Source organism: Meriones unguiculatus, chromosome 4, assembly GCF_030254825.1.
Source record: "Meriones unguiculatus strain TT.TT164.6M chromosome 4, Bangor_MerUng_6.1, whole genome shotgun sequence".
NCBI lineage: Eukaryota > Metazoa > Chordata > Mammalia > Rodentia > Muridae > Meriones > Meriones unguiculatus.
Window position 1 is genome coordinate 82,224,605 of NC_083352.1, and position 60,469 is coordinate 82,285,073.

General features: G+C 45.4%; 2 protein-coding genes and 1 long non-coding RNA gene across 4 annotated transcripts; 2 read left to right on the forward strand and 1 right to left on the reverse strand.

The window, feature by feature from the left end:
- Positions 1-6,780: 6,780 nt before the first annotated feature.
- On the forward strand, positions 6,781-22,459 carry Psph (phosphoserine phosphatase). The gene is made up of 7 exons (XM_021657263.2): positions 6,781-7,062; positions 10,635-10,758; positions 15,013-15,171; positions 16,098-16,232; positions 17,551-17,696; positions 20,909-21,057; positions 22,128-22,459. Exons 3-7 carry the CDS (start codon positions 15,032-15,034, stop codon positions 22,233-22,235), a joined length of 678 nt encoding a protein of 225 aa, XP_021512938.1. The 5' UTR covers positions 6,781-7,062; positions 10,635-10,758; positions 15,013-15,031; the 3' UTR covers positions 22,236-22,459.
- A 2,834-nt stretch (positions 22,460-25,293) lies between these two features.
- On the forward strand, positions 25,294-42,692 carry LOC132653672 (uncharacterized). The gene is made up of 2 exons (XR_009591457.1): positions 25,294-25,789; positions 37,950-42,692. It is a non-coding gene; the product is annotated as an uncharacterized LOC132653672 (long non-coding RNA).
- Positions 29,078-56,651, reverse strand: Nipsnap2 (nipsnap homolog 2). 2 transcript variants are annotated; one of them, XM_021657230.2, is made up of 10 exons: positions 56,475-56,643; positions 47,813-47,952; positions 47,686-47,731; positions 43,308-43,402; positions 42,913-42,983; positions 40,946-41,086; positions 39,411-39,442; positions 32,633-32,727; positions 30,883-30,966; positions 29,078-30,318 (listed from the first exon to the last, which is right to left on the reverse strand). In XM_021657230.2, the coding sequence occupies exons 1-10, from the start codon at positions 56,549-56,551 to the stop codon at positions 30,254-30,256; spliced, it is 846 nt and encodes a 281-aa protein (XP_021512905.1). In that variant the 5' UTR covers positions 56,552-56,643; the 3' UTR covers positions 29,078-30,253. The 2 variants fall into 2 exon arrangements, with proteins under 2 accessions (XP_021512905.1, XP_021512915.1); XM_021657240.2 differs by lacking the exons at positions 42,913-42,983; positions 47,686-47,731 and having other exon boundaries at positions 56,475-56,651.
- Between the last annotated feature and the right edge of the window lie 3,818 nt (positions 56,652-60,469).

Here is a 60,469-nt window from a genome sequence, read left to right on the forward strand (position 1 = left end):
TTTTTTGAAGTGGCATAATTCATTGAATGACTACATCTTAATTTATTTCACCAACCTTCCATTGGGCCAAATTTGTTCTGATATTTTGCTACTAAAAATCTCCATGACGTTAGACATACGTGCTAGGATGTCTCTAAGGTACATTTGAGATATGTGATTGCCACAGCTTTTGTCTACTCCTACAACAGCACTTAAGGACACTTCTTGTCTCTAGTCTTTTTAAAGAGTTTGTTGTTGTTTGAAACAATCTCAAAAAGGTTTTATTACACTTATATGTTTGTGTGTGTATCTGTGTGTGTGTGTGTGTGTGTTTGTGTGTGTAAGGGGCCACATTTTGAGACAGGGTTTCTCAGTGTAGCCTTGGCTATCCAGGAACTAGCTCTGTAGACCAGAATGCCCTCGAACTCAGATCTGCTTGCCTCTGCCTCTCAAATACTGGGATTAAAGGCCTGGCCAGAGGGATAAGTTATAAGAGTTGGTTTTCTCCTTTTACCATGTGGATCCTTGGGATCAGAATTAAGTCACTGGGTTTGGGAGCAAACACTTTTATTCTCTAAGCCATCTCCTCTTCCCTAAGACAGAGTTTCATGTAGCCAGAACTGGCCTAAAACTCACTAGTTGAAGATGACCTGAAGTCCTGACCCTCCTGCCCTCACCTAAGTACTGGCATTTGCCTGTCCACCAGGCAAATTAATATTAAAGGCATTTAATATTAGCACTCAGGAAGCAGAGGGAGATAGATCCCTGAGTTGGAGGCCAGCCTGGTCAGTCTACAAACCAAGTTCCAGGACAGCCAGGGTTACACAGAGAAACCTGTTTCAAAAAATTAAAATAAAAATATTTCTTTTATGACACTTCTATGAGTGTTTTACTTGCTTGTCTGTCTGTATACCACAGGCATGCCTTTTGTCCTCAGAGCTCAGAAGACTGAGATTCCCTTGGAATTGAGTTACTGATGCCTTTTTCTCTGTGGGCACTGATTGCATGTCCCTAACACATAACTAAAAATAATTTGAAAATTTTTAAAAAACTCAACAGGAATTCAGAAATGGCTCAACAGTTAAAAAAAAGCACGTACTGGTCTTGCAGGGGACCCCTCCCCCCTTGGTTCCCAGCATCCAGAGGGTGACACACAACATCCATAACTCTAGCTCTAGGGGATCTGAATCCCTCTCTGGCCTCCTAGGTCACCAGGCACAAGTGTGGTGCACAGATGTACATTCAAACAAAACACTCAGACATACTTAAAAAAATCAAAACACAAACAACACTTCATACAGCCCTAGATGTCCTCGACCATCCACAAATGTGTTACTTCTGTCCTAGAATCTTAAGAGGTGCATGCCCTGCCACAATACTACATGCCCAAACCCTGACCTTATTTTATTTATTGATGTCTCTTATAATTTATTTAGTTTTATTTTATGTGCATTAGTGTGAAGGTGTCAGATCCCTTGGAACTGGCCTTACAGACAGTTGTGAACTGCCATGTGGGTGCTGGGAATTGAATCTGGGTCCTTTGGAAGAACAGCAGTGCTCTTAACAGCTGAGTCATCCCTCCAGCCCCCTATTTATGTCTTTAAAAAAAAGCTAACTAATCCTCACACAGGGTCTCGTACCTCAGGCTGGCCTCAATGTAGTGTGTAGTTACAGATATACTTGAACTGATTCTTCTGCTTCTATTTCCAGAATGTCCCTGGTGTGTATCTGGTATATACCACCAAACCAAGTTTTGTTTTGAGTCAGGGTTACTATGTAGCTGATGATGACTTGAAACTTGTTGTGTAGCCCAGGCTAGCCTCAAACTGGTACTCAGATTCTGTTAATAGATGTGTACCACTCCCCTGGCTTGATCTTGGCATTTTTTGAGTATCAGGCAGTTATTTTATAGATTTGATAGGCTTATTTTGTGTGGTTTGGTGTTTTCTTTTTTTCCTTTAGTTTGATGTTTTTGATGATTAAATTCATTTTTGGCAAGAAATACTACAGAAATGATGTGTCCTTGTTGTGGTTTAAAGAGAATCATGTGATTCCAGTTTATCCCATTGTTACTGCTGTTCACTTTGATCATTTATTTGAAAGTCTCCAAGTTACTAAAAAGCTGTAACTCTTCTCTTTGGGGCTGGAGGAGGACTGGCTCAGTGGTTAAGAGCACTTGCGACTGTTCGTCTAGGGGACCTGAGTTTGGTTCCCAGCACTGACATCAACTCATCTGTAACTCCAGCTTCCAGGGATCACACACTTCTAGTCTGCACTCAGAGTCATGACTCACCTGCACACACAGTCCTCTTTAGCATTAAAAAATACTGAAAAGAAATCTTTTAAAACAAATTTGCTCATTGTACTCAGTCAGTAGCTTGTGAGGAGTTCATAAATATCCTGGTTTTCTCCAGGCTGCACACTTCTTTCAGCACAGTGGTCCCCAACCTTCCTAATGGTGCCACCTTTTAATACCGTTCCTCATGTTGTGGTGACCCCCAACCATAAAATTATTTTCACTGCTACTTCATAGCTGCAATTTTGATACTGTTAGGAGTTGTAGTGTAAATATCTGATGTGCAGCTCCTGTAGGGTCAAGACCCACAGGTTGACAACCACTGTTTGAGCATTTATCAATGATTTTGTTGTTGTTGATTAAAATATATATGTATAAATATATACACAAATATGCATACATAATGTGTGTGTGTTTGTGTGTTCTGTCTTCACATACACCAGAATGAATCAGATTTCATTACCATGTGGTTGCTGGGAATTGAACTCAGGACCTCCAGAAGAGCAGTCAGTGATCTTAACCTCTGAGCCATCTCTCTATTCCCTGTTGTTGCTGTTTTTATGATACTTATTTGTGTATTTTTGTGTGTATGCATGTATGTTTATTTAGACAGTCTTGCTGTGTAGTCCTGTCTGTGTTTCAACTCATAAAGATTGCCTGTTTCTGCTTCCCAGGAGCCGCTACACCTGGCTTCCTGACTCATTTACATTTTTTTTTTATTTTTTTATTTTTTAAATTATATGTTTGTCTGTGTATGTGAGGGCAGGTGCTTGAAGAGGCCTGAGGTGTCAGATCCCCTGGAGCTGAAGTTGCACAGGTTGTGAGTTGCCTGATGAGGGTGCAAGGAACTGAACTCAGTACTGAGCTATCTCTCCAGCCCCTAACTCACTTTTTAATGTGTTATGTACACAGGCTGAACATCAACACTGCCCTCTTGTGCCCAAGCACTGTACAGGTGTGAGATGAGGAGGCTCTGCGGACCATGAACAGCTGATAAATTTTATTTAAATATCTGAAATTTGTTTAATAAATATGTAAAGTAGGAATAATAGCACAAATGAATTGTTTGTTTGTTTTTTTCAAAACATGGTTTCTCTGTGTAGCCCTGGCTGTCCTGGGCTCGCTTTGTAGACCAGGCTGGTCTTGAACTCACAGAGATCTGTCTGCCTCTGCCTCCCTGAGTGCTGGGATTACAGGTATGCACCACTGTGCCTGGCTCAGAAATGAACTCTTGTAGTCATTCATATTTATAGTAGTTAAGCTTTTCCTTTTGAAATAAAAATTTCCATTAAGTCTATACTTAAATACATATGTTTAGTGTTTAATATCTTGCATCTTCTGTTATACTTTGTTTTTTTGGTTTTGTTTTTTGTTTTTTGGACAGGGTTTCTCTATGTAGCCTTGGCTGTCCTGGAACTAACTCTGTAGACAAGGCAGGTCTTGAACTCACAGAGATATGCCTGCCTCTGCCTCCCAAGTGCTGGGATCAAAGGCTTGTACCACCACCTCCTGGCCTCTATTATACTTTGAAAGTTACTACCTAATATGTACATATTATTGACTGCTTTGTTATTTCAAAACTTCTGGAGATTGAACCTAGGCAAGCACTCTCCCTCATCAAAACCATCTCTGAGGCTGGTCAGACGCCTCAGCTGGTAAAAGCCTTTACCACTAAGTCTAATGACAGGTGTTGGTCCCCAGGACGCCCATGGTGGAAGGAGAAAACTGACTTGATAAAGTTGTCCTCTGACTTCCACATGCATACTGTGGAAACTGCCCCCTCCCCCACACAAATAATTAAATAATTAAATAAATGTAACTTTAAAAAAAATCCCATCTCCTGTGGACACAGAAAAACTAAGTTTGCCCCACTAGCCATTTTTGAGCTAGTGAATTCTGGAAGCTGTGAACCTCAAAGGCATGTTGGATCAAAGAGGTAGTGGATTAAATTGTATGATTTGTTGTTTGTTTGTTTTGAGACAGAGTCTCACTACATAGCTGTAGGCTGGCTAGGAACTCACTATGTAGACCTGGCTGGCCTTGAACTCACAGAGACCCACTTACCTCTGCCTCCCTCCTGAGTTCTGGGATTCAAAACTTGTACCACTGACCTAAATTGTGTATTTTGAGAGCTTCTCCCGCTCAAGGCTTGGTTGTTACAGCTAAAGGCCCGCCTCAGCCTTGGCATCTCTTCTGCTTGGTAAAGAGGGTGGTCAGTCCTGGAGGCTTCAGGTGGCCTTCAGTGGCCTTCATTGCCTAATGGCAGCCAGCTTCCTGCAATGTAAATATTTGGGGACAACCTTACTGGTTTTGCTAAAGTAATAACTGGACAAGTAGCATCTGGAAGGGGGCAGGTAGGACAGGATAAAACAGGTGCATGCTGGACCTAGTGATTTGGGCCTGTCATCTGAGCCACTCAAGAGGCTAAGGCAGAAGGATCACAAGTTCAAGAACTGACAAGGCAACACAGGGCCTTGAAGGCTACCTTGGGCAACCTAGACACATTTTCAAATTATGAAGTAAAAAGAAGGCTGGGGTTATAATGCTTGCTAGTACAACATTTGACTAGTATGTGTAAAGCCTTAAGTTCACAGTTCCAACTACACACACACACACACATACTCTCTCTCTGTCTTGAAAAAACCCCCAAACCTACCAAATGGACAAAACAAACAGATACAGGGCTGAGAAGATGGCTCAGTGGTTAGAATACTTGCTATGCAAGCCCAAGATTGGGAGTTTAGATTCATGGAAACCACATAAACATGGGGTGGGAATGGAGTCCTGTCTGAAATTCCAACATTGGGAAGGCAGAAGTGTGATTGATCCTGAAAGCAAGCTGACTATGTAGAATAGTTTCATGCATGAACTCTGAGTTCAATGGCCAGTTCCTGCCTTAATGAGTAAGGTGGAAAGCAAGTGAGGAGGTCACCTGCTACCAACTGTGGGCCTCCAGTACACACACAAACACCCATCACACATGTGAAAACATGTACGTACACCACACAAGTATACACATAATGAAAAAAATCAATTGCAAAGATTAAAAAAAAAAAAAAGAAGAAGAAGAAGAGCTGGGCTTTAATCCCAGCACTCAGGGAAGCAGAGACAGGCAGATCTCTGAGTTTGAGGCCAGCCTGGTCTACAAAGCGAGTCCAGGACAGCCACGGCTACACAGAGAAACTGTCTCACAGAACCAAAAAAAAAAAAAAAAAAAAAAAAAAAAAAAAAGAAAAAGGGAGAAAGAAAGCAAAAGGAAGAAAGAATGATAGGATCAGGAAAGATGTCTCAATGGTTAGGAGCACTGGCTGCTCTTCCAGAGGACCTGGGCTTGATTCCTACTACTTACACGGCAGCTCCCAACCTCTTATAACTTCAGCTGTAGGGGATCAGATGCCCCTTCCGGCCTCAGCAAGTACCAGGCATGCATGAAGTGCCAGACCTACTAAATAAAAAGTTTAAAACAAAAAGGATTATTGTTTTTAGTTATGTGTATCTACGTGCCTGCATAGGACCTCAGAGACCAGCAGGCTTGGCGCTCCTGGAACTGGAGATAAGGGTGGTTGTGAACTACCCAATGCAGGTGCTGGGATGCAAACGTGGATCTTCGGCAAGAGCAGTAAGCACACTTTAACTTCTGTGCCTTTATCCAGCCCTGCAAGATTTTTGACTTTATTTTTTTATTTTTTTTGGACTTTAGGTGTAAACAGATTAAGTTTTTACACAGAGCTTCTCCTGTGGTTCAGGCTGGCCTCAAATTTATAATGTTAGGATGACTTTGAACTTCCGATCCTCCAATCTCCACCTACTCAGTGCTGGGGATGGAACCCAATCCCCCTCACCCCCACCTCCCATCCCACGACAGAACCTCTCTGTGTAGTCCTGGCTCTCCTGGAACTCGCTTTGTAGGCCAGACTCGCCTCAAAGTCAGAGAGATTCATCTGCCTCTGCCTCCCAAGTGCTGTGATTAAAGGCGTGGGCCACCACCACCCAGCAGAACCCCCCACCCATCACCCCGCTTTTTCCAATCCTTTGGGTTTTTTTGAGACAGGATTTCTCTCTGTAGCCTTGGCTATCTTGGACTCGCTTTGTAGACCAGGCTGCCTTTGAACTCATGGAGATCCGCCTGCCTCTGCCTCCCCAAGTGCTGTAATTACAGGCATGAGCGTGGCCCGGCTCGAAACCAATTCTTGCACGTTAGGCAAACGTTCTGACAACTGAGTTTCTTTGCCAGCGAGTCTACGTAGATTTTGTAATTCTCTTGGCACCTGCGTTTCTGCAGGGGCAGCGTAAGAAATGTGGGTTTCAGAAAGGGCTCCCAAGGACTCCGTGCATTGCAAAATCAGCGTAGAGGTCCGTCGCTTCTCTCCTGTGAAGGGATTCGGCAAGGGGCGAGGCTTCTGAAAGTCTTTCGAGCCAACTCAACCAACTAGAGATCACAGAGATCTCACAGCCGCTCTGGAGACGCCGAACCCCTAGGAAGGGAAGGGGTGGGAGGCGGGATCGGGAAGCCCCGCCCCTGAAGGCTGAACCAAGGCGTCCTTCCAACCCGGTTTAGCAGAGCCGAGATCTGGAGTCTCCAGTTGGAAACGCACATGCAAAACTGTTCGGAAGCCACCGGACGCATCCGCAGATCCCAGACAAGCCTTGGGTGAGGGCTGTGATCTCCCGTACGGGTCACCTCCCACAGGACGCAGCGCTCCCACGTTACAGCGGCTCCAGACCCGGCAGCTACGGAAAGTTACTGGCACCAGAATCGTGAAAACCGGCTCGGCCCAGGGTCCGCGGTGAGTTCCCCGCCCGCAATGGTCGTGCCCTGTGTCCAGCTCTCTGATGCACCGGTCCTCGCTTTCCCACAGCTCTGGCCTGCTGCTTTACTGCCTAGGTAGATTATCTCCCGGGTCTCCAAGACGTTGCTTTAGTTCGTTCATGTTTTAGATAGTTTCACTTTTTCATTCTCCACGACTAGCAGCATGAATGAATGATGCAATCTGGCACAGGAGAAACATCTGAAGAAGATAGGAAAGTTCTCCAAGCCGGCAGCTCAAGTGTCTTGGCTTTGCCATCATTTCCACTAGAAATAGAATTTGTAGTAAATAACCATATACAGTTATAAAGGAAGAGCTTTAATTTGGGTGTTAAATCTTTCATTCATTAAATTTGTTGGTTTTTAGTGTGTGTATGTGTCTCTCTTCTCTCTCTCTCTCTCTCTCTCTCTCTCTCTCTCTCTCTCTCTCTCTGTGTGTGTGTGTGTGTGTGTGTGTGTGTGTGTACTTTTAAAGGCCAAAGGTGTCAGAGCCCCCGGAGCTGGAGTTACAGAAGGCTGGGAACCGACTTCTGTGACCTATGTGGGTGCTGGGAAGCAAACTCCTGTCTCTGCAAGAGCAGCAAGCACTCTTAACCACTAAGCAATCTCTCCAGCCCGCTTATGTTTTCTTTAAATGAGTTGCGTATAGTTACTCTTGTGTGTGTGTGCCGCGTGCGCTTGTGCATATTTGCATACTTGTGCATGTTTGTATGCGTGTGCATGTGTGGTGTGCGTGTGTGTGTTAGCACAGGCTGCCCTTGATCCTCTTGCTTCCATTTCCCAAGTGGACATTTGGGCAATCACACCCAACTACACCATGAAAACGTTTCTCTCCCACCAGCCTTCTCTTTCCTTGGTGAATCTTTAAGATTGACCCCAGCGCTGCTGAGGCTTGTAAATCTATGTCTAACCTACAAGAAATTTGCTGAAAATTTCCCCCCAGCAGTGCATGTGAGTTCCAGCTGGGCTATGACCTCAGTACTTGCATCTTCACTCAAACTTTACTCATTATTTACATACCTTCATTTTTGAAGGGTGGAGTCAATTTTTTAAAAAAGATTTATTTATTATATATACAATATTCTGCCTGCATGCACGCCTGCACTTTAGAAGGTACCAGATCTCATTACAGATAGTTGTAAGCCACCATGTGGTTGTTGGGAATTGAACTCAGGACCTCTGGAAGAGCAGCCAGTGCTCTTAACCTTTGAGCCATCTCTCCAGCCTCCCACCCCCTTTTTTTTAAAGGCAGAGTGTCTATAGTCCAGGCTGGCCTAAAACGTGAAAATGCACTATGTAGGCCAGGCTGGTTTGAACTTGCAGTGATCCTGCTGCTTTCACTTCCCAGGTGCTGGAATTACCACCAGGGCCACCAGGCCTGGCTTTTGGCTCCCTTTCCTGCTTACCTTGCTTTTCTTTTAAGATTTCTTCTTAGATCTTCAGCTGCTAATTATTCTAATTACAATCTACTTATATTCGTGTGTGTGAGTGTGTGTGCATGTTCCCTGTTGTGCCTGAGGACAAATCTGGAAATGTGGCTGTTATTCCTGAGGTGTGTCCACTTTCTTTTCTTTAGTTTTTCCAGGCAGGGTTTCCGCTGTAGCCCGGGCTGTCCTGGAACTGGCCCTGTAGATCAGGCAGGCCTGTGACTCAGAGATCCACCTGCCTCTGCTTCTGGAGTGCTAGGATTAAAGACCTGTGCCACTTTTTCTTTTTCTTTTTCTTTTTTTTTTTTTTAAGATGGGGTTACTCACTGACCTGGAACTTGCCAATTAGACTGAGCCCAGGAGTCTGCCTTTCTCCTTGTTCTCAGCATGTACTGGAATGAACATTTTTGAGTGTCTGTGTATGAGTATGGGTGTGTGCAAGTGCCATGGTGCTTGTGTGGAGGTCAGGAGACAACTTTTTGGAATCAGTTCTCCTTTTTCTAGGCTATTCTGGGTTCTGGGATTTGAACTCAGGTTTGCATGGTGAGTGCTTTTTACTCACTGAGCACTTTGACCATGCCCTGGCTTTTTTAATTGTTTTTTTTTTGTTTTGTTTTATTTTGGTTTTTTTTTGAGACAGGGTTTTTCTGTGTAGCCTTGGCTGACCTGGACTCACTTTATAGACCAGGCTGGCCTCAAACTCACAGAGATCTGTTTACCTCTGCCTCCACCACTGCCTAGCAAAGTTTTATTTATATTTTAAGATTTTTTTGTGTGTGTGTGTGTGAAATGTGTGTGCCTTCTGACACGGAGGGCACCCTGGAACTGGAGTTGCAGATGATTGTGATGTGACATGTTTGGGCTGAGTCTTGAACCTGGGTCCTTTGCAAGAGCAACAAGTGTTCTTAACTGCCTTGCCATTTCTGCAACCTCTATTTGCATCTTAATGCTTATTAGTGTTGTTGTTTCTTCTGTTTTTTTCTGGAGCTGAGGATGGAACTTTGTGTGCATACTAGGAAACCACTTTATCACTGAGCATTTCCCTGATATTAATGAATATCAATTCAGTGTTAAGCCTTGCACTTTTAATGTTAGGCACCAGAATTTCTTTAAAATATATATTTTTTATTATTGTGTGTATGAGTGTGGATATGTGTGTGCATTGCACACCTGTAGAGATCAGGGGGTAACTTTCAGGAGTTCCCTCTTTTACCAAGGCTTCCAAGTATTGGGAGAAGCTCATCAGAGTTTCAAGGCACGTTTATCTACAGAGCCATCTTGCCAGTCCTTGAATCATTTTCTAACTCCTCCATTTGCTTGTGACTTTGCTTCCCCAACTTTAATTGATTAATTGATTGCTTAAATGGTACGCAGGGCCAGAGCACTCTACCACTGAGCCACACCTATGGTTCTAGCTCCTCGTGATTTATTTTATTTTATTTTCAGTTTTTGAGTTAGGATTAAAGCTCAGAGCAATTCTCCTGCCGCAGGCTTCCTTAACCCCTCTACTGTGGAAATTACAGAGAGAAGAACTCCCCTACAGGTGTGTCTCCTTGTGAAGACAGGGGACTGTTGGGTCTGCAGACTCAGGCCTGCTGCGCCGTGTACTTGTGTGTTGCCCTCCTCTTTCCCACACCTTCTCTTTGTATTCCACTCCTCTGGTAATTCCTGGCTGTGGCAGAGGGGAAGCCACAAGGACGCAGCTACTTCTTTTCAGTGTTCAAGCATCGCCCAGGGGAAGCAGTTTTAGGAAACTTTGGACTTGAACCACTGTTGGAACAACCTTACTAGGAGGTCAGTCAGCCCCTCCCCCACTTTCCTTTCGACAGGGTCTCCTGTAATCCAGGCTTGCCTTGAACCACAGACTTCCTATGTAGCCTAAAGTGACCTTCAACTTCTGCCCCTCTGAACTGCTTCTGCCCCTGAGAGCTGGGATTACAGGTGTAGGCCACCAACCCTGGCTTCTGCACTGCAGAGGGCGGCACCCTGGGCTTGCTGCAGGCTATGCAAGTGCTTTACCAACTGAGCCACAGTCCTCAGCCCCTCGGCCTTCTTCTTGCCACGAGTCTTCCTGGTTGGTCATTTTCTCATTTAAATTTCTCTTGTTTTGTTTTTTGTTTTTTAGTGTCTTGCAAAACCCACAGATCTTCCTTTAGAAATCTTTAACCTGAGGTTTTTGGTGCATTTCTAACCAACAAAGGAAGGGGACGAGAAAGACACTGTCACCAGGAACCCAGCACTGGAGGATCGTGAGTACTAGGTGGCTCCATGCATTTGGTTGTTAGGCTTGCTTATGAGCTAGCCTCCTCACTGGAGTGAAAAGGAGCATCTGTTGGCTTGAGGATGTGGTAGAGTGCATGCTTAGCATACTCAAAGCCCTGGGTTCCACAGTATAAACTATGTGCCATGTTGATGCCTCTCAGCACTCTGGAGGTAGAGATGGGAGGATCAGGAGTTCAAGGTTACCCTTAGCTACATAGCAGGTTTGAGGCCAGGCTGGGTAGGATACAGAAGAACTTATGTTTAGAAGAAGGAGGAGGTAGAGAAAGAAGAAGAAGAAGAAGAAGAAGAAGAAGAAGAAGAAGAAGAAGAAGAAGAAGAAGAAGAAGAAGCACTGTATCCCATAACATATGATATATAGTGACAGGAAGCTTATCTATTTCTTCTTTTTTAATGAAATTAAATTTTTGTTGTATGTATGGGTGTTTTTGCCCCCATGCATATCTGTGTACCACTTGCCTGGCCAGTGCCTGAGGAGGCCAAAGGAGGGTATCAGATTCCCTGGAACTGGAGGTGTAATCATCTGTGAGCCACTTTATGGGTTCTGGGACCAAAACCAAGTCCTCTGGAAGAGCAGCTGGTGCTCCTAACTGCTGAGCCATTTCCCCAGCTTTTTGTGTGTGTCAAGGTCTCATTTTGTATCCCAGGTTTGTGTGTAATTCACAGTAAGTCTCCTGCCACAGCCTTCTGGGTTGTGACACTTCAGATATGCATTATGTCATGCCTGGCTTGAATAACTGGCTTTCTCAAAAAAATTTACTCATTTTGCCTGCACAGTGGGCACACCTGTGATCCCAGCGCTCCAGGGGCAGAGGTGAGAGGAGCTCTGTGAGCGAGTTCCAGGCCAGCCAGGATTGTGTAGAGAGAGACCATGTCTCAAAGAAAGAAGGAAAGATATTCCATGTGTGTGGGTATTTTGCCTGCCTGTCTGTGTGTGCACAAAGTTACATTCAGTGCCCACTGGAGTTGGAAGAGGTCCCTGGATCCTCTGGAGCTAAAAGTTATGGATGGTTCTGAATCACCGCGTAGACTCTGGGAACTGAACCCTGGTCCTCAGCAAGAACAACAAGTGCTCTTAACTGCTGAGCCATTTAACTAATTCTTTTTGCATTTATTTATTTACTTATTTATTGTGTATGTTTCTGGGTACATGGGTGCCATGGTGCATGTCGTAGGGACAGACCTCAGGGTATCAGGCTTGGCAGCAGGGTCCTCTACTTACACCGAGCCATCTCACTCATCCAGAATAGCTGTTTTCTTTAATCACAAAAGGTAAATGGCCAGGTGTAGTGCCATGTGCCTGTAGTCTAAGGCATGAAGGCCTTGTGTTTGCCATAGCCTAGGCTACGTGAGATGTTCCGCACCAGCCTGGGCTAACTGGTAAATCCTTCTGCAATAATAAACAAACAAACAATAACAAAAATACTGACCATTAACCTTCCCCTGACTCCAGAGAGGGTCTTTGACTTGGATCTAGAAGTTTCCCACAATCTATTTTGCACTGTTCAGGCATTCTGAATAGCTTTTCCCTAAGTGTGTATTACCCACTACCAGAGCCTGGTAAACTTGGTTCTGCCCGATGTATTGAGCCTCTGGGACCACTTTAATTATTTATTTATTTTTATTTTATGTATTTGTACTACATATGTACTAGTGCATGCAGAGGCCAGAAGAAAGCACTGGATTTCTTGGGACTGGAGTTACAAATGGGGTTATGAGCTGCCATGTGGGTGCTGAGAACTGAACCTGGGTCCTCTGGAAGAGCAGCAAGTGCTCCTAGCCAGTGAGCTACCATTCCAGCCCCACTATGCTGACCTTAACTGTCTCCTATTTATGTATTTATTTAGTTAGTTTTTTGTTCGTTATTTTGAGTCAGGGTTTCTCTGTTATGCTGGAACTCACTCTGTAGATCAGGCTGGACTCAAACTTGCAAAGATCCACCTGCCTCTGTCCCCCAAGGGCTGGGATTAAAGGTGTGAGCCACCACAGCCCAGCCAACTGTCCTCATTTTGAGGCAGGGTTTCTTGCAGCCTCATTGGCCCTGAACTCTTGATTCTCTCTTTTCTACCTTCTATGTGCGGGGATGACAGACACTCACCACCGCATCTGCTTCTATGTTCTTAGTGCAGATAAAAACCTATCTTTGAAGATAAGAGGTCATTGTAACAAATGGTAGAAGAGCTAAGGTAATCTTAGTTGCCTCTTGCAAGATACCAGCTGGAAAGGCTGGGATTTGTTTGCACAAGGAGATTTTTTCACTCTTACCCCAGTTCAGGCCTCCTAAATCCAGCCATGAAGGAAAACCTGTGTTTTCACTTTGGAGCTCCATTAAGAAGGGCTTACCAGCACAATCTTTTAAAAACTAAAGTCAGGTGAATCCACAGCCAAGCTGAAGCCCGATTCTTCAGCACAGAGGGCTGTGGGTCGCCTGGGCCTGTTTGAACACAGACCTTTCTACCAGCACTCTCTCCATCCCCCAGCCCCGGGCTTCCCTTCCCCCAAAAGCCAGATGTGAAGGTTTCAGAGTCCGTTTCCCAGCAGTGACTTTTCTTCCTGTGTGTGAAAGTCTAATGTACACAATTTACTTTGAAGCAACTGAACTTAGTAGATTGCCTTCCCTCTAGCCAAGGATGTTTTAGAAGATTTCTTTATTTTCATTTTATGTGTTTGGCTATTGTGCCTGAATGCGCAGGTATGTGCACCATGAGCATGCCTGGTGCAGTGGGTCTCCTGGAACTGGAGGTACAGACAGTGGTGAGCTGCCACATGGGTGCTGGGAATTGAACCCAGATCCTCCAGAAGAGCAGCCTGTGTTCTTAACCACTGAGCCATCTCTCCAGCTCCGTTTTTGGTTTTAGACTAGTGTCACTATGTAGTACCGGCCTAGCATTAGCTCACAGTCCTCCTGCCTCAGCCTCTTTAGTGCTGGGAACACAGGTATGTATCATCATCCATACCTACTTGTTTATTTATTTAGTGAGAGATAGACTTTCTAGCCCAGGCTTGCCTAGACCTTATTAACTCAGACTCACTATATACTTAAATATGACCTTTGACTCCTGATCCCCCTCCCCTCCCCTCCCTAGTGCTGAGGTTGCAAGCACAAACATACACCGCCATTCCCAGCATCCCTGCAATACTGGGAACCTCTTAAGGACATTTTTGTTTACTCTCAGGTTCCAGGCCAGGCGCCTGACCTGGCTTTGTGTTCTCACTGATTTCAAGGTTCCAGGTGCCTGTTATTCTCAATCACTGTCTCATTTCAACATGATTTCTCTTCCTAGCTTGCCTTCCCCCAACCTGTGCCTCACTGTCCTGCTCAGTTGGATCACATGATATATTTAAGGAACAAGCTTTCTTTCTTTCTCTTTCTTTCTTTGTTTCTTTCTTTCTTTGTTTCTTTCTTTCTTTCCTTCCTTCCTTCCTTCCTTCCTTCCTTCCTTCCTTTCTCTCTCTCTCTCTCTTTCTTTTTCTTAAATGTCTTATTGAGTTGAGTGCAGATACATGTTTAGCGCAGTGGTTGTGTGGAGGTCAGAGGACAACTTTTCATGATTCCTCTCTTCGCTTCCACCATGTGGCTTCCAGGGATTAAGGTTTGGCAGCAAACATCTTTACCTATTGAGTCATCTCCCAGCCACCATTTTTGTCTGGGTCTTATGTAGCCCAGGCTGGCCTTAAACTTGCTATGTGGCAAAAGATGATCTTAATCTCTCTCTTTCTTTCTGTGGGTGTTTTGAGACAGGGTCTCACTGTGTAGCCCTGGCTGTCCTGGTACTCACTCTGTAGACCAGGCTGGCCTCTTCTGACTCCTGAGCGGTGGGATTAAAGGCGTGAGCCACCACTGGCCAGCAACTCACTTTTTAAAAATTATTGCTATTTTTATTTAAGTGTGTGTGTGTGCCAGAAGGGGGTAATGGTTCGGTCCCCTGCAGCTGTGGTTTATAGGCGGGTGTGAGCTGCCCGATGAGAGTTCTGGGAACTGAACAGTGCCCTTTGGAAGAGCCACAAGTGCTCTTAACCACAGAGCCATCTCTGCAGCCCCAATCTTAAACTCTTGATCCTCCTGCCTCTAACTCTTAAGAGCTGGGATCACAGGCATACACCACTACACCTGCCTTAGGTGGTGGTAGGAGTGGAACTCAGGGCTTCACACACACTGGGCAAACACTGTCCTACTGCGTCACCTGCCCACCCCTTTACGCACAGTTCTTTTTCTCTTCTAGGAAGAAAATTCTTCCCAGGATGGTCTCACACTCAGAGCTGAGGAAGCTCTTCTGCTCAGCAGATGCAGTGTGCTTTGATGTCGACAGCACAGTCATCAGGGAAGAAGGAATTGATGAGCTGGCCAAATTCTGTGGTGTGGAGGCTGCTGTGTCTGAAATGTACGAAAGGTCTATAGTCCCTTTATGAGATGGGAAAGAATTCACCCTGTTAAAAAGAAGAATGACTGATGAGAGGCTTGGTTAGGGTCTCAGTCCCTTGGCTTTGTTTCTGTCCAGCACTAAGACAAAGCACCAGGTGTTTCCTTTCGTTGTCCAGAACTGAATTTGCTGGAGTGCTGTCTTCATTTATCCATCTGCAAACATTGCAGCAGGAACAAAGAAAGCAAAACAGTTGTCTCTGCAGACGAGACACATTCTTAGGCAGGCTGGGAAAATGATTAATCCAAGAAGATAGCCCAGGGCTCTAAACATTCAGGGCTTCCCGAAATGGTTGAAAGTACAGCGCTTGCTGCTTCAGTGGAAAAGAGATCCCACGTTAGAGCCTTCCTTCCCTTCCCTCTGCCCTCCACACTCTGCAGCAGTGACATCTTCCTGGTCTATGGCTGTCGCTCACTCAGCTGCGTTTGAAATGGGCTTTCAGCCTTCATTTCCTTTCTCGGTTATAAAAGTTCTCGGGTGGGGCACAGTGGCATACGCCTGTAATCCCAGCACTTAGGGAGGCAGAGATAGGTAGATCTGTGTGAGTTCAAGGCCAGCCTGGTCTACAAATCAAGTCCAAGGCTACACAGTGAAACCCTGTCTCAAAGAACAAAAACAAAGAACGTTCACGGTTTGCAAGCAAGGTGCTTGCCTGCAGATGTGTGGGTTTCTGACCCGGCTGTAGATGCACGGTACATGGCGTCAGAGAATCGATGTGAGTTCTCAAGCAGGCCTCCTGAATGCAGCATACAAGCATCTCTGTTGTAGAGCTGGGCTCGTGGCACTACCTCTTTCCTGATAGTTATCCAGAAGTCCTGGCATGGGAAGGTATGTTGACTTCAAGGACAGCTATGATGGTTGGCCTGATCCTTGGGTTTTCCTCCTAGGACACGGAGAGCCATGGGAGGAGCATTGCCTTTCAAAGATGCCCTCACTGAGCGCCTGGCACTGATCCAGCCCTCCAGGGAGCAGGTGCAAAGGCTCCTAGCAGAGCACCCGCCACACCTGACCCCCGGCATAAGGTAAGCACAGCTCTAAGCATGATGTCTTCTTATCAGCTTGAGCTTGGGATGCTCTCTCCTCCTGAGAGTAAGTTATTTTGGGGTGCCCTTCTGCATGGCTCTGTTGGTACTTATATCTGCTCTTATCTTACTCTCCGGTCTTGCTCCTGTCTTTCCTCCCAATGCACCAGGCTTCTCTGGGGTTTCATAATTTATCTCAATGTGGTGCAGTGGTAACCCAAAGCAGAAAAACTCCACCCATTAATTTCTTTCTTTTCCTTTTTTATTCTCTTCCTCTCTGCCTCCCACCTTTTTTTTTTTTCTTTTTTGAGACAGGGTTTCTCTGTGTAGCCCTGGCTGTCCCAGAATTTGCTCTGCACACCAGGCTGGCCTCGATCACTGAGATCTGCCTTTCTCTGCCTGGAACTTAAGGCGTGTGCCACTGCCCAGCTTAAGCACATATGGGATTGGTAGTGCACATTTGTAAATCTAGTACTCAGGAAGCCGAGATACGAGGACGTTGAGTTCAGGGCCAACCTGGGCTACCTAATGAGACCTTGTCTCAGAATGAACAGACACACACACAAACTGGGTGTTTGTGTGACTCATCCTTGTGTGTCAGGTGATCAGAAGTTCAAAATAACCCGCAGACACATGAGCTCCTATTGTAAAAGCAGACAGCAAAACAGACACACCACCACCACCAACAAAAAAAACATCTGGACTACAAATGAAGGGGTGGCTGAGGCAGGACTGCTGTTGGGAGTTCAAGGCTAGTCTGGCCACACAGCAGGAGTTTGTCTTAAAAACAACAACAAGCAACCAAACCAGAGGACAGTGAGAAGGATAAAGCAACAATAAGAACAACCTCACAACAAAGGAACACAAAAGTAGATACATGAATAAAAATGAAATTGATAGTGAAAGTGAAAAGCATAAGCAGAGAGAGGTGCATGGCTTCAGGATGGCCACTCTGACTGGCTAGAAGTTCAAGAAAATGATTTTATTTAAAGATTTATTTATTTGTTTATTGTGTATACAGTGTTTTGCCTGCAAGTACACCTGCATGCCAGAAGATGACATCAGATCTCATTCTAGATGGTTATAGCTACCATGTGGCTGCTGGGAATTGAACTCAGGACCTTTGGAAGAGCAGCCAGTTGTCTTAACCTCTGGGCCATTTCTCCAGCCCCCAACATATAAAATGTTAATCCTACAGTAGAACTGTCCTTATAGACAGACCTCCAGCATTGGATCCAAGAGAAAAAAATTAGCATTTTTTTTTTCATGTTCTCTTTTTGTATTAATTGATAATTGGTATCTGTGTTTCTTTCTGTAGGGAGCTGGTGAGCCGCCTACAGGAGCGGAATGTCCAGGTGTTCCTCATATCTGGCGGCTTTAGGAGTATCGTGGAGCATGTGGCTGCAAAGCTCAATATCCCAACAAGCAACGTGTTTGCCAATAGGCTGAAATTCTACTTCAATGGTACGGCTTTAATGGTAGTATATTTCTTTGCTTTCCTGTTCTATCATTCAATGTCCTAGGTAGTGTCTGTTGGGATATAACTTAAAGAGTGGTGGCCCTGGAGTTAAGAGGTACATGAATTCTTCTTCTTCTTCTCCTTCTCCTCCTCCTCCTCCTCCTCCTCCTTCTTCTTCTTCTTCTTCTTCCTCAAAGATTTATTTATTTTTATTTTATGTGCATTGGTGTTTTGCCTGCATGTCTGTCTGTCTGTGCGAGGGTGCTGGATCCCCTAGAACTGGAGTTACAGACAGTTGTAAGCTGCTGTGTGGGTGCCGGGAATTGAACCCAGGTCCCCTGGAAGAAGAGCCAGTGCTCTTAACTTCTGAGCCTTCTCTCCAGCCCCACATGAGTTATTCTTTTAAACACATTTTTTGGGGGCTGGAGAAGTGGTCGGGGGTTAAGAGCACTAGCTGCTCTTTCAGAGGACGCTGGTTCAATTCTTAGCACCCATATTGGACAGCCCACCACTACCTGTAACTCCAGTTGCAGGGCATCCGATTCCCTCTTCTGGCCTCTGAACCTACCAGGCACTCACGTGGTCCACAAAGAAGCATGCAGGTAAAACACTCACGTACCTAAAAATAAATAAATCTTAAGAATAAAACCACATTCAAGAAGGCGTCAGATCTCCTGCAGCTGGAGTTACAGGCCACTGTGAGACACCTGAAGCTGGGTACTGGGAACAGAACTCGGGTCCTCTGCAGGAGCTGTCTGCACTCCAAATGACTGAGCACTCCCAGCAGCCCCATGTGAATGGCTCTTTTGATTGATATCCTTTTTGCTCTGCAAAACAGGCTGAGGTTTTGCAGGCTGAGGCTCTGGCTTGACTTTGCATATTTATATTGTCACCCATCTATATGTAAACTAAAATGTTAGCCTGTCTGGCTTATTTTGTGATGTTACAATCTTGAAGAAACTGTATCTGGAGCAATTTAGACCCAAGAAGGAGTTTGGTTAGTGAGTTGCTGCATTACCACTGCGTTGGACACCTGGGGTCACAGCTACATTTTTATAGCATCTCAAGAAGGCTCCTGTTATGCTGGACTCGCAGATGCTGAGGCAGGAGGATTTCAAGTTTGAGTCCAGTCTGGGCTACAGAACAAAACTTTGTCTCTAAAATCCAAAACCGGGGCTAGAGAGATGGCTCAGAGTTTAAGAACACTGGCTGCTTTTCCAGAGGTCCTGTGTTTAATTCCCAGCAACCACATGGTGGCTCCCAACCATCTATAATGAGATCTGGTGTCTTCTGGCCTGCAGGTGTACATGCAGATAGAACACTGTATAGATAAAAAATAGAATACTTAAAAATAAAATCCAAAACCAAGATGAGACATGGCTTAGCAGTTAAGAGTATATGCTGCTCCTTTGGAGGACCTGAATTTCGTCTAGATTCCACACCTGCCCTCAACATGTATAACATGTGTACACACACTCTCTCGCTCTGTCTCTCTCATTCTAAATAAATAATGAAAACCCAGAATAAATGGCGCACAACAGCACTCTCCAGCCGGGTTGGGGCCCTGTGGTAGAGTGCTTGCCCAGCCTGCTGGAAGTACTGGGTTGGCACATAAACCAGGCAGGTTGGCTCCCACCAGGTGGAAACAGGAAAATCAGGAGTTCATGATCATTTCAGGATACACAGTAAGGCCGAGGATAGCCTGGACTGCATGTAGCCCTATCTCAACAAACAAACAAACAAACAAACAAACAAACAAACGAGCTCTCTAGCTATGTCACAGGGTAGCTGGTAGTCTTGAAACCAAGAGGGCCTTTGAGCTGGCTCAGCAGATAAAGGCGCTCCCCAAAGAAGCCTGGCTTGAATTCAGTTCCTGGAGCCTCCATAAAGATGGAAGGAGAGGGGGCTGGAGAGGTGGCTCAGAGGTTAAGAGCACTGGCTTCTCTTCCAAAGGTCCTGAGTTCAGTTCCCAGCATCCACATGGTGGCTCATAAGCATCTGTAACTTGGTGCCCTCTTCTGGCGTGCAGGGGTACATGCAGACAGTACATTGTATACGTAATGAATAAATAAAATCTTTAAAAAGATGGAAGGAGAAATCTGACTTCCCAGAGCTGTCTGCTGACTCCACGAAGGGGCCATGCATGCTTGTCTCCATCTCACTGACTTAAAAAGTCTGAAGCTGGGGAAGGGAATACTCATAGCAATCACAGCACTGGGAAGTAGAGGCAGGAGGATTAGGAATTGAAGATCATCTTTGACTACTTAAACTCCATCTTTAAAAATAAAAACAAAGCAAGCTAGGTGGTGGCAGCACACACTTTTAATCCCAGCACTTGGGAGGCTAAGGCAGGCAAATTTCTGTGAGTTCTAGGCCAGCCTGAGCTCACATAGTGAGTTCCAGGACAGCCATAACTATACAGAGAAACCCTGTCAGAAAGAAACAAAAACAAATAAGTAAATAAGTAAAAACAAAACAAATGAAGCCAACAAAAACAAAACAACACAAAAAACAAAAGAGTGAACCAGGCCTAAGGACACACTCTTAACATTTGGGAGCTTGAAGGAGGATTGCTTCACGTTCTACATGAGCCTGGCTACAAGGTGACACCCAGCTTCAAACACCAAACCAGTCTCAAGCTCCACTAATGAGTGTGTTAGTTTCCATAAGAACAGGAATAAGTTTGGAGCTTGGGAGAGGATTCAGTTGGTAGAACGCTTGCCTAAGCATGCAGGAAGCCCTAGGTCCATACCAAGCACCGAATAAACCAGGCATAAGGCCACGAGCACACCTGTGATGGCTGTGCTCCATATATGGAACACTCAGGGTCAGCTTAGGACATGGAAAGTTCAAGGATAGTCTCATTTCCGTGAGATCCTACTTCAGAAACAAAAGTGAGAGTAAGTTTGTATTTCCTTTAGGTACTATTAGTGTATTAATGTGACAAATTGATGTATTGCTAAATTATGGTGCTCTGCTATCTCAACAATGTTTAGGATCCCTACAGCAGCTCAGAAGATGCAGCTAATTGAACTCAAGGTGATACACTGAGCTACCTCCTCAGGAATGGGTGTGCGTGTGTGTGTGTGGGGGTCAGGTCTTATGCCCAGAGCTATTTTAATCTTAATGTTTTAAGTTTGGGTATTATCCGTATGAACAGGCTGGGCTGAGTAAAACTGCTTCCGTGAATCTAATATTTTCTTACTGTTCTCTTCAGGTGAATATGCAGGTTTCGATGAGACACAGCCAACAGCCGAATCTGGTGGGAAAGGAAAGGTTATTGGCTTTTTAAAGGAAAAATTTCACTTTAAGAAAATAATCATGATCGGAGATGGAGCTACGGACATGGAAGCCTGCCCTCCTGCTGTATGTATTTAAGGATTTTTTTTTTGTAAGGTGTTAATTTTTTTCTGGGTCTGCCCTAAAATCATATGAAGTTTACAACAGAAGTTAAACAGGAATAGCTAGATATCATGATAAGAACACAGAGCACCTAAAACACATAAAGTTCTCTTTAGGAACACTCATGAATAACTGTTCTAGTCACTGTTCTATTGCTGTGAAGAGACACCATGACCAAGGCAACTTGGGAAAGAAAGCATTTAATTGGGGGCTTGCTTACAGTTTCAGAGGGTTAGTGCATTATCATCAGGGCAGGGAGCATGGTGGCAGGCAGGCAGCCATAGCACTAAGAAGTAGCTGAGGCCTGTATCTTATCAGCAAGTTGGAGGCAGAGAATGAGACTGAGTGTGTGTCTGTGTGTTTGTGTGTGTGTGTGTGTGTGTATGTGTATGTGTGTGTGTGTGTGTGTAGAAGGAATGTCTTGTGTCTGTATGGAAGCATCACCTGTCAATAAAAAGTTAATGGCTATAACGGAGGCAGGAAATAGAAAGTGGGGCATCTGGCAGGCATAGAGCCAGGCAGGAGAGAGTCACCTGGCAAGATGTGAAGAGGACAGACACATGGTACTTGAGCATAGGTAACCAGCCATGTGGCAGAATATAGATGGAATGAATGGGTTATTTTAAGATATTAGATAGTCAGAGATGAGCCTAGCTGTATGGCCTAGGTGTTTGCATACTGTTTTGAGTCTCATGAGTCTTTATTCTGGGAACTTGGGGTGGGAAGAAAAACCAAATGTGCATATGTGTGTTTTTAAAGGGTATAGGTAAATTTCCACTTATATATATTTTATATTTATTTTTATATATGTTTCTGGGTGTGCCTTTTCAAAGATTTATTTATTTATTATGTAGACAGTGTTCTGCCTGCATGTACACTCGCATGCCAGAAGAGGTAACCAGATCTCATTATAGATGGTTGTGAGCCACCATGTGGTAGTGAACTCAGGACCTTTGGAAGAGGTTAAGAGTAACTTCTTAGCCATCTCTGCAGCCATTTTAAGGACGTTAATCTCTCTCGCCTTTCCTTCTTAGGATGCTTTCATTGGATTTGGCGGAAATGTGATCAGGCAGCAAGTAAAGGACAATGCCAAGTGGTATATCACTGACTTTGTTGAGCTCTTGGGAGAACTGGAAGAATAATCTCGTCTTCTGCTCACTCAGAACAACTCCCCCTTCTCGAAGCTACACAGTCAGACTCCTGGTAGAGTCTAGGAGATAGCTATTTTTTCTACTGTACCAATATGACTACTAATTACCTGGAGAGTTTTATAGTCTGAATTCTTTGTGAATATTCCTGCATATATTTTACCTGGAATTCTTTCTGAGATGCATAGTAAACTAAATGCTTTTACTCTTGCAACATGGATTCAATAGCCTTAAGTGAATATTGAGTTTCTCTTTGGTATATAAAGAATGCTTGTGCGAGGTGGTGGTGACACCAGCCTTTAATTGGGAGGCAGAGGCCAGCCTGGTCTACAGAGTGAGTTCCAGGACATCCAAGACTACATAGAGAAACCCTGTCTCAAAAAACCAAAAATATAAATAATTAGATAGGTAGATAGATACATAAGTACATAAATGAATTAATGAGAAAAAGTTTGTTTATTAGAACAGGCTTGTTCAGCATTTTTTCTTTTTTGAGACAGGTCTCACTAGGTAGCCTAGGCTGGCCTTGAACTCTGAGATCCTCCTGCCTCCCACATGCTGGATTAAAGGTGGACATCATCCTACAGCTAGCTGATTTGGTCAATTTTCAATTCTGCCTCTTAGGAATTTCTGTGTCTAGTGTTTTAGCAACTCTAAGTGTGCAAGTACAAACAACCCTCATGCTAAAAAGAGAGCTGATGTTTCTCCGTTCATAGCAGTGAGTGCCATGCCCCTGTCCCTACCTCATTACAGGAAACACTGGCACATAGGATGGGAAATCCTTTTTTCACCTGACTTTGTTTTATGCGGCTGAGTATGGGGGTACACATATCTAATCCCAGCACCTGGAAGGCTGAGGCAGGAGGATGGAGAGTTCCAGGCCAACCACAGTCTCTAGAAAAATAATAAAAAGAAAAGATATGTTGTATCTTATCATTTATTTATTTATTTAGGGGTTTTTTTTTTGTTTGTTTTTTGTTTTTTGCTTTTTCGAGACAGGGTTTCTGGAATTGCTTTGTAGACCAGGCTGTCCTGAAACTCACAGAGATCTACCTGCCTCTGCCTCCTGAGTGCTGGGATTAAAGGCATTTGCTGTTCTTTTTGTTGTTGTGGTGGTTTGGTTTTGTTTTTTGAGACAGGGTTTCCCTGTGTAGTCTTGGCTGTCCTGGAACTTACTCTGTAGACCAGTCTGGCCTTGATCTGACTGCCTCTGCTTCCCAAGTGCTGGGATCAAAGGTGTGTACCACCACTGCCCGGCTGTGTTTGCTGCTCTTATAGAAGACCTGAGTTGAATTTCCAGCACCCATAGCTAGTGGTTTATAACTAACTGTCTGTGATTCCAGCTCTGGGGGATCTGATGTCTCTGACTTCTTCGGGCACATGCATTCATGTATACATACCTACCTGCAGAAACACACATACACACAGTTGAAAATAATAAAAATAAACATTGAAAAAAGTCGCAGTAGAGGACTGGTCTTAAAAGTTGTTGCTACTGGGCCAAAAGTAGTAGCTCCTGTCTGTAATCCCAGCATGCAGGAGACAGAGTCAGGCGGATCGTTGCCACATTTGAGACCAACCTTGTCTATTCTTTTTTTTTTTTTTCTGCAAGATTCTGCTCTGCTACAAGTTTTTTTTGTTTGTTTGTTTGTTTTTTAAGATTTGTTTATTTATTATGTATACGGTGCTCTGCCTGCATGTATGCCTGCACACCAGAAGAGGGCACCAGATCTCATTACAGATGGTTGTGAGCCACCATGTGGTTGCTAGGAATTGGAACTCAGGACCTTTGGAAGAGCAGCCAGTGCTCTTAACTTCTGAGACATCTCTGTAGCCTCCCCCCCTCACCTTGCCTGTTCTATAACCAGAGCCACAAAGCAAGATTATCTCAAAAACAAACAAACAAACAAAAAAAAACCCACCACTACCAACAACAAAAAACTAGGGGGCTGAAGAGATAGCTTGTGGTTTAGAGCACTGGCTGCTTTTCTAGAGGTCATGAGTTCAATTCCCAGCTACCACATGGTGGCTCACAACCATTGGTTCCCTCTTCTGGCCTGCAGGTGTACATTCAGGCAAAACACTGTATACAGAATAAATAAATCTTAAAAAAAAAAAAAAGAGGAAATAAGAACATATTTGAAAGTTACATCAAATGTACAAGGTTTACAAATCAAGAAGGGAGAAGAACAGTTCTTGGGCCCAAGAGATGGTTCAGTGGGTAAAAGTGCTTGCTGAGAGATCCTGGCCATTTTAATGTTTAGTCCCTGGAACTCACAGCAGAGAGGACAAAAGTTGTCCTCCAACCTCTACATGTGTGCCTTGGCATGTGTGTACCTGGCACCTAAACCACACCCACCCACATACATACACGCATGCACTCACTTGTACACACACACAGATGCATGCTTGTGAACACACACACATGCATGCACAAACACCTGCATACACCTAGAGGCATGCACACACATAGTTCTTTATCACAGATGGCTTGGGAAGAAAGACCTGGAAGGTCCGTGTTTATATGAAGAAATATTAGGAGACAGACATCTCAGAAGTTGCCTAGAAAGTATGAGATAGTTCACCCTCCTTGCTGAAAAGATGGGTGGGAGGAAGGACATGGCGTGGGAAGGCACATGGAGTAGCCATTAGTGGTTTGTTTGTTTTCTCTCATTGGTGCTAGGAGTGGAGCCCAGAGATTTGTTGTTTTGAGACAGGGTAGCCTGAATCACTGTAGCCCTGGCTGACCTGGAACTCCGTAATCTAGGCTGGCCTTGAATTTAGAGATCCAACTGTGTCTGCCTGCCATGTGCTGGGATTAAAGACATGTGCCACCGCTGCCCTGAGGGTGACCTTAACCTGCTGCTCAGCCTGCCTCCACCTCCTGAGTGCCGGGGTCACAGGCGTGCCGTGCTGAGGACGATGCAAGGCTTCATGACAAGCGCTCTACCAACTGAGCCCCAGCCCCAGGCTCGGCCTCCACGGCCTGACGTTTAACCACTGTAAGTTATTTGAAAAACCTATAACTTAGCCAAATTACAAATCAGTTGAGGGTGGCTGGGCATGGTGCCACATGCCTGGAAACTTTAGCACTCAAGAATCTGAGGCAGGAGGACCATAATTTCTCAGGCCGGGTCAGCCTGAGCTATAATGAAGACCTGGCTCAAGAAAAAAAAAAAAAAAAAAAGAAAGAAAAAGAAAAGCTTTAGGTTTGGAAGGATTGGCGTGGAGGGCTGTGCTTGGCAGGGTCACACAGGCTCCAGACAACAAGGCTGTTGTTCCCTGGTTGTAAACGCTTCCTGGCAGTTCTCCTAGATGCTGCTTTGTGGGTTTGCACTTTTCAGCAGAGCAAAATGAGCAGGAGCCAGCATGCTGGGTCTCAGCCGAGGGCTGCCACAAAGGGTCTCAGTTTTCATCACCACCTGGAGCACACAAGCCAGAGCTGAGGTGGAGGAGGCGGCTGCCACCGAGCTTACAAGAGCCTGCTTCGACAGGATGGTGGCCTGCACAGGTGCGCGCTGAATTTGCCCCAGAGGAATCTGATAAAGGTGAGATTGAGGTTCTGATGGGAGAGAGAACAGTTTCCAGCTGTACCGTGAGTTGTTCTGTGGGCCATAGGCCACCGGCTCTGAGCTCACCACCCAGAGTGGGACAATCTCTTCTTTGTTGTGTCAGGGGCGAATATGAATGAGGCAAGAACTGTCCTGACCTTTCTGATGCTTGTCCAGTTGTAGACTGGCTGGAAGCAGCCAGGGGTGCTTCTCCCAGCGGTGCTGCCCATGTGTGGATACAGAGGGTGGGTTTCCAGAGTCCAGAGCAGCACAGTGCGCGCAGCTCCTTCATGGGGTGCCAGTTTTCAATCTGTAAAGACTTTCTGTACGCACAGGAAGTTAAGGAATTAAAGTCTGTCTAGATATTAAGTTGAAGCGAAATAAGTCCTTGTAGCTACATACAGTGGCATATGTAATCCTAGCACTCTGGGGCCTGAGGCAGGGGAAATCTGGGGCTCCGGGCAAGAAGAGACTACAAAAAAGAAAAAAGAAAGACAAGAAAAAGCAAGTGAGTGAGCAAGATTTAGCGGTGGTTATGCAAAGTAGGATTTCAAGGCCCACCTTACTGAGGCCAGCCTGCCTGGGCTGCCTGAGCCCCTGTCTCAACAGGGCCAGTGGGAGGGCTCAGTGGGTAAAGGTGTTTGCCATGCAAGGCTGGTTGGATTCCCAGAGTCCACATAAAGGTGGAGAGAACCCACTCCAACAAGATTGTCTTCAGACCTCCCGCACACACTCTATGGCACGGGTGTGCCCACACACACCCCCCAAAACATAGAAACAAAAATTTAAAAAAAAAAAAATTTTTTTTTTCAGGAGTTGGGGTAAGGAGATGGTTTGGTTGAGAGTATTTACTGCTCTTGAAGTCTTGGTTCCTAGCACCCACGTGGGGTTGCCTACAACCACCTGTAACTCCAGTTCCAGGGATCCAGTGTTCTTTTCTGGCCTCCACAGGCACCTGCATGTCTACAGTATGTACACCTACATGCAGGCACCCCCCCCACACACTACATATTAAAAGAAAGGGTGGAGAGGACCAGTGACGGCTCCGCAGGTAAAGGCCCTTGCTGCCAACCCTGATGATCTGACGACCCGAATTTGCTCCCCAGGGCCCACGTGGTAGAAGGAGAGACCTGATCCAACATATACATACCCACAAAAATAAGTATAGTTAAAAAGAAAGAGGGGCTGCTGAGACGGCTCAGCGGGTGAAGGCGCCTGCTGCCAAGCCTGATGAGCTGAACTTGATCCCAGGGACCCACATGATAGAAAGCGGCCTGACTCTTGTGAGCTGTCCTCTCATTTCATGTTCTGTGCACTCATAAACAGACACACAAAGATAAATATTGTTTGTTTTTTGAGACAGGGTTTCTCTGTGTAGCTCTGACTGTCCTGGAACTTGCTCTGTAGACTAGGCTGGCTTTGAACTTACAGAGGTCTGCCTGCCTCTGCCTCCTGAATGCTGGGATTAAAGGCCTGCCATTTAAAAAAAAAAAGAATGTATTTTTATTTTGTGTACAGTGGTGTTGTGCCTGCCTGTATGTCTGTGGGAGGGTGTTGGATCCCCTGGAAAAGGAATTACGGACGCTTGTGAGCTGCCATGTGAGGGCTGGGAATTGAACCTGGGTCCTCTGGAAGAGCAGCCATCTCTCCAGCTCTGCCCTCCCTGCCCCCTTTTAAGGGTAAGGAGTTGAAGGAGCTCAGTCAGTAGCGTGCTTGCCTGGCAGTCAGGAAACCCTAGGGTCTATCTCCAGCACCACAGAGCAGCAGGCACGGTTGCACAGACCTGTAATCCTAGCTTTGCTTTCTGAAATAGGTCTTTTTAGAGGCCGAGGGAGTAAGACTTCATCTCTTATCAGGGCTGTGGCAAGCGTCAGTAAGAACTGGGTGAAGGTGGATGCTCCTGCTGTAGGTAGATGGTCAACGCTAGTAATGAATTAGATAAGGCGTGCTGTGGAAACCGCTTCAGCTCTGACGGGACCTGGAGGCAGTCAGGAAGCAGTGGGCACCTCTGTCTGCCCAAGACTGCAGTTCTTGCACTGCTGCCCTCAGGGCTGTAGGGATTCCACGGGGAGAGATGTGCAGGCACTTTGGAGGATGTGAACAGAACTCATGTGACTGGTGGACACGTCACTCACTCAACTAATGAACCTGGCCATTAAGATTCTCAGCACTGTCAAGGCAAAAGCTCGCTCACTCACACTGTTCCTGGGGACAGGGCGGGTGGTGGCGGTGGTCTCCCTCCCTATCATGGAGAAATACTTGTCTGGGGAGAAAAACATACAGGAGAGTCATTAAAGCAGTAGTTTATCTGGGGAGTGGGTAGGAGTGGAGCATGACAGGAGTAACGCCATGCTTTGTGTTTAGCCTTCTTTTGGAGATAGGGTTTCATGCAACCCAGGCTGGCCCTCAAAGTATATGTAGCTGCCTCATGACCTGAGGCATGGCATGAAATTTGTAGAAGTCTGTAATCATAAAATAAATTTTTTTAATCTCTGGGACCAACATGGTAGAAAAAGGAGGAATGAACCAACTCCAAAACTTGTCTTCTGACTGCCATATACTGTGCACTCATAAACATGCACACACACACACACACAATTACAATAACAGTTACAAAAATTTTTAAATTGCAATTTTCAGGAAAAACTCAGAGAGGAAGACAGCAGAGTTTCCTCCTGAAGAGGAGAGGGTCATGGAGGTTGATAATCACAGTGAGTTTGTTGGCAGATCATGCAAAAAAAAAAAATTTTTTTTAAGGTGTGTTGCTCAGATATATAATCTCAGCACATGTGGGAAGCAAAGGCCAGAAGATTCCAAATGTTCTAGGCCAGCCTGGGCTATAGAGTGAGACTCTGCCTCAAAAAACCAAAGCAAACCAAAGCAACTAATCAGTGCTTGCTTTCTGTGCTCTGCCGCATCTTCCCCCTGAGGCCAGGGCTCCAGTCCGAGTTCTCTGAAGCACAAGTTCAGAGAAAAGACCTCAAGGGCCAGTGAAATGGCTCAGCAGTCAAACCTGACAATGTGAGTTCGATCCCAGAGATGTACTTGGTGGAAGGAGAAAATGGACTCTGATTTCCAAGAACAATGTGGCTCATGTGCCCCGCTTCCCTCATACAAAATAAATAAATCCAACAAACAGAATGGTGTGCACACAAGTCATCCTAGCACTGACCAGTGGAGGCATGACTTAGAGGCTTCCTTGGCTACATGCTTAGACCTGGATCCAAAAAAAGAAAAGAATTCCAACCAGCTAAGTAAAAAAAAAAGTCTCAATCATGCAAAATGTGAAAATTAAGAGGACTTTATTTACTTTTATATGTTCTTGGAGAAAACCATTCGAATGTAAAAATTAGACATCTGATAGATTTAGTTATACTTTATTTTACACATATCAATTTGTAGGGCAGACAGAATTCTTCAGCTCAATGGGACTTTCACATGATTACAGTCACAACATTGGCACACTATATTAAAAAACAAAACCAAACAGAGACAGACGGAGTATGAAGCTTTATGCCAACTGAGGGCCAGTGTGCACTGCCCTCCTGACGAGGTCTTCGAGTGTCTGCGGTGAGCTTACCAAAATAGAACCAGAGGTCAGAGGTCACAAACAGTGGCTTACAAAATAAAACCTTTTTTCCAAGAGCTACTTGTTTTATAGAAAAATATTACAAATAAAATTAGTGCTAGTTGAGGTGTTTATTCGAAAATTGCATGTGGTGCACTGGTTCACGCCAGCCCTTGGGAAACGTGCCTGGTGGAAACTGCACGATCGTTTAGACTACCGTGGCCATCCTTTCAGCTCGGGTAACACGCTCTCAGCTGCCGACTGACTGGCCAAAAGCTGCACAATCGTAACATTTGCAGCCAATGGGTACACTCATAATTTGCTCCTAGTTTGAAACTCAGAAAAACTGCCCCGGAAACGTGACATCATTTGTTTTTCTTCCTGAAGGAAAGAAATTTGTAGAAGTCTGTAATCATAAAATAGATTTTTTTTTAATTGCTAGAAATAACTAATTGTTTTCATAGCTGGGGATTTTACTCAGAGATGATTCGAATTTTGATTTTTATTTTTGAGATACAATGCAAGGCCAGTGCTCCTAGCTGGTTTAAAATGCTCTGCGCAGTCCAGGTTGGCCTAGGACTTGCTATGATTTCCTGCATCAGTTCCCTGAGTGCTAAACTCCCACACCCAACACCCGGCTTTAAATGATCCTGTGTTTTCCTGAAGGGCTGGAGGCTAGGTAACATTTGGTAAGCAGAGATGTTTCAGAGCGCCGCTCCAGTCAGTTCAATCCTCCTGATTTCCCTTTGCATGATTACGTGAATTGTAAAGAAGAGAGATTCTACAAGCTATGTACAGCGGTTTACACCTCCCGGTGTTTTTCACTTGATGAATGGTGAAATGAAATCATGACATAGATCCGTCACAGCAGTCTATGTAGGCACGCGGAAGCGTCACTGCAGGGGCGAGGTCTTCAGCGGGATCATGATCCTGGACTCCATTTCCTGAATGAGTGGGACTGAAAAACAAGATCGAGGTTACTGCCTTTCCAAACACACGGGGATGAAGACACACTCCCAAGGTGCCTGCGAAGACCAGACACACTTGCTGTTAGAAAGCACGGGAGTGCTAGGAAAGGGACTGATTACCGCAGCAGAGAGAGGAGCCACCACCGACTTGGGTGTTCATGAAAACGGAAGAGAGCTGACCCGGAGAGCTGCTTTTTAGTGGGAAATTAGAAGTCTTGGTTGTGAAAAACAGCACTTTCTCAAAAGTTTCTTTAAACTAAAACAAAACCCCAAATAATGCTGGATCTAAATGTATCCCATAGAAAGGAAGAGTGAGACAGCTCACATCTGCATATTTACAAATGCACACTCAGCTGGGCGGTGGTGTCGCACACCGTTAGTCCCAGAAGCAGAGGCAGCACATCTCTGTGAGTTCGAGGACAGCCTGGTCTACAGAGTGATTCCAGGACAGCCAGGGCTACACAGAGAAATCCTGTCTCAAAAAACAAACAAACCAAACCAAACAAAAAGCACACACTCCAAGCAGGAGGATGGAAGGAGTCACTACAACTTACCTGTGTAGTACACCAGTTCCTCCCAGCCGTGCTTGTGCCATGCTGCGTTCCGGATGTCCTCCCTGCTCTGCAGATCTTTATAAGCTTAAACAGAAGCACAGCGAAGACCTGAGTCAGACACAGGGCCCACATTTCTAGGAGCACAGGCGTGCAGCCAGCCACGTCGTTTTCCCTGGCACTATGTGGCCACTCAGTAACAGACTTGGAAAGTCACAGGCGTGGACTGAGAAATCAGGGTTAGGCCTCTGAGAGGACTGATGCTGTCTGCGCTCTTGTGGTTTTATATGACAGGTAGCATAAGCCGTCTTTACAAAGGGAGCTTCTGCAACAGCGCAATACATTTACGACTAGGAACTTTCCGATCAGATAAGCAATGGCCTGTAGACCACAGTCCTGCCTTTGCCTCCCAGGTGTTGGGATTACAGGCATGAACAGCATGATCTGGGTAAAACATGTGCTTTTGTTTTTAAGTTTTAATTTTTATCTTATGTGTATGGATGTTTTGCCTGCATGTATGTATGTATGTGTGTTCTGTGCATGGTATGGAGGCCAGAAGAGAGCCAGAGATCCTCTAGACTTGAAGTTACAGGTGGGAATGGAGAGTCACCATGTGGGTGCTGGTAAATGAACTGGGTCCTCCCCAAGAGCCATCAGTGCTCTCAACCTGCGAGTCAGCCCACCAGCTCTAGAACACATGCTGTTCTCTGCTGTTATTGTTTGTTCGTTGACATTTGTTTATGAACTCTGGTCTCTGTGGAGCTAAATCTCTGCTCAGCAGAAGGGCAGAGCTCAGGACAAGGCTACCCGCGGGGGCTGTGAGGATGAGGGGTTACTGGCATAAGGTAGCATTAGTGCAGGGCCTCAGTTTCCTAAAGGTAAGCTCAGTTGAGCGAAAAGCCCTGGCGGCAGCGGGGGTTCTGGGAGCGAGGAAGATGGAGGAATTATCTTTTTTTGTATCCACCGAAGCTGAGCTTCCCCACAGCTCTGCTACTATGTAGCCAGACTGCACTATTTTTGGGGATTTCTTTTTCCTGATGAAGAGTGAATCAGAGCCTTGCACAGGCTAGGCAACTGTCCTACACCAGGTCAGCGCCATGTGTATTTTCATTTATTTATGTGTAGGTATGTGTACTTGTGTGAGGTATGCCAGGTGAGTGCAGCTGCCTGCAGAGACTGGAAAAGCATCAGAGAGATCCCCAAGAGCTGGAGTTCTTCGGAAGAACAGTGAGTTCTCAATGGCTGCACCATCTCTCGAAACCCTGGTGGTGCTGTTTTTCCCATTTTAATTTTCATTTATATACATACATGCAATGAAATATAACTATACCCATCCTCCCACCTCCTATTCCCCCTTCCGATGATGCTCTGAACCCTCTTTAGCAGCCCGTGCCTTTATTTTATTTTTTGCCCCATCCTGCTTTGTAGCTCAATGCTGTCTGGAATCTGCCGTGTAGCCCATGCTGGTGGTGACCTCTCACCTCCTCCCTCAGCTTCCTGAGTTCTGCCACCTTATCTGACTTTGGCCTGACTCATTACCAGTAGCTAAGCTGATGACCGGCTGACCTGTTGCTGTTGGCCTTTTTGTTCTAGACAGCCCAGCGCTCACCACCCACGTGTGACTTGTGCACGTTTGCATTTGCTGTAGTGTTTAAGGTTACAGAGTCCAGATTTATCCCACTGTTGATCACAACTTGATTAGTAATGAATTCTTCAACCCGGGAAGTCACAAAAGAAGAAACAATATACATACCCCAAAGATGATGCACCATATATAGCTGCCCAATTTGAGAGAAGAATCCCCCAACCGCCTCATTACTGTCCTGCCTAAAGCGAATGGCACGCGCCCTAGGAGAGAAAAGCAGTATCAGACAGTTAAGGAGAGTCGGCAGGCCCTCGGCTGTGCTCATGCACACCCGTAATGCCAGCACTTGGGAGGCAAAGGCGGAAGGTAAGACAGAGAGCAGCCTGAACCACACAGTGAGTCCAGGCCAGCCTGTGCTGGGTTGAGACCCTTTCTAGACAAAGCCAAGAATCAGACTATTTCCTCCACTCAGAGCCAGCTGTTAGCAAAGCAGACTGGCTTCTCTTAACATATATCAAATTATTAAAAGCAATCAAGTCTTTATTTATTTAGTACCTCATCCTGTACCCTAGGCAAGCTTATATATAGCCCACTAACTTCAAACTCATGGTGATCTTCTCACCTCAGTATCCCAGAGCTTAGGAGGCTAATTATTTTTGTGACTAGATAATATTAGTGATCACTTTTCAAAAATAAAAACAGCAACATAAAGATATGTGGTGATACTTCTGTTTATTACTAACTTTAAGGATATACTTCTGACTCTTGACATAAATAGGAAGGAGAGAAGACCTGTTAGAAGGAACTGCTTCATGGCTGTAAACTTTGCAATCTACAATAATTCTCCTCACAAGACAAGCCCAGTGGTACAATGGTGGCACTAATATGATTGGGACAATCGACCACTTCTGGGTTGGATTTAAGCCCTATTCCAGGAGGTGGAATCCATACTTGACACTCTTAATGAGGACAACCTGCTACTATAATTCTATTAAATGGACACAGCAATAAAATGACCCCTAGGGACTTAGAGCCAGGCTGTTACATCAGTACATTACTGAACCCTCATCAGAGCTTTTCTTGTGGATGATAATTAACAGAGACCCACAGCTGGTCAACATGCAGAGTAAGAGACTTTGAGGTGTTCAGTCCTCAGGAATATCTATAAAGATACAAAAGCTCAGGATCTGTTCAGAAGAGAGGGCAGAAGGATTGTGAGAGCCAGAGGTGGTGGATGACTTCAAGGAAACTGTTTTCTAGACGTAAATTAGAAAATGCATTTATGAACCCACAGCAGTTATAACAGCATACACAAAAACATCAAAAGCTCAGGCCAAACAAAATCCCAGCAGGCAGGAGAGGAGGTATATACAGAGACCCACTCCTAGTTGAGGAGTAATTGGCATTTGATTGCTGCCGAGAGAAGGAAAGATATATTAAACTATATATATAAAAATTTTTTTTAATGGTGTGACACCTGCTGTTATCGACCTCTCTCCAGGGTTGGCCCTCCTGGGCCCTCCCCTAAGAGTGGTCAGCCAACACCAAACTGTACTTTGTGGGTTTATTAGGAGAGAGATAAGAGAAAAACCATGATGAAGGGTGAGTAGGGAGGTGGGGGGAGGATAGGGGATGTTGGGGAATGGAAATGAATATGGTCAAAATACATTGTCTAAAACTCTCAAAGAAATAATAAAAACATTTTAAAAGAATTGCTTCAGCGGGGCGGTGGTGGCACACGCCTTTAATGCCAGTGCTCCAGAGGCAGAGACAGGTGGATTCTGTGAGTCAGAGGTCAGCTGGGGCTACACAGAGGGAAACTCTGCCTCTAAACAACAACGAATTGCTTCAGTAGGGCACACAACACCCAAGATGCTAAGGGTACCATATCTAAGGGGACTCCATTCCTGTGGGTTGAGATAGACATAGCAAAGCCAGCAAGGTGGTGCACACCTTTGATACCGGGAGGCAGAGGCAGGTGGATGGATCTCTGTGAGTTCCTGGTCTACAAAGGGAGTCCAGGACAGCCAAGGCTACACAGAGAAACCCTGTCTTGAAAAAAAGAAAAAAAAAAAAGAAACAAAAAAGAAATAGATATAAAGGGACTCTTTCACAGCAGAAAGAAACGGGGTACTGTGAGGAGGCCCCTTTTCGGCAGCACGCCAAGTCAGTACTTTCATTAATACAAATGAAGCTGCTAAAATCTACATACCTAAAAAAGCTAAACAGCAAGGAAGACCCTAGGGAGGATGCTTAATTCTCATTCTGAAGGGCAAACAGGATAGACAGTAGAAGCAGTGGAAGAGAGGAAACAGGACAGGAGCCTACCACAGATGTTTTCTGACTCCACCCAGCAGGGGATCAAAGCAGATGCAGAGATTCACAGTACTTTGGGCAAAGTGCAGGGAGATAGAAAGACCTAGATGGGACAGGAGCTCCACAAGAAGACCAATAGAGCCAAAAAATCTGGGCCCAGGGGGTTCTGCAGAGACTTATGCATCAATCAAGGACTATGCACTCCTGCTCTGATGTAGCACACAGGCAGCTCAGTCTCCATGTGGGTTCCCCAGTAAGGGGAGCAGGAGCTGTCTTTGACATGAACTCGGGTGCTGCTCTTTGATCACTTCCCCCCTGTTGGGGTGGCATTACCAGGCCACAGAGGAAGAGGATCCAGGCAGTCCTGATGAGACTTAATAGACTACGGCCAGATAGTAGGGAAGGAGGATGTCCTCTTTTCAGTGGACTAGGAGAGGGGGATTAGGGAAGGAGGGAGGGAGGGAAGGTGGGTGGCTGGGTGGGACTGGAAGGAGATGAGGGAGGGAGCTACAATCTAGATACAAAGTGAATAAGTTGTAAAAAATAATATATATATATATTTTTAAATGAAGCTGCCTGTAACTTTTTGTTTTCCGAGAAAACTGTGTACTGTGGGGGAAGTACATGCATGTGTGCTACTGATGTACAAACCAGAGTTGTGATTGAAACAGTCTAAGATAGGAATCTGGGGTTTGGAGAGATGGCTCAGTGTTAAGAGCATTTGCTGGTCTTCTTGAGGACCCAAGTTTTGATTCCCTACACCCCTGTCAGAGGGCTCATGAGCACCTGTTCCCCCACCTTCAAGGAATCTAGTGCCCTCTGCTGGCCTCTACAGATGCATGCATGTGCATGCACGTACACACATACACATTTAAAACTGATATAAACAAATCATTAAAAAAAAAAGTGCTCTAAAACAAACCAACTAACCAAACCCCTTTTCCTTTTCAAGATTCAACACTGCAAAAAAGCATCAGTTTTTTTTGTTTGTTTTGTTTTGCTTTGTTTTTAAAAACTTAATCATCATCTACTGGCACCAGGCACTCTGCTTCACATTCAGTGAGATCATGTGAAATCTTGACAATGTTTAAAAATGTATTTTCCTCCAAAATCAATTTTCTATCATCCCAGATAAAAATGAAGGCAGAGGCTTCAAATGATGTAGAGATCCCATCCTACCAGGAGAACAAAGCTAGGGTCTATCGAGGGTGTCCTCACCATGGATTACCCAAAAAAATCTGTATTAATATTACCCATGGCTCTGGCCTGGTCTCAGGCACACAAAGGGCTTATCGCTGGTGAAATTTGGGGAGACAGATTCAATCTGACTTATTTAAATGCCTGGAACCTGAAAAATAAGCTACTAACTTCTATAGTGAAAAAAATAACATTTGAGGGACAGGATACTTTATTTTACTGAGTTAGAGTCTTACTATGGCAGCCTAGGCTGGCCTTGAAAGCATGACCTGGCCTCAGTTTGCCAAACGCTAGGACTACAGGTGTGTCTACCATCCCCAGTTGCCCCGACAGCGTATTCTTTTACTGTGGAAAACTTTATAGACTGACTTCTAAGACGCTAATGGGGCTCAGAACCAGAGGCGTAAGCTGCCCTGTTAGCGGCGACGCTAGCCCGATGAAGACCCTTTACACCTCCGTTCCCATTCCTGTGTCCACGCATCCCAAGCGTGACCCACCCAGGCTTCCGGGTTCCTCTGTTGTCAAGGTCCTGTACATTATCCATAAATTATACAGATATCGTCACAGAAATTACAAATATGATCAATTATCTCGAATTAAGGAAATCAACTGAACTGTGCACTGTGAATGTTCAGGAGGAAGAAAAGAGCCTTTCATTGGTAGTAATAAAATATTCTGGATTATTCATTTCATTCTGAGGTTTTCCAATTCGGTTATGGAAGGCAAAGAAAATATACTTGCCGTAGCCTGGTAATGACAAGTGTATGCAGCAGAGTAGGCCACCATCTTAATAGTTACCTATGTGCCAAAATATAAGTCAAATGCTGAACTGGCTATACAGAAAGTTTAACATAACTGAGGAACCTCAGCATATCCCTTGGATTCCCTGTGAAAAAAATATTAGTTAGTGGCATCCTAATTGTATGAACATCTAAACCCAAGTTATAGGCTAAAACAGTGCTTCTCAACCTGTGGGTAGCAGCCCTTTTGGGGGATTCGAACAACAGGGGTCACCTAAGACCATCAGAAAACACAGATACTTATTATTTATAACAGTAGCAAAATTACAGTTATAAAGTAGCGACAAAAATAATTTCATGGTTGGGGGGGGTCGCTACAACATGAGGAACTGTGTTAAAGGGCCCCAGCATTAGGAAGGCTGAGAACCACTGGGCTAAAATGAACAGCTCAAAAACCTGAACAAAAAGCCCTTGGTAAAAAGGCATCTCTCAGAGTGTATAATCAAACATGTACTTCTTGTTTGTTTGTTTGAGGCAGGGCCCCAGCAGCCTGGGGTAGTCTCAGACTTGCTATGTGGACTAGGACAGCCTTGACCCCCTGACCCTCTGGCCTCTGCCTCCTGAGTGCTGGGCAGTGTGCATTGCCGCATCTAGCTTGATTGGGGTTTTGTACTGAGCCTAAGAACTTGTGCCTAGTTCAGACTCAAAAACGCTTTCCCTAAGTTTTTTTCTAAAGATTTCATGCTTCAGTTCTTCCATTTAAAGAATGTTTGTTTTTGTTTTACATGGATGAGCATTTACCTGCATGTATGCAGTGTGTGCAGTGCCCTCATTGGCCAGTAAAGCGCATCAGATCCCCTGGAACTGGAGCTACAGATGCTCGTGAGCTGCCTTGGATGTCAAGAACCCAACATGGGTACTCTGCAAAAGCAGCAAATGCTGTTACCCACTGAGCCATCTCTCCAGACTCATTCATTTTTTTTTTCATAATGTGAAGGAGTGAAACTCATCCTTTTTTTTTTTCTTCTTCATATACTGAGTTTCATATACTGAGATGAAATAACTATCTTCCCTCAACAAAGGAAGATTTATCTTGGCGTATTTGTCAAAAAGAACCTGTCCACAAATGTAATCAAGTGTCAGCTTCTAGTCCCTCAGTTCCGTACTGCTAATCTATACGTTTTTCCATGTGCCAAGACTAAACTTTTTTTTTTTTTTTTTTTTTTCTCTAGACATTATCTTCCATTGTACCCCAGAGGCTGGCATCTAACTTGCGGACATCTTCCTGCTAACATTGCAGGCATAAGCCACTGGCATGAGGCTTAAGGTACCAGTTTTCAGAAAGAATCATCAATCTTATACTTTGTTCGTCTAAGCCGTGTGTTGGGACTTTGTTACTCAGACTATAAAGAGAAAAACAACTGTATCACTAATTCCATTTGCTCTGTTAATGTAACAAAACCCAGATTCCTGAATAAATGGCCTCAAGAAGTGCAGAGAACAGTGTCACAGAGTGTTGGATGTGTTTTGCAAGGGCTTCTTTTGAACAGCTATATGCAGAAATGGCTACAGACTGAACAGCACATGGTCTTGGTAATTCTCGTGAGTCTGAACTGGAGGAGTTAAACCTAAACAAGAGTGGCCATGAGTTAGTTTATTTTTGTGTATGTGTTTGTTTTTCCTGAGACAGGGTCTTGCTATGTCTTCTGACTGTCCCATCTTGGCCTCCTAAAGGGAAGATGTGGTGTGTGGTTTGTATTAACAATTATGGAAGCGTAGGAATGGCTATAGAATAGGATCCGTTATATCGCTCTCTCTAGTTTTGTACATGCTTGAAATTTTTCATAAAAATATAAAACAAAGCCTTCTAAACCAGGGGCCAGCAAGTCGACTCAGGGGTCATCTTGGTAAGGCACTTGCTGCCAAACCCGATGGCCTGAGCATCATCCTTGGGACCATATAGAAGGAGAAAGGCAGCTCCTGGAAGTTGTCCTCTGACCTCCACAGGCACAAAGCCCTAGCAATGAACAAACAAAAATGTAGTACAAAGAAGATTAAAGAAAACAAATCTGGAAGAGGCTGGAGAGATGGCTGTGTGGTTTAGAGCACTGGCTGCTCTTCTAGAGGACCCAGGTTTGGTCCCAGCACCCTCATGATGAGTGGCAAACATCTGTAACTCCAGGTCCAGAGGATCCAACACCATCTTTCGGACTCTGTGGGCAATGCATGCACGTAGTGCAAAGACACACATGCAGACAGGACACCCGGACACATCACACAAAAATACATCTTGAAAGGACGGTGGTGTGTGTCTGCAGTCCTGGTTACTTTGGAGGCGAAGCAGGGAGAACATTTGCGCCCAGGCCTTCAAAGCTATCCTAGCAAGCATAGCAAGAAACAATGTTTAAAAGTGCAGCACCAGGACGAGGCATTTAAGACTTCTTTGTTGTTGTTGTTGTTGTTGTTGTTTTAACCTAATGACTTACAGTATGAACCAGGCATGGTGGCACACACCTGAAGTCCAGGAACCTGGGAGGTGGAAGCACTAGGATCAGGAGTTCAAGGGCCATCTGGGCTACCTAGTGAGGTTGAAGGTAGGCTGGGATATGAGATTATCTCAAAAAAGCAAAACAAACAAAAATAATTCATGGAGTGGCTAAAAATCATGTTAATGAGACTAACAGACTACTTACCAGTAATTGCCCCATTCGATCATTGTTCCTGGCTGAAATGGAATTTAGATTTTGGTTAGCTGTATGAAAAAACGGAATAGGAGCAAAACTGTGACTCTTTGCTGCATTCCTAAGCCATCACTTAGTATTTTATGGTGTTATATGAGAAGACAACCTAACATAACGGAAGTCACCACGAATGGTGATAATGGTGATAAAACCATTGTTAGTCTATCCTTTGATGCACCAAACACCTCTTTCCATTTTTCCATGATCATTAGACCTTTAAATTTTTTAATTTATTTTTATGTACATTTGGTGTTTGTGTGAGGGAGTCGGATCCACTAGAATTAGAGTTACAGACAGTTGTGAGCTGCCATGCGGGTGCTGGGAATTGAGCCGGGGTCCTCTGGGAGAGCAGACAATGCTCTTAACTGCTGAGCCATCTCTCCAGCCCCCATTAGACCACCTTTTAATGCTGCTGCACTGGAGGCTGGGGAGGATGAAGGATGTGTATAGAATGAAGTGGTTAGTGGCTACCATTAGCCACGTGTTCTACTGCAAGTACAACTGGAGGGCATCAGTAAAAATGAGGCTATCTCTAGGTCATTCTTTTTAGTATACGGAAAGGACACACTTAGAAAGCTGTAATGCACTCACTCTCATTCTTATTTTTTTTTTCTAGTTCTTTTTGTTGCTGTCTTTTGAGACAGGATTTTTCTATGTAGCCTTGGCTCTCCTGAAACTTGCTACATAGCCCAGGGTGGCTTTGGACCATGGAGATCTGCCTGTCTTTGCACCCTAAGTGCTGGAATTAAAGGCAAGTGCCACCGTGCCTGGCTCACTTTCATTCTCACTCATATGGAGCTGTATGATTTGCGCAACCCTCGGTGTTTATTAGGCACTCTTGGTTCAGCAGGTGTAGCTGCTATACAGTGTGCCTGGTTCTGCACTTGAGGGCTTTCCTCTGAAAAACAAAATGCTTTCTTGGGCTGGAGATGGAATGGGGCTCAGTTAATAGAGTGTTTGCCTGGCACGCATAAAGCTCTGGGTTTGATCCTCAGCATTGTACATACAGGGTGTGGTAGCGCACACCAGTGATCTCAGTGTTCAGGAGGTGAGAGCAGAGGGATCACAGTTGAGGGCTATCTCTGGCTATGTACAGCTTGCAAGCAGCCTCAAAAAAATATTTGTAAAAACATCAAGTAATAAACATTATACAGAATGCAATAAATACAAAAGGACTTAGCAGAAGAGAAGGGATGAGAAAGAAAAAAATAAATCTAGTCAAGAAAGACTAGATGGGAGAAAAGAAGTCAAATCAAAATATAAGCCGCCAGGTGGTGGATGTCTGTAATCCCAGCACTCAGAAGACTACAGCAGAAGGAGCTAAAATTCAATGGGAGAACTATAGAATAGCCCTGTTTCCAATTACAGCCAACACCCCCGAAAAACAAATGTAAGAGGCTAAACACACATAACAAAATGCTCACTTCTGCTTTACTGCCTACATCAGGGAGCAGCATGAGGGCAGCTGGCCTGCGTTTGCTACTTACTCGGAGTTTGTAAGACCTGAGTTCATATATATTGGGTCCTGATCTCGGCGCCGGCTCATTCCAAAAACTGAACTCCAACAGCAACTGATTCTTCCTGGAGAGAAGCATGTCACTTCTGGCCTTACGGAAATTTATAAATTCCTTTGGGTGAAAAAAATTACACTCATGAAATCTGCAGACACTTGCATATAATATTAGTGACAACTACATTCCACAAGATATGGTTATAAATAAGACCATCTTAGGTGTGTGTCTCTGTGTAGCATTGGCTGTCCTGGAAATCACTCTGTAGACCAGGCTGGCTTTCAACTCAGAGCTCTGCCTGCCTCTGCCTTCCGGGTGCTGGGATTACAGGTGTGCACCACCAGGCCCAGTTTACATCTTAGTTTTTATCCATTGGATTGGAATAATGAATTCAGCATCCCCCCTCACTCCCTAATGTAGCCAGGGTTTTTGTTTGTCTGTCTTTATAAAGATTTGTTTATTTTATTTCATGGGTGTGAAAATTTTGCCTGCATAGATATATATGTGCACCAGGCATGTGCCTGGCACCCATGGAGCTCAGAAGGCATCAGATCCCTTGGAACTGGAGTCACAGATGGTTGTGAGCTGCCATGTGGGTGTGAGAATCAAACCTCGGTCTTCAGCAAGAGAAACAAGTCCTTTAAAACCCTAGCCAGGGTTTGACTCCAGCACCACATAAACTAGGTGTAGGGGTGAGCACCTATGATCCCAGCATTTGAGCAGCAGGAGAATCAGGAGCTCAAGGCTGTTGTAAGCTGCTTAAACTCTATAGCCCCTCTATTGAGACCTACTTTAGTTCTCGGCATAACTATGGCTCCTCTGTTTACACCTGATGCAGCCTCTAGACTATCAGAAGCCATTTTGCCTCCAAGTCTCCATTTTGATTATGTCTCTATGGTTTCATTTCTCAATATTTGTATACTTTGTTACCTGGATACTCCAAGGAAGTTCCCCAACTGCAGAACCAATCAAATTAAAGGTCAGTTAGAAACGCTTGTCTAGCTAGTCAACGCTTGTCTAGCTAGTCAAAATGATGTAATGTTGCTTCCTATACTTGATACCTGGTTGTTACCTAGATGCGGCTTGTTTCCTACACCTGGTTACAGTGTTGTTACCCGGTTGCTACTTGGTTACAGTTTTTCTTAAAAAAACCTGCTTTAGGAGTAGGCTAATGTCACAGTCTGACTCCCCAGATCAGACTGTGCCCCTGGCCAGTCAAGCAGATTGTGTCCTGTTTAGCGTTCAATAAACCACTGTTGATTTGAGCCTGGTGTCTGAGTGGTCGGTGAGGGGGTATTCCTGAACCCATAACAAAGGCCATTTCTGGGCACATGAGAAGTTTGAGGCTAGCCTAAGCTATATGAGACTCTGTCTCAAACAAACAAAAATTTAAAAAGAAAACAAACACACAAAATATAAGTATGGGGCTGAGTTTCCAGCTGCAGTCCAGGGCTGTGTCCAGAGCTTAGCCAGTGTTAAAGCGCTGTCAGTTTCAGTGTGCTATCACAGAGGAACTGGGATTTTGATGGTATTAAAACTGGTAATTTTGGTCTGGAGAGATGGCTCAGAGGTTAAGAGCACTGGTTCCTCTTCCAGAGGTCCTGAGTTCAATTCCCAGCAACCACATAGTGGCTCACAACCATCTATAATGAGATCTGGTACCCTCTTCTGGCCTATAGACATACATTGCACACATAATAAATAAACAAATATTTTTTAAAAACTGGTAATTTCATGCTTACATGTAACTTTAAGAGTTCATATGGTGAAATTTCTACTATGAAGACTGAATGGTTTACTAACAAAAGCTGATAATTGTGTCATCATGAAGTTCTGTTGGAATATAGCCTGTATCATTAAACTGCACAAGTATGTGTACACACACACACACACACACACACACACAGACACAGACACACACATCTTCCCCTCCAAATCATTACCTTGTTTTCTCTGAGTTTATTCATGACCTCCGTGAGGGCTGGGTAGCCTCCTTCATACCTCCAGAGGTGGACTGAAATGCATTTTTAAAGATAGCAGACATTAAGTATCATGGCATTTACCTTGACAATACAGATGCACACCACATGAACACAGTACAGCATTGTGGTGTGCCTTGTATCCACCCTTGAGTTTATTTTAAAAAGCTTCTGTAACAGATATTAACTTTTTTTAAAGGTAATTTTACAGTAAGTGACTGAAGAGACCACTTGATCCAAGAACCCAGAATGGGACTTGAAGAAGATTGTAAAAGCAAGCATTAAATGACAAACTAATTTAAATGACTGCAAAGCAGCAAGAGGAAAAAGTATTTATCCCAAAGACTTTTGCTTCCTACCAGCTTGATCCTGTTCGCCATACCATGTGTTCCACGTCCCCACCAAGGTACAAGGGTACTGCTTGTCTTCATGGATCTTTGGTAACACTTCCTGACTTAAAGAGAAGAGACAGCAACGCCGATTAAATGGGGAAGAGGTTTCCCCAAGGACGTCACGGGAGCATCAACTAGAGCATACCAGCTTACTGTGTGTTCCAGCAACAGCCTCCACATCATACGTACTTTGTTTTGTTTTAGGTGTATGAGTGTTTATCTGCATGCATGTCTGTGTACCATTGTGTGCCTGGTGCCCACAGAAGCCAGAGAGTGCATTGGTTCCTGTGGAACTGGAGTTAGGGATGGTTGCAAACCTCGGTGTGGGCTCTGGGCCTCGAACCTAAGTCTTCTGCAAGAACAGCAAGTACTCTAAACCACTGAGTCATCTCTCCAGCCCTCCACAGCACATTCTAAGATGATGTCTGGAACCGAAGTGCTGGCCACATGCTGCTCTCTATCAGCATCCACCTCATCAATGGCTGAGGTTTTAACCCCAGGTTATCTACAAGGGTTCACACCACTCCGGCACACCGATAACAGGATTTACAAAGGACCAAAGGTCCCGGAGTCCAGGAGCAATGGCTCTACTATTTGCTATTTCAGGAGAAAGAAGAAGAAGAAAAAAGGCTATTTAGGAATGTGCTGTTTACAAAAGTTAAGTTCTGCTGTTTCCCATATAAAACAAAAGACGGGAATTACATACAAGACCATGGAAAAAATCAGAAAGTGGGAAGAAGCATTCATGACTGAGGTAAGCAATGGGCAGCTCCACAGAGCATGGGGGTAGGGTGGGGACATCCAGATACAGAGATGTGGAGCAAGCCAGTGTTCATAGTCTTAAAGGTCGCCAGTGGGGTATGACAATGAGCAAGAGTCAAAATGAAATATACACTTGAGGCAACAATAGGCCCCACTCAACAACTTAGCCAGCTACAGGGATCTGAGGTCTCACAACGGACATACCATCCAATTTGGGATCACCATGAACAGGACTGGTGGCTCGGCCTGGACAAGCCATGGCCATGTCTGACTTTTAACAGGTGTCATAGCTGAGCTCCGCTCCACAGAGACCTTTCTATGATGTAGACATGGTCTCATGTAGCTGACAATGATCTTAAACTTGGGGCTGACTCTTCCTAGGCACTGGCATTATGGGCATATGCCACTATCTACAGGCATATGCCTGGCTATACTGAACAGTTACACTAGATCCTGTCTTTTGAAAAAAAGAAAGAAAGAAATGCTACTTGTGACAACATGACTGTAGAAGGCTGGTGATAGGTACTACATGTGTAGTTTGTTTGTTCGGTTTTTTTGACATAGGATTTTGCTATGTATCCCTGGCCAGTCTGGAACTTGCTATGTGGATCCCATAGGCTTCTAACTTGCAATGATCTCCCTGCCTCTGCCCGCCACTTCCCACCCCCCACCTTCCCTCCTGTTAGTGTCTGTATTATAGTCACATGCTCCCACATCCACCTAATTCTGTGTTGCTTCTGATACAATGTCTTATTACTACACATTCCTGGCTGGCCTTGAACTCAGAATCCTGTCTCTGGAATTCTGGAATTTTGGAATCACAGGCGTGCACCAACAAGAATAGCCATGTATATATCTTGAAAGGTGACCTTTTCTTTTGTGTGTACATTGATTTTTTTTTTTTTAAGCTTAAGATCTGCTATTAAGTGTGCTTGATATATAATCCAGGGCTGCCCAGGAATAATCCAAATCTGGGGTGGGAAAGGATGAATTCAGGTTTTTTTTCTGGTGCCTGATGTGAGCCGGAAGCAAACAACTGTTTGGTGGCACTGCTCGGTAAGAGTGACATCAGCGTGGGTGACCAAGGTGGGGACCAGAAAGGTACGAGGTCTGGGAGAAGGGGGAGCAGGGCGGTGAGAGGGCCCTGGGCTTCTCATCTGCACAGACTGACGCTCAGAACCAGTCCGTTCTTTGTGCAGGGGCCCCAAGGCTTGCTCTGACAAGCCCTGGCCTTATCAAGTGGAGGCCAGGAGGTAGACTGGTACCTGAGAGCTGGATGGGTGGGCGGTCTCCTAACAAGGGCCTTTAAAGTCCAGACAGCAGTTAAGGTATGGGAACAGGCGCTGCTGAAAGTTTTAATGAAAAGGAAAGAAAAAAGAAACAAACAAAATAAAACACAACAAGGGAAGAAAACAGAACTCAAGCAGCTTGGTCTGACATACTTTGGGGTAACAGTTTGCTAGCGAAATAAGGGACATGTCGCTCTCGCCCAGGAGGCCAGCCAGAAAGAAAGTTAACCTGGGGACGGGGTTTAGAAGGCTGAGAAAGAGTTGGAGGAAGAGAGGACAGGGAACCCTGATATAAGGCAGGTGACCTCCAAGAGCCCGGAAAGTGTTAAATATAACATGTCAGGGACAGAGGAGGAGAGGGAGACTGGGGTGTTTAGTTTGAAGGGCGTGCAAGCTGTCCAAACACATATAAGACATACAGCCACAAGTCTAAGATGGCAAACAAACAGGACAAGGAAGATGACCCAGGGAAGCATAAACACAGACAAAATGCCATTTTGTGAGGAAAAAAAATAGATTAACATCTTTGGTTTTGGCCATGTTTACTTATTTACTTTAAAGATTTATTATTGGTGTTTTGAGACAGGGTTTCTCTATCTATCCCTGGCTGTCCTGGTACTTAGACCAAGCTAGTCTCAAATTTACGTGCTCTGTCTGCCTCTGTCTCCAAAGCACTGGGATTACAGGTCACAATTTATTTTTATTTTATGTTTATATATCTGTGTATGCAATGCTTGTGGGGCCCACAAGAGAGTGCTGGATCCCCTGGAATTGGTGAACTTTATTAATTAATTAATTTTCATTTTTAATAATTAGTTTATTCACTTTGTATCTCCCCTGTAGCTCCCTCCCTCCTCCCCTCCCAATCCCACCCTCTTTCCCCCTTCTCCATCCATGTCCCTCCCCAAGTCCACTGATAAGGGAGGTCCTCCTCTCCTTCCTTCTGATCCTAGTCTATCAGGTCTCATCAGTACTGGCTGCATTATCTTCCTCTGTGGCCTGGTAAGGCTGCTCCCCCCTCAGGGGGAGGTGATCAAAGAGCAGGCCAATCAGTTCATATCAGAGACAGTTCCTAGTCCCATTACTATGGAACCCAGAATTGGTGGACTTTTAAAGGAGAATGGACCCCATATATTCCAATGCTTGGTCCCTAGACGGAACTGTTTGTTTGTGAAGGATTAGGAGGTGTGGCCTTGCTGGAGGAGGGTGTCATGGGGGGATGGGCTTTGAAGCTTCAAAAGCCTGTGGCATTCCCAGTCAGCTCTCTCTCTTTGCCTCACGCTTGTGCATCAAGATGTAAGCTACAGGCTACTGATCTACTAGCTTCCTGCCTGCCTGCCTGCCTGCCATACTCCCAGCCATCATGGCCACAGACTCACCCTCTGAAATGGTAAGCCCCCAATAACTTGCTTCTTCTCTAAGCTACCCTGGTCACAACCTCAGAGCACAGCAATATTATTATCCAATGTTATTATCCAACATGTGGGCATTGGAAACCCAGGTCCTCTGCAAGAGCAACACATGCTCTTAACTCCTCTAACTCCTTTATTTTTAATTTACTGGAAAAAATAGAGCCAGACAGGGTGTCACTATGTAGTCTTGGTTGGCCTGGAACTTGGTATGTAGACCAGGCTGGCCTTGAATTCACAGAGCCCTGCCTGCCTCTGCCTCCCGAGTGCTGTCATTAAAGGCATGCACTACCACATCTAGCTAATTTTTTGAAGTTTTAGAAAGAGTTTCATATTGCAGCCCAAGTTGCCCTCCAGCCTGGAACTCACTGTGTAGTCAAGAATGACCCCTATTCTTTCATCTTCACCTTCCATGAGCTGGCATTACAGACCTTCTCACCAAGACCACCCCAGCTCCTCACACAGGACTTCACTGTATCAGTTTTACTTAGGGAAAAACAACGGAGGTCATACTTCTAATACTTCTAACTGCTGACACTCCAAGCTGGCCGGAGAGGGGAGTTCTTTAAGCCCAGGCAGCGAGGAAGGCCTGAATGGAGTCAACGCCAAAGTCACAGATGGATCAGAGGTCTTCCAGGGTCCTGATGAGTGAGCTGGGCCAGTGCTTAAGACCAAACCAAAGTGCCCCCTGGCAGTGTTGTCATCGGAGTAACCCCCACTCCTGCTCCTGCTCCCCCAGGCAGGCTAACCTTTGAACCACTGAACATTCAGTGTTAGGGAGAGCAAAGATCTCTCCTCTGCTCTCAAGGGTTAGCTGAGCCAACACATATGAAAACCGTTACATACATCCCTTCCCTGCAGGAAACGATAGTTGGAGATACACACCAAATTTTGTTGTATGCTTCTAGGCATTCCGGCTTAACGTTGTGAACTGAAACAAAAGAAAATGCAATGATAAACTTATGAGTAGATGGACGGAGCCAACCATGGGAGGGTGGGAGCCGCTACTCACATTGTAACTTGTACAGACTGCTCGTCTCCTTCTTGGCCAGGAGGTTAGAGTGGGCATCTTTTCTTGGGTCGACCTTTCTGACAAACAAGGATTTTAGCCAGCTGTCTTCCCGAGCTCTGTGACTTGAGGACGTCACCTTCCTAGGGAAGAATAAAAAGCGTTGTAAACTTAAGAACAGTTCTGTCACATTTCCAGAAGCACAATGGTTTCCATAAATCCCTGGGGAGGGGTGGAAGGCTAAGATGAGCAAGGCATAAGCATAAATATATGAAGCCCACTATTAGAACAAAATAAATTTAAAAAATGAAACTTACTGTGTACACAACTTAAAAAAAAAAAGCTGGTTAGAAGATAGTTCTGGGGCCTTTGGCTCAGCAGGTGCCAGCCACAGGTCTGTGACCTGATAATCAGAAGACGGTACCAAGTGACAGCGGAGAACTTCCTGGTGGCTGCCCCTGACCTCCACTCATACACACAAAAGTGATAAAGTTGTTCTGAAGCTGAGCAGAGTAGCATGCCTATAATTACAGCAGAGGCAGAGGCAGGGAGATCAGGTATCAGTTAAAGTTCAAGGCCGATCTGGACTGTAAGAGACCGTATCCCAAATACCCAAAAGAAATTTAAAACATAATTTAAAAGAGAGGCAATTCCACGTGCTGCACTGACGATATGCTAACACGCTGAAATCTCTGAGAGAAATTGCGTGGGAAATGTAGACACATAGTACCATATACACAAAAACTGGGAATGTGACTGAGCTTGGGTGGGAAATAATATTTTTCCCATTTCATTTTGTAACCTAGACTTTGTGATAAATGTATATATATACACCTTATTTTATGTGTGTGTGTGTGTGTGTGTTCACGGGTCCACATTTACATGTGGAAGTCAGAAGACAGCCTCGGGTGTCATTCCTCAGGTTCTATCCACCACTACCCCCCTCCCCCCTTTTTTTCAGTACTGGGAACTGAATTTAGGGCCTCACAAATATTAGGCAAGTGGTCTGACCCATAGTCCTAGCCTGATTAAAAAATTTTTTTTGAGACAGGATCTCACTGTGTAGAGCCTTGAACGCAGATCCTCCTCCCTCTGGCTCCCAAGTGCTGGGATCAAAGGCATGTATCACCTGGTATGCAGCTGGCCCTTTAAGATGAGTTCTGGGGATTGAACGCAGGTCATCAGGATTGTGTAGCAAGTGCTTTAACTCACTTCGCCATTTCGATGGCCCCTTTTTTTTACATTTTTAAGTGCAAAGATGTACATGTGTCTATATAACATACTCAAAAAAGGCTTAACAAATTGTTGATGGGTCTGGAGAGATGGCTCCATGAGAGCATGGGCTGCTCTCGCAGAGGAGCCACGTTCAGTTCCCAGCATCCGCATTAGGCAGCTCAGCCACCTGCCCGGCAGCCCTGCTCCCGGTGGGCACGGCACTAACATGTCCACACCCACACACGACACGTAACTAAAAACGGCAAATAATGAATTTTAACAGTCTCCACCCTCCACAGGCTCAGGCTGGGAGACGGAAAGCTTGAGATGGAAAGACAGTATAGCCTGGGCTATACGGACACTCTTTTTTTCTTCAACATCATATAGTGTTTGTTTCTACCATCAATCCATTGTTTGACTACAAAAAATAAACTTATTTTGCAGAATCTCTAAATGAACTACAGCACATTTTATTTCAAGAAATTAAATTTTTTAATTCACTTTTTTTTTTTCTGTTTGGTTTCTCTATGTAGCCTTGGCTGTTCTGGACTTGCTTTGTAGACCATACTGGATTCAAACTCACAGAGATCTGCCTGTCTCTGCTTCCTGAGTGCTGGGATTACAGGCGTGTGTCACCACCTTTGGCTAACATAACTTTAAAAAAAAAAAAAAAAGAGAGAGCTTTCTTAAACATTTTTGGTTGGCCTGAACCTCCCTATGGAGAACAGGCTGGCTTCAAATTTGTGGCAATTCCCCTGCTCCGTCTTCTGAGCACAGGTGTGTATTTCCATGCCCAGACAGGGTCTCACTATGTTGTCCTGGGTGGGGCCTGGAACTTGCTAGGTACACTAGGCTGCTCCCAAACCCACAGAGATCCACGGGCATCTGCCTCTTGAGTGCTAGGATTAAAGGTGTGTGCCACCAGGTGTGGCCTCAAGGGTTTTAAACACACTTTCTTTTCTTTTTTTTTTTTTAAGAGTTGCAGAAGAGATGGCTCAGCAGTTAAGAATTCTGGCTACTCTTCCAGAGGACCAAGGTTTAATTTCTAGCACCCACACAGTGGCTCACAACTTTCTGAAACTCCAGTTTCAGGTTCCCTTTTGGCTTTCGTGGGGACCAGGCATGCAAGTTGCACACAGGCACACATGCGGGCGAAGCACCCACACCCTAAATAAAAAGGTTTTAACATTATTTTTCTAAACTTTAACTTTTTGTTTGGTTATACACGAGTTTCATAAACATGTCTGAATCCAAATACTTGTTTCTCTTATGCTTATTCTTCAGAGTACAATAGATTATTCAGACCCAAAGAAGGCCATAATTGGGAAGACAGCTCACTGGCAGGTCCTGAAGCTACCCTGTCTAGGTGAAGTACCTGTTCAATAGATGTCTGGCTCAGTGAACGCAGTCAGGGACAGCCACAGCAGCAAAAGAGGGTGGTCTGGGGAATTCTACGTGGTTTAGCTGACTGGAGTAATCAAGTCTTGACTGCACCTTGCCTACGCTGGTACCAGGTGAAGCCTATGCACTTTGGAAGACAGGAAACAGCACTATTTCTTTCCTTTCTTTTCTTTTTTGGATTTTGGAGTCAGAGTTTCTCTGTGCTGCCTTGGCTGTCCTGGACTCAATTTGTAGACCAGGCTGGCCTCAAACACAGACAGATCCGCCTGCCTCTGCCTCCCTGAGTGCTGGGATTATAGGTTTGCCCAACCACAACTGGGCTATTTCTTTCCTTTCTTAATAATTAATAAAAAATATTTACTTAAAAAAAGATCTTAAATATTTAATGATACAATGTTCTACCTACATTTGTGCCTGCACACAAAAAGAGGTTACCAGAACTCATTATAGATGGTTGTGAGCCATCGTGTGGTTGCTGGGAATTGAATTCAGGACCTCTAGAAGAGCAGCCAGTGCTCTTAACCTCTGAGCCATCTCTCCAGCCCCTTCTTTCCTTTCTTAAAGACTGCTTTCCTCTCCTCCTCTGGGAAGTTTGCAGTGCTCTGCTTCCTCTTCTTTTGCTGAGCCCTCTGTCTGCTCTAATTGAGTGCTTTTACCAGCATACCCTAAGTCTTGCTGCTTTTAGTCTCTTCCTGAGCCCTTTGCCTTGCACTCATCTTTACGTAGATGAAAGCACTCTAGGGTGGGCCCAACAGCCTGCTTACTGGTCACCCCCTCCTGGATTCAGGGTGAACTGTACAGTGTACAGAGTCCTTGATCACCTGTGCCAACGCTGAAGTCCAGACAGGCCCACTTAGAACCAGTTGGCTCTTGCCACAGCCTTTGCCTATCTTTTCAAAAACCAGACTGCCTAGCAGGGGTGGGGGATGAGGAGTGGGGTGGGGGGTGGCACATGACTTTGATCCCAGCACTCTGGAGGCAGAGGCAGGCAGATCTCTAAGTTCAAGGCTAGCCTGGTCTACAGAGTGAGTTCCAGGACAACCAGGGCTATGAAAGAAATCTTGTTTCAAAAAACAAACAAGCAAAAAAACAAAAACAAAATCATGACCAATTAAGAAAAGAGTACCTAGTGCCTAGCTGAGGAGGAGCCAGGAAAACTGCCTCAAGTTCAAGACCAGCCTGGTCTACACAGTGAGGTACACCAGGCTGGCCTACAGTATGAATCTCTGTCTCAATACCACCACTACCACCAACAATAGGACCAACTGAATGAAGTACAATGAAAACGTTAAAAAAAATTACTATACTAAGAATGTCACTTAAGACCAAATCCCTGATCACCTATGCATTTATTTTCTTCCCCATCATCAATATTTATTGAGCACTTTACAGTGTATTTGGTTTTCTATCTTTAGATCTAGTCTCATGTAGCCCAGAATGACATGAAATTCACTGTGAAGCTGAGGCTAGATTTGAACTCTTGATCTGTCTCTGCCTCCTCAGTGCTCAGATGTCCTAATTTTTTTAAGTGTATCCTTCAGATATGCAGACAAGCATACACAAATATGACTATTTAATTTTATTGCATTTAATACTTTATGTACGTGAATCTAATAAAAAATTATTTGCAGGCTAAACATGGGGTGGAAAACCCCAATGACACTTTTCTCCTTTTCCTTAGGGCTTAAGGGGATTAAAAGTTAATCAACACACATTTCTTTCCATGGGCTGATTGATACCATTTGAGTATGTCTTCCCATTAGAGCAAGGTAGGACTTTCGAAAGACTGGCTCAGAGAGACTAAAGGATGAGCTCAGAAGTGGCAAAAAACAAACAACACTCAAAGTGTCTCTGTCAACTGGGATGTGTCCCAAACTTATACCTCCAGCTGAACGTGTGAGCCTGGCTTTGGGTGTCAAACTGAAATCTTGTTTGAGGGGAAGGTATCAGCTGATATGCTATGCCCAGTCCTGGGCACAAGGATGGGTGATGTCATCCAGTCTATCTCATAGTCTAATCCAAATATGGAGAGAGCTATGATAACAGCTGCCAGGATGATAAGATCCAAGAAAGGCCAGCTACATACACACACACACACACACACACACACACACACACACACAGAGGCTCCCACTTTCTAGCAAACACTGGACTTGAGAATAAGCATTGTGTACTAGGCCCTGTTGATATCAAGTTCAACCAAATGCTAAGCTGGTTCCCTCTCCTGGAGAAAACAGCCAGAATGACCACAGATACCAAAGCAGACACACACTGCCAGACCTCAGGGGAATGAATTATCGGCTTGGACTCAAGAGGAGCAAAAGAGACTCTGGTAGAGATACTGCAGCTCTGCCCTGGAGGTCAAGCAGGACAGATGGACAAGGCAGGTGATAACTCCAGTCGAGAACAACATGTACAAGGACACAGAGCTGTGGAAGTGGACAGCACACTTCTGTAAGGCCAACAGCTCAGTGAGGCTGGAGAGCAGAATGGGGAGAGGAGGGAGGGGTTGCAGCAGAGAGCTACATGAACAGGGTGCCTAGGCTTCTGGATGGTATACCTGCATATGATGCAATGCTAGCTGACTTTCAAAACAAGCATAAAAAGCAGCCTAGAAGTCCTGAGCCCGCAACAAGGGCAGGGAGCGCAGAGCCTGGGCTCTCCAGGTTCTCCTGCCATGCCCAGCAGAACCTTTTTTGAAAGAATCATAATGAAAAAACAAAATAAAACAAACCACTCAGAGCATGGGACAAAGGATGGTCTACCTTTCAGACGGTGGGTGTAGAGATGAAGGGAAAGAATCCTTTTGAAAGACACCCCTGGGGCTGGAGGATGGGTGTAGCTAAATGGCTAGTATGAGTGAGACCCTGGGTTCCATCCCTGGTACTAGAGACAGAGCCTGGCAGATCTCTGAGTTTGAAGCTAGTCTGATCTACATTTCAAGTTTCTAGCCAGCCAGGGATAGGAACCTTGCCTCAAATCAAAACAAAATGCAAGCCCAATAGCAACAGAACAACGAGACACCCTCCACCCTGGACAAAAACAAAAACACAGAGGTGGAAACAGTCCTGACCAAATGAGAGGCAGCACTAAGTTTTAGTTAGAGCCAAAATGAAGGAAGGAAATATATTTAACCTTCAGACCATGGCGGCAGAAGCACAGTGGGCCTCCCCGATCTAAGCCCCAAATGTTTGCTAACTGCACTTGTTAGGGTTGGGCCAGTGTGGAAGGACATACAGAAGAATAAACCCAGCTTGACCTCCAAGAGCTGAGCACAGGGAAACATGATCACAGCCAACATGAGATAGGCTCTGGGACAGAGGCCCAGGGGCTAAGATGGGGCAGGGCAGGGTGGAGGAGGCAGGGCCTCCTGGAGATGAGGCCCCTGAAGAAGCACCTGTTGAGCTAAAGATCTAGACCAGTGGTTCTCAACCTTCCTAACGCTGCATCCTTTTCATACAGTTTCTCAATCTGTGGTGATCGCCCACCATAAAATGATTCTTGTTGCTGTTTCATAGCTGTAACTTTGCTATTTTTTTTTTTTAATGGTAAGGTCAAGATCCGATATGTGACATGCAAAGGGGCTGTGACCATTTTACTGGTGTGTGCATGCGAGTGTGCACACACACACGTCCCAGAAAGATCTCCTGATCCATTTCTGAAAACCATGTTGCAAGGTCAGGTCATCCTAACACCCTAGTAGGCAAATATATTTTTGTTTTTGTTTTTTCTGTTATCTTAACCTTTTAGCCAGTGTCAGGCACAGTTGATCAGTCCAACAAATATTCCCTCTCTGACAGCTGCCACATAGTGGTGGTGTTGGCTGCTCTTTCCCAGTCTTCCTTGCTGGCTCATGCTCTTCTACCCATCAGCCCAGAGATGGTGGCACACGCTAGCGCTTGCTTTTTTCTCAGCTACTTCACTAGCCACATTCTCTCCTTCCAACAATTTCATCCGTTACCGTAGCTTTAAACCAAACCAAGCCAAGCCAAACCAAACCAAACCAAGCCAAACCAAACCAAACAAACAAGCCAGGTGGTAATGGGGTACACCTTTAACAGAGCTAGCCTGATCTACAGAGCAAGTTCCAGCACAGCCACGCAGTGAAACCCTGTCTTGAAAAACCATAACCCCCCAAACAAGCAAACAAACCAAAACCCAAAACAAGATAAAACAAAACTCAGTCAAAACACAAAAAGTATGATGCTGACAATTTCCACCAGTTGCCTGTAGGCCGGAAATTTGGTTTTTCCATCTGAACAGCCCACACCTCAAACTTTACAGGGTTCTAAAATGCTCTGGATCCCTCCCTTCTTCCTCCTGGAGAGGTCTGGCAGAAAGGGAGGGGGGCTGAGAGTGCCTTTAAGGAGTCATGGTATAGAGGGCATTTGGCTCCAGCAGGAAGTAGCGGTACCCGGTAGGTCCAAATCTCTAATGTACGAGCTTTACAACTTTGAGCATTAGCTCTTCAGGGAGCACCTCGGGTTTCAGCTGCCTGGTTCCAAAGGAACAAAATACAAACTTCAGGGGCTCAGATTGCTTGCTCAGTAACAACAGATGTGAAAGTAGGTTGTTTGTTGATTCAGCTCGGACCCATATCACAGGTGATTTAAATAATTTGCACCTACAAGTTGTATCCGTCCTAGAAAAGGCACTAGGCCTGACATACAAGAGTTCACACTTTCTCTAGAGGTATGTCTCTTGCCCGCTCCGTCTTCTGAAATGCACACCCCACTACTTAAGATTGCTACTAAGTTAAACAAGCCATATTATACAACACTCCCACAGGGCTGGAGAGATGGCTCAATGCTTAAGACCACTTCTTCCTCTCCTAGAGGACCAGAATTCGGTTCCCAGCATCCATGTGGTGGCCCACAGCCCTCTCGGTAACTATAGCTCCAGGGGACCCTGTAGGCACCAGAAATGCACAGGTGCACATACACATATGCAGGTAACGCATGCGTTCATTCATTCATACACATACACATACATACATACATACATACACACACACACACACACGAAAGCTTTCAAAAAAAAGTTGGGACTAGTGAGATAACTTAAAGGGTAAAGGCCCTGGCTGCTAAGTCTGACCCTGGAAGAAAACCAATTTCACACACCAGTGCGAGAGCTAATTTTTAAAAAGGTAACATTTCAATTAGTCAAGGCTGGGCTTGGTAGGGTACACCTGCGATTGCAGTACTTAGGAGTCTGAGGTAGGAGGTTCGTAGAAAGTTCAAGGCCAGCCAGGGATACATGTATCAAGACCTTGTCTGAAATAAATAAATAAAAAGAGGCTGGAGAGATGGCTCAGCGGTGAAGGGCACCCACATTCAATTCCCAGCCCCCACATGGCGGCTCACAACCTCTGTAACTCCAAAACCACCTTCTGGCTGTCACCGGGCGCCTGTGTGGCACACACACATGCAGGGAAAACACTTATACACACAACATAAAAAATAAATCCTAGGCGGGTTAAAAATAAAATAACCACACAAAGGAAGGAAGGGAAAACGAATCTGTCGCTAACTTAGGATGGCCTTCGGTTCTTTAAGCTGTCAAGGTGACAGCTTCGCACAGCTGAACAGTAACCCGCGGAGGCTGGAAGAAAAAGTTTGAGCAGCGAACTCAGCAGCTACTTCGCTGGCCACCGTCAATTCCTTTTTTTTTTTCTCTTTAACAACTCCGCTTCCAAATTTAAGTCAAGGACTACTCCGAGTCGGGACCTCGGGGTGCAGCTTCCCCGCCGTGGAGGGGGGCGGGGGACACCTGCCACCGTGTCGCTGCAGAGGGCGCCGCGCGCGCAGCCTGCGGGCAGCCGCGGCCCGCGAGCCCGGCCCGGGGCGTCCCCGGCAAGGGCGGCGCCGGCGAGCACCGTGACCTTGAACCCCGCGGGTCCCCGGAAGGCTCTCCAGCTACGCCGGCGCTCGGCCGCCTGGGACTCCGAGGCCGGCCCCCGACGTCCCACAGCCCGCCCCGGGGACCCTGCGCCCTTCGCCCCAAGGCGGCCCCTCCCCGGCCGGGCCCCGGAAAGGGCGGCGCTGCTCACCGGAGCCCGGGCAGGAAGCTGCCGGGGGCGGCTGGCCGCAGCAGGCCTCCTCGAGCGAGCACCACCCGCGCCGCCATCTTGCTCCGGAGCACGAAGCTCCTACCGCCTGGCTGTCGCTGACGCCGCCGCTGCCGCGACCCCTCCCCCGGCCGGGCCGACCAGGCTGGGGCGGGGCAGGGCGCTAGGCCGCTGTAGTGTAGGGGCGCGGCCGCTAGGAGGGGAGCGGCGTGCTACCGCGGCAGCGCCGCCGTGCTGCCGCCAGGGGGCGCGCCGACCAGCTGCGGAGCACAACCGTAGATGAGCGAGCCCAGAAATGGATGTGAGAAAGGAAAAGTGGTCAGCACGGGAGTGTGCAGGGGAAGAGCCACAAGAAAGGAGCAGATTTGTGGATGGGAAACTCCAGAGCATGTTGGGAAGGTTGACGACGACTGGTATAGGGGAAAATGTATTCTGTAAGGATAATAAAAGAGCTACCACGAAAACTTCAGCAAGACAGAGGAGGCAGAAACAGAGCTAGATCCTGAGCACAGAAACGGGGAGCAGCCTGGGCCTCCGTTACCTCCAGAGGCCAGGGCTAGGCTGCAGAGGCCAAGAGGAAGACACTTTCCATGCATGGTTCTACCATCTGGGTAGGAGGAGGGGTGGGAACTGATTCTGTACCACCTGTAATCTTGAAGCTCAGAAGGTGCAATTTTCTTTCTATTTTATGTGCATTGGTGGTTTGCTTGCGCATATGACTGTGTGAGGGCATGGGACCCCTGCAACTAGAGCTACAGCCAATTGTGAACTGCCATGTAAGTCTTGGGAATTGAACCCGGGACCTCTGGAAGAGCAACCAGTGCTCTTAACCAGTGAGCCATCTCTCCAGTCCCCATTGGTACAGTTTTCTAACAAGCAGAATTTGAACAAAGAACAGGGGCTGGTCTTATGGGTGGTGGAGGGGGGGGTTCAGACTGGCAGAGGTGCTTTTTCCTTTGAATGTGAAGGAGGCCAAGGGAGTTTCATACAACTGTAGTCCCAACTATGGACTGGGGCAGGGCCTCTTCAAGACGGGTGAGCCCCATCTTTCTCACACAGATCCTCAGTTTCTCAACTTGCATGAGACAAGGTCTTTCTGTGGAGTCCAGTTTTGTGATGATCTCTTTACCCGGCTCTTGAGGGGCATTGAGCCTGGGAGAATGGAGCCTGAAAACGAGGTGGACTAAAGCCTCATGTGATATCAGACCATTTATACTCTGAGGGTTAAGAAGAATTGCATGAGTTCAGTGTACAACCAAAAGGACAAGCCACACGTGGCCAAAAGGCTTTCCCACAGAGGCTAATAACAACAGCGGCAAACACTAATGAGTAATCTGAAGTAAACTCCTCTCTCTCCACTGCACCTGGGAGGGGCACTGAAGCACATTCCCGGAGCACAGTTGTGTTTTGAAGAAACTGGGGTCACAAAATTCTTGTTTTCTTGGGAGTTTTCGCGCAAACATTCAGAATTCCTCTGGTATGACTCCATTCTTGGGCCGTGTTCCGACAGTAATCCCCTTGCCTGACCCTTCTGGTGCTGAGATGCCATTCGAGGGCCATCGTACCCAGTTTACCTATTTATACTCACTTAAGCAGGGCCTCGCTGTGCAGTACAGGCCGGTCTCAAACTCTCAGTCCTCCTGCCTCCTCCCCTGGAGCGCTGGGATCACAGGAATGCCTTAGCAGGACTGATGTGACTCAATTTCATGTTAAGGGTTTCAGACCTCTCTTGGAACGCAAACTTGGCACCTGTGCATTTTTTTTTGCTAACTCTGCTTTTGTGTTGCTTAGCATCAGCTTGGACACCAGTGTCTCAAGGGTCTTAGAGATGCCTGGGGTTGGAGACCCGAGCGATCCGACAGGTGTCAGTCACATCCTGAGAGTACCACACACTTCCACCTGCCAGAGAGCAGAGAGGGAGATCCTCTAAAACTTCAGTTCTCAACCTGTGGGTCGAGACCCCAGGGGTTGCCTAAGACCACACATTTCTGATGGTCTTAGGAACTGAGATCCTGCTTCCCTATTGGTTTCCAGGTGGGTCTGCCCACAATATAAAACTGTATTAAAGGGTCATAGTATTGGGAACCACTGCTCCAAAAGGCTTCTCCTTCTATGACCTGTCCTGGCACCAAGCCAAGAGTTTTTCCTAGGACCATAAGCTATCCCACCTTTCTGTTTAGGTTTTAGTTTAGGTTTTAGGATCCCTCCTCCCTCCTCCCTGGCAGCCTCTCCCTGACACATGAAGGGTTTCTCTGTGTAGCCTTGGCTATCCTGGCACCGCTCAGTAGAGCAGGCTGGCCTCAAACTCAGAGCTCCGCCTGCCTCTACCTCCCCAGTGCTGGAACCACAGGTGTGCGCCACCACGCATGGCTAAACTGATGTTTAACTTCATAATTAAACACCAACTGTCATTTTGACAACCTTAAGTAATCCATTATCCTATCTCTAGGATGTCTACCTATATACAAAATGCCCCAACAATTCTATTCTGCTTCAAAAACTCCAGGTAGTGTTTTGTTTTTGTTTTTGGAGGGGGGTGCACACAGTGCTCATGGGGGCCAGCAGAGGGTACCAGATCCTCTGCATTTGGAGCTAAGTTTTGAGCTGCCAGGTGACATGGGTGCGAATGTTACTTAGTAGGTCCTTACCACTTTTTCCTTGGCTTGACATACCCTCTCCATGCCTCTTTTTTACTATTCTGCATACTTCAAAATTTCTAGCACTCTCATTGGTTAGGTTCTCTGGGCTCTTGCCACTTACCCTTCATGGGTCCTATTTGTCGTAAGGACACCTATGTGTCCCTCCCCACCTTTCGAGTCTGATGACCAGTGCCTGTCTGTGCTCATCAATGATACCTTTTATCGAGCTAGGCCTGGTGGCATATGCCCATTAACCCAGATGCTTGAGGTAGGAGGATTGTAAATTCAAGGCTCACCTGGGCTGAATACTGAGATGCTATCTCAAGACAACAAAACAAAGAAATACGTATTGGCTGAAGTTAAAATATACTCTGTCTTTTTCTAGGAGTCAGACCACTCAAATACAAAGGCCAAAGTTTCTGCAGTTAGAAAAAAAAAAAAAAAGTCTAACTTAGAGCACTTAAAATAATGTGTCATTGTCACACTAATGAAAAGCAACTCCACCTCAAATGCATAGAGCCCGCCAACTTTCTGGGCATGGTGGTTCACACCTGTGATTACAGCACTCGGAACTGATGGAGGATTGCTGAGTTCAAGGCCAACCTGGGTTAAAGTGTGAGATGCAGTCTGAAAACAAACCACTCCAGGGAAAGTGCTTTAAGTAATTGTTGATCAGCTCTTAAGAACTCATGTAGCCTAGGATATGCATGGAATCCTAGTTATTATTATTATTATTTTTAAAGAGACAGTGTTTCTCTGTGCAGTCTTAGTTGTCCTGGACTCACTTTGTAGACCAGGTTAGCCTCGAATTCACAGCACTATGCCTGCCTCTGTCTCCCCAAGTGCTGGGATTACAAGGTGCGCACCACTGCACCCAGCTGGGACCTGAAGATTTTACTTTCCATGTCACACTATTATAAATACAGCTCAATCTGATGGCGTTTCTTCTTGGGATTTGGTGAAAGCAGAGAAAAATAAATTTACCTTGAATATAAACTATCAAATCTTGGTGCCAACAGGAGGGCTAGAGATGGGTCAGCAGTTAAGAGCACTGGCTGCTCTTCCAAAGGTCCTGAGTTCAATTCCCAGCAACCACAGAGGGCTCACAACCATTATATCACATTATAATGTGATCTGATGTCCTCTTCTGGCTTGCAGGTGTACTTGTAGGTAGAACACTTATATAAATCTAAAAACAAACAAACAGATAAACAAAAAACCAAACCTCGGTGCAAGATGGCTCAGTGGGTAAAGGTGCTAGCTGAGCAAACCCAGCAATTTGAGTGTGATACCTGGAATGTATGTAAAAGTAGAAGGTGAGAACTGACTCCACAAAGC

Excerpts from the sequence above, each read along its gene's own strand:
- Nipsnap2 (XM_021657230.2), bottom strand. The coding sequence starts at position 56,551 with ATGGCGGCGCGGGTGGTGCTCGCTCGAGGAGGCCTGCTGCGGCCAGCC. Across the intron at positions 47,953-56,474 it reads AGCTTCCTGCCCGGGCTCCG|GAAGGTGACGTCCTCAAGTC; the intron begins GTGAGCAGCGCC and ends ATTCTTCCCTAG. Across the intron at positions 30,967-32,632 it reads TATGGTGCATCATCTTTGGG|CTTATAAAGATCTGCAGAGC; the intron begins GTATGTATATTG and ends CTTCTGTTTAAG.
- Psph (XM_021657263.2), top strand. The coding sequence starts at position 15,032 with ATGGTCTCACACTCAGAGCTGAGGAAGCTCTTCTGCTCAGCAGATGCA. Across the intron at positions 17,697-20,908 it reads GCTGAAATTCTACTTCAATG|GTGAATATGCAGGTTTCGAT; the intron begins GTACGGCTTTAA and ends TGTTCTCTTCAG. Across the intron at positions 21,058-22,127 it reads TGGAAGCCTGCCCTCCTGCT|GATGCTTTCATTGGATTTGG; the intron begins GTATGTATTTAA and ends TTTCCTTCTTAG.